The sequence below is a fragment of the Lolium perenne genome, chromosome 3, assembly GCF_019359855.2.
Source record: "Lolium perenne isolate Kyuss_39 chromosome 3, Kyuss_2.0, whole genome shotgun sequence".
NCBI classification, from domain to species: Eukaryota; Viridiplantae; Streptophyta; class Magnoliopsida; order Poales; family Poaceae; genus Lolium; species Lolium perenne.
In genome coordinates, this window is record NC_067246.2 from 36,886,050 (window position 1) to 36,957,312 (window position 71,263).

Here is a 71,263-nt window from a genome sequence, read left to right on the forward strand (position 1 = left end):
AAACCTCTACACACACACACCATATCTCCTAGCTTTGCATAGAAGACCATATAAGTGGGCTATAGGTCTTTAAAGAATAGATAGTTTACCTTCAGCTCCTCGTGGGTTCAACACTCAAATACTTATCAAATTATATTGCGGTGATCCCCTGCACTTGGTGTTAGTAGCATGACATAGCATGATGATGGCCCGCTCCAAAGTCGGCCACAGCTCCAGGAGCACCATTGTACTGTTCACACAGCTTATACATATCAGGCAGGAGTAGGGGTGTTACCTCCATACGAGGGCCCCGAACCTGGGTACGTCTCCGTGTCGCTCGTGCTCATACCCACCTCCGAAGTCCACCGTAGTCCATTAGGCCCAATGTCGGGGGTGCTTCCCGGCAATGCCCACCATGAGGGGCTTAGGGTTGACGGAATCCTGCAGGCTAGCACAAGACATTGGTGATCGAACAAACGGGGAGAGAGATTTACCCCGGTTCGGGGCCCTCGATGAGGTAAACCCTTACTTCCTGCTTGCCTGTTCTTGATTATCGAAAGTATATCGGGTTACAATGGGGTAGCAAAAGGACTACGATGGATTCGCTGAGAGTCTAGGGACCTAAGCTCTAAACTATGGCTGGCGATGGTTCTATGGGTGTAAGTTGTGATCTAGCAGATCCTCTCCTGGCCTTTATATAGCAGGCCAAGTCTCAAGAGATCTGTCCGGATTCGTCTAAGGTACAAAGAGTCGTAGTCTAAACTTTCCTTGTTTCATTGTCTTCTTTCCTTGTTTGTCAAGTTCATTCCTTCGGATGAGTCCTCTTCTTCGACGTCAACGTGTAGGCCTACTCCAGATATTCGGCAATCTTCATGGGCCCCTAGATGGGCCGGTGGAGGTAGCCTAATGTCGGATACCCGAAGGGTAATGCCCACATCAGTAGCCCCCGAGTGACTGGCCAAAGTGAAGCTTCGGGCAGGGACTTTAATTGTCTTCATCAGAACATCTTCATCTACTGAACGAAAAAATGAACCTTCGTGTCCTTTGCTGCCTCAGAAAAAAATTTATCGGGTGCGCGTCCAGCGCTCCCAATGGGAGTAGCCCCCGAGTCTAGGGATGAGTGTTTACAACCGTGCGGGACTCAAGTTGTACCACTCGCAAATCTTCATTGTCGACGCTTTTCTTTGCTCATTATGTAGTTAAATACTTATGATATCGGGTGCGCGTCCAGCGCTCCCGATGGGGTAGCCCCCGAGTCTAGAGACGGATGCTTGCAACCGTGCGTAGACTCAAGTTGTTCTAGTCGAGGATTATGATGCCGATGTTTTCTGACCTATCTTCGTCATCCGATATCTTTGTTATATTGGGTCCTCTAAATCGTCGAATGCAGTACGCAAGGGATAGGAGCAACGTGCCATATTTTACTAGATAGATCGATGTTAGTTAACTACCGATGACAAAACAACGTTGCTCTACTCAAGATCGTGTCCCCGGGCTCGATCCTGGATTTTGTCAAACCTTCAGGGTTCGTTTTCCCTCATCCTCATGATTTTTATCGGGTGCGCGTCCAGAGCTCCCAATGGGAGTAGCCCCCGAGTCAAGGGACGGATGCTTGCAACCGTGCGTAGACTCAAGTCGAGCAATCCAAAGTTGTAAATTGTTTTGAATGTTCTGATAGCAAGGAACATATATTTTTTTAGTGACATCATCAATGACGTGGTTTCTGCGGTGGTTCGATTGACAGGACATGACCTGATGGGCCCACCCTACGCCTGTGCGGTCAGTTAGCAAATGAACGATCCTTGTGCTTTGACCGAGGCGCCTCCTCGATATCCGTGTGTAGTGGAGGAACTGTCCTTTGTTATAACAATCTCGATAACACGTGGTAACTTAATCTGTGGATCTCTTGGGCCAAATCTTTGGTAATCCCTCCTTATATACAAGTCCTCCATTCTCCCTTTCATTGCTTTCTCCTTCCTTTGCTCTCATACCTCCGTAACTCCGACAACGCCACCACCAACGCGTCCCAATCTCTTCATCTCCAAGCATCCCAAGATGGTGCAAAGGAGGAGCTCCGCAACTGCCGCCGGTGCTGGTTCAAGCAGCACCGTCTCCAAGGCGGCCGCTGACCGGCGGCGAAGGCCACGTCGGAGGCCTCCACCGGGGCAACGAGTGTCCCTGGTGACTGGCCTACTTCAACCACGACGAAGCGCGATGTGAATAACGCATGAAGGCTCAGCTTGATTCCTGATGTTGAGGGCAATGTCATCCTTCCAGGTTCAGCCTCGCGTCCTAATCCTCCTGGTGGCTTTTTCGTGATGTTTGTTGTGTTCTTGTACCGTGGTTTCTCTCTGCCAGCTCACGAGTTTCTTCGACGCCTTTTAGTTGTGTACGGTGTCCAACTCTGGCAATTAACTCCTAATTTCATTCTCCACCTTGCGAGTTTTATTACCCTTTGCGAGGCTTTTCTTGGCATTGACCCCCATTGGGGTCTATGGAAGAAAATCTTTTTTTGTCAAGCGCTACAATAGTAGTAATGGTTCCTTTGTTACCGGTGGAGTTGACTTTGTCGTCCGGAAAGATGTAAATTACTTGAACTTTCCAATGAAAGAATCTGTCCAAGATGGAGGTTGAAGTGGTTCTATCTTAAGGATTCATCTGTAGCTGGTCGCGATACATACCTACCGAAATTTGTCGATGTTCTTGAGGCAGTGCCAAAGAAGTCTTGGAAAAACATTTTGATAGCCGAAGAAAAAACAGTAGCCGATAAGTTATTTGAGAAAGTGCTCCAGATAAAGGAATCTGATGGTCAAACAATGATCGGCACCGAAATTGTTGATGTGTTCATGAAGCATCGCGTTCAACCAATTATGTTCAGAACACACCAGATGTGGTTATACTTGGGTCCTATGGACGAAACTCGAGTTAATGTTGGAGAGCTGTCTCAGAAGGAACTGCTAGATGAAGTCAGACGGCTGACCCATTTTAGTCAAGAGGATTCGATTCCTCTGCTGGCCCTCCATGATCCTTTTGACCTAAATCATCAACCAATTGAGGTGACCTTTTAACTTTACCCTTGTATTTCCATCTAGTATATTTTGCCTTGACCTTACTGGATCAATGTTGCTTCGATAGACCTTTTGAACTGTCAAATATCTTCCAAACATGTCAGAAGATAAAGAAGACCTTGAAGAAAATGAATCTTCCGCTAACGTAGAATCTGGTCCAGGAATGATAAAAATCAATGAAATCTTCCCAAAAGAAGATATTGATCCTGTCAATCTTGAGGCTTCCTCTGCTGTTAACAGAACCTATGATGATGCGTTGCTCGATAGAGCTGAATCGAGTCATGGCAATGAAGCTGATCACACTCCTTTTGTTCGTGTAGCTCTGGAGAAGGCCAGTGCCCAGGCGCCAAAGAGATCTTCTGGCGGCTTTGCTGATGGGGATGACTTTCTCCTCTATTTGTAAGTTCTCTTAACTTCCCAGGAAATCGATATGTCTCTTTTTTAAAAAAAACTTACCATCCCTTATGTTGAAGTGATGAATGTTCTGTAGAGCCTCCTCTGAAGAAGGATAAGGCTATTCCTGCAGTATCCGAAGCTTCCCACCGACGGTTCCTTCGGCTCCTTTGGCTCCTCTAAAGGAGAAATAAATTTCTTCGGCAGCGATTGCCTCCTCTACTTCCTCTAAGAAACCTATAAGTATTCGATTTTTCTTGATGATGGTCTCCTATCCTCCAGCCCCCGAGTCTATATTTGATTACTTGTAATCAAATGTGGACTTCGACAAATGTTATTTTCTTTTATGTTAATTTTGATATTGTTTCCTTTTGATTCTTCCTTTTTGCAGGGCGTCCAGACTGCCATAACTATTTTGAAAGATTTCGCCTCCCAATTATCCTCTCTCCAAGTTACAAATACTCGACTTCAAGAAGCAGCTGCATCAAGCTCCTCCAAGCTTGACCGAGCAATAACAACAGGTGCCAACGCCCGCCGAGAGGTGGATGTTTTAAAGAAGGAGCTTGATCAGCTGAAGAAGAAGATGAAGGAGGAGGAGAAGGCAAAGGCTGAAGCTCAAACTCAGCAAAACGAGAAGGAAGATCTGCTGCTGAAGTCTATCACAGCATTGCTTGGTAATGTGATTGTTTTGTCTTCTAATTCTTCTTGTTTAATTTTGAATGTCTTTTGACTTCTGCTTCTTTCCTTTTACAGAAGCTGCCGATATTTCTTCAGATTTGTCGAGTAAGCTCCCAGCCGAGTCATCAGCTGACGTTGTTTCATTGGCGATTGAGTCCAGCAACTGCATCCAAGTGCTTCTTCGGAAAAACAAGACGGTCCTGTCAAGACTTCACGCCATGATCCTCCCCAAAGCGGACCAGCAGAAGACACTGGAACAATTGGTGGATACTTTCTCCGTCAACACCGAAGGCACCATCGAGGTATTCAAACGTACCTCGCGTGCCTATGGTACTATTCTTGCTTTCCAGCTTCTGATGAGGCACGGCTTCAAAGCCGAGATGGAATTGCTGACGAAAGAGCTGCCGAAGGGCCTAGATGGTATAGCTATCGATCTTAGTTCCTTTAAGGCATCGGCACGCAAGTGCGCCATTCAGCTTCTTGAACTAGTGTCGGCAAACAATACAAGTGCTAGAGGAGCTGTCCCATGTTCATCGACACAGACCCAAGTTCCTTAAATTCTCTGCTGTGTTGTAACTTGTTTATTTGCTTTGAACAATGCCTTCTCTGAGGCTTTTCCTCTTGTAATGGATTCTGACAGTATTTTAGTTCCTCTTTGATAATTATAATGTTCTTGTTTCCAATTGTGCGCTCCTGATGGGAGTAGAATCTTTTCGGTAATAGATATATATTCTTTGATACTTTTCAGTGACGTAATATTTGCAGGTATCTCCTGTTCCTTCCTTTGCTGAAGGTTCTTCTGCTGATGACTCTGAACATGATTTGTTGCAACGTATGAAGACCCGAATCGCTCAGATGGAAAGAGATATGCGTAATCTTCGCGCCATGGCATCCATTATCAAGGAAAAAGGGGAAATGGATGTTGACGCAGAGCGATATGCTTTAAGCGAGCTGCAGAAGGCCACCGATAGTTTAAACTATAAGTGCTTCATGCTCTTTTTCCTGAGAAAACAATTCTCCCTTCCCTTCTAATCTTTTCACAATCTTGCTCTTCATCAGTTATTTCCCTGAATCTCTCTGAAGAAAACAAACGGGTGCATGACTGCATAGCTGCTGTAGCTGCTTTGACCAACCTCTCACCATACGAAGAAGTTTTCTGGACGGACAAGTGAAAAGCTGTCATTGTTGCAAAATTTCAGGATCGGGTGCACCAATACACAAGTTTGTCGACAAATGCTATACTGGCTTGAAAATGATATGGAAGACGATGTTTCTTCTGAATGAAATTCATCCAACATTGCTAACTTTGATGTCGAAGTTCAGTAATGCCAAGAAGGTCCGTAAGTTGGTTCGCTGCCAGCTTCTCGCAGGAGTTGAGATGGTACTTGCTTTCAAATTGTCACAACATCCTTCGCTAGACTTAGAGGCAATTGCAAGATCTAATGGTGACATTGGTAATTTTATACCTTTTGTGAAAGATCCCACCGCCATGATTGATGCTAGGCTAGAAATTAACTCCGAAGCATATTATTCTACTTGACTAGTGTCTTTTCTCTTTTTCGAGAGTAAATTACCCTTGCATCTGAATGTTCGGATGTTTGTAAATTTTATTCGTGTCGAAAGATTGCTGCAAAGATGAATGTTTTGTTTGTAGATAATATTGTTGCCACTTTTGATAAAAAAATATTAGTATCTCTTAAATTGTCTTCATACTACGTAGTAGTTTTGGTAGACTGAGTTGCAAATCTCGAGGCACTAGTCCTTTGAACGATGAAATTGTAATGTTTTTATGAGAGGTATCGGGAGCAAAATAATTAGTGATTAGCTCATGTTGCGGGTCTGATGAGCCCGTAGTAATCGCAACTTTGCTTCAACCAAAGATGCATGCTTTTAGCGATAGCCCCCCGAGTTAAATCGAGGAAACTATACTCAGTATTCGACTCCGTTGCTCTTGAGTAGCTCATTTGTTTGACGTACCGGCATGGGCCTTCCATAAGTTATTTATCCCTGCCACTAGCAGCACTCGCATGTTCTTTGAGGCTTTGGCAAAGGGTTTCGTAAATTTGTTTGTTTCTAGAAACCTTTGACTCTCGTCCTTTGCAGCACTCGCACGTTTTCATGAGGCTTAGGTGATAGTTTTGGGCATACTGAGGTCAGGTGCTTCCTATTCTTTTTTATCAGGTTCACCTTAAGTCTTGAAGTAGTTGCTCACGGTATTGTTTGAGAAGAAAAAATTCCAGAAATTCTCCGGGTGTCCCGAAGCAATTTAAACGATCGTATGAAGAAATCCTTTATTAATATGATGGTGATATCCGCTAATACGACTATGGCTTAATAAGCCTTATTGGAAAAAAAAATCCTACGAAGGTAAAGATGTATGCCGCAAAGGAAATCTTCTTAAGTAAGAGGAGCCTCCTTCTCTTGACCCTTGCTTGCCAAGGTGCCGATAGTTTCTGAAACGCCAGGAATTTTCGGATCAGCCTCGATAGCTCCCGCAGGGACGCTAGTGATTGCTGCCGAAGAACCAGCGCCTTCTTCAGAGACTTTATTTTCTATTGCATTAATTTGGGCAACTGTTGTCGCTAGATCATCTGATTGATTCTTCATCTTCTTGCCGCCATTGGCTTCCTTGAGGTTGGAGTCTTGTATAGTTAACTTCTTAGATGGACAGTCAATAGATTTAATCTCCCGTTTGACCCCAAATTTCACAGCGACCTTCTGGAACTCCCGATCACAATTATTTGATCGAGAAAAGCTTCCATGAACCGTAATGTTGGTCCCATTGTTGCTTGGCATCTTGATTTTGAGATACGCGTAATGTGGTACGACCATAAATTTGGCATAAGACGGTCTCCCTATGATAGCGTGGTACTGTGAGTCCCACACTAGTATGAAAAGCCTTATAGGTGGATCTTAGTTCTGTGGCGCACCACCCAAAAATGCGCCACAGAAATTTGTTTTGTGGCGCACCAGAAATAGCTTAATTTTGTGGCGCACCTACAATCCATGCACCACAGAAACTTGGTGGGGCCAGCCCCAATCATTGGTTCCACTACTTCTGTGGCGCACAGGACCACGTGCGCCACAGAAATAAGACATATGTGACGCACTGGTCATGGTGCGCCACTGAATTAAGACTTTCTGTGACGCACGTGGGACGGTGCGCCATAGAAACTACACATTTCTGTGGCGCACATGAGTTCCATGCGCCACTGAAGTTTTTTTGTCCCCACGCAACTGCACACCCCTCCCCCCCCCCCGCGGATCGCCTTTTTTACCTCTCTAAAAAATGAAAGAAATAGATAGAAATTTCAAAAAATAAATTCCATCAAGATGCCCATGTATTATGTCATCTTTTACCACTGAAAATTAACAAACATAAATTTCGACCTTTTTTCAAACTTGTGTGGGAAAATCATCAAACTGGATTTCTGGTTGCATACAAACTCGAAAAAAGATGCACAATATATCAAAATGATCCCACGAAAATTCTACATCCGAATTCACCCGGGCTTGCCCGGTTGGACAATTTTTAGAATCACCAAATTCAAAAAGAGTAAAAAGTTACGGCCACTTAAAATTTTTTTGCTACAAAATACAAAAAAAAGAAAAAAAAATTTGTGGCGCACCTAGTGCCCATGCGTGTAACATCCCAAGTTTCAATAAAAGGAACAAGAGAGAGAGAATTCAAGAATCCAAATTTTGGAGCCAACAAAAACTTTTTCTCATCATATAGGACTATGCATATTAGCTCACCTTATGAAGTTATTTGAGTGTGCTCTTGCCATGATGCTTGTTTATGTGTTACTCTCTTTCTAAAACCCTAGCATGGATCACTTGATCACCCTTAGTCAAATAAAAATAAAATAGAAAAGGAATTCTAAAAATCCACTTCACACTCACATAAGGCCTATGCCATTTTTACAAATCTTTGATCTAGGCCATTTTGGTTTGCACCATTACTTGTAAATGGTTAATAAACACTTATTAACACCTTTGAAATCAAGCCCACTCAATTCAAAACAAATTTGAATCAAAATGGAGCTCACATGTGATTATGGTCATATGTGCCATTTTTACCCTGATGCCCACTTTGAGCCCCTGGATTTTTACTTTTCACTTCTAACCTTTGCCATCTCCTCACCTGGTCACCTCTGGCCTACAGCGCCATGTCCACTGGCTCCCTCTCACCTCCCTGGACAAGCTCATGCCATCCCTTGACCGAGACCGAGCTCGCACGCGTCCGAAGACACGCGCGCCTGCTGGCGCCTGTAACGCGTCCATGCCGCGCCAGAGCGCGCCTGGCGCCAACCCTGGACACGCCAGGGCGTGACGACGCCCACGGCCCTGCGTCCCCTCCACACTCGCTCTCAGCGCCAGTCGACGCACAACGACTCCCTGCATCGCCTGGACACGCGCACAGGGCCGCGGGAACGCCGCAGACGACGACCGCGTCCACGACCGTCCGCCATGGCCCGAGCACTCCCATCAAGCGCGCCAGCGCCACAGAGCCTCTGCGGAGCCACGATCACGCTCGTCACCCTCGCCAGGACACCAGCCACCGTACGCGCCCATCACTTGCCCCTTGGCGCCCTTGGAACGGCAACGACGACGATGACCCCCGCTCCGCCCTTCGGTCACCTCTCGCCGCTATAAAAGGGGAGCCCCTCCCACTGACCTGAGCACGCCAACACCTTCCACTCATCCTCACAGCTCTCCTCGACCGCTCAATTTCACCAGCTAGCCACCCCACTGCTCCAATCGCAAGATCGACGCCGCCGCCAGTACACGGAGTCCGCCGGAGCAGGAGGCCGCCATTGGAGACGCAATCGTCTGTGCGCCTCCTCATCTACTCCAACGTCGCGGCGCACAACTCCGACGACCGCCGGAGCTCCGACGACCTCTCCGACCCCCTACCTCCGCCTCCCGTAAGCCTCCCTCTCGCCGGAGAAGACGACCACCCTCGGCCGTCGATCTCACCTCTAATCGCACGGCCCTCCTCTCCCCGTACCGCTTCGGGCGTGACAGCCCACAGACAGGTGGCCCCCATCTTGTCAGGCGGCCCGCTGCGCTGGACGCAGTACTGGGCCGGCCCATTTTTCCATTCTCTCTGCAGCCCAGTTATTTCCCGCGCGAGCCCACGATTTGAATTCAAATCTGGAAATTTGCAAAATACCCTAATCTGTTTGCAAACTTTGAAAATCAATAGGGACAAATCTACTGGGACAAATTTTACAAACTTTATATTTCTGGAAACCTTGGGAAATTATCTACACAATGCCACTGGATTTAACCATAGATATATTGTAGATTTAAAATGACAAAATAAACAAGGCAGGGACTTTTCTGCCTTATAATAATTCTTAAAAATCAACCATAAATGCTTTTCAGTTAATTCCACCTCCAATAATTCACTTTTCACTTATACTAATTGTTTCTACAAAAATATGCCATGCTTATTTTAAATGATCATGGCTTAGTTAATTTAAATTGCTTTATGGCTATTTCTAGTCAAAGATATTGTCCGAAACTACTAAGAAATCTTATGAGAGAATTTCTCTCATTTAAATCTTGTCACCAACAATTCCAAATGAAGTAGAGACTCTGGTCATTTAGGTCTCATAGGAATTGTTGGTGATATTAAATCTTTGATATGCTAGAATTAAATTGTATGAGGTGCTCACCTCATTTAAATCATTTTCTCCAAATGATAAGTGTGAAGAGGTTGACTTGGGTCAACCTAGGTCACATATTATGCATAAGAGAAATTAAATCTTAATAAGATAATGAGAGGAAGTTATCTCTCTGAAAAATTCAAAGTAACATTCAAGATTAGTATGAGAGGAAATTATTTTTCTTAAATAATAAGAAAAACACATCCACCAACCTAATAGTATTATGTGATGCTAGTTAAGTGTGTGAACCATGTTTGTGCCTAGTTTAGTAAACTAGTTTGGTGTGATGATTGTGTACTCCGTATTCGTATTTTTAGACGCTAGTACCGAGGAGTACCAGGAGGAGGAGGAGGTCTACTTCCAAGAAGAAGAAGACCACTTTGACCAGTTTCCCAACCAAGGCAAGATAATACTCTTGCAAAGTGCAAAGCTCACCATGAGCAAGGCATTACCCCATTTACTTTATGCTTATGATCCTATTTCCCAATTTTTACTTTACAAGCTTTATTTACTTTTGTTTTATCAAAGTACTTTTTGGTTTATGATTTATCTGGTTAGTATTGAGTTAGTACAAGAGTATCAAACTTAGCCTAGAAGCAAAGCAAATACTTAGCACCCCTCATACATAGTTGCTAGTGCTAAATTCAACATGACTACTCTAGATGGGAACATGTGTTGATGAAATGATGATGGTGAAAACCTTGGAATGATGAGTCATTTCCATTGAAAGATTTTGAAGGTGAATATGACACTGAAACTTTGACTTGGTGATTTTGGTTAAAAACTGATGATTGAGTTGGATGCGATACCTTACCAATTTTAAGTACCCCCACAATACCTGATTATGGATAGGGCTTAGCTGGAAATTTATGTGTCTTAGTATGGGTTCCCTCTGAACACACATCATAGGGGTTATGCTTGAGGCTGCCTCCGTTGTTGAGAAATGATGTGAATTGATGGTGAATTGTACGGCCAAGCCCCTGTGCGCCTCCCGGGTTAACAGTTGGTTTTCACTGGGAGGCCAAGCTCATGGGGAGAGGTGCCTATACTAGGGTGTGTAAGTGAAAGGTTAACGGTTGATGATCCGCGTACTGAGTTACGATTATTCGGGGTTTTATCCCTGACGGATGTAATCAAATGTTGTGGCACAAGTGTGCAACCTCTGCAGAGTGTAGAACTATTCGAATAGCCGTGTCCGCGGATACGGACGATTGGAAAGGCCATTCTGTTTCCGTCATCAGAATTTTATATCTTTGTGACTGGGGTTTTTGAACTGAAACTTGAACGGTGGCTTTGACTTTGAATCACAACTGAGTTGTGGGAATGACACTAATGTTCCCACTTGAGTTAGTTAGCACTTGGGGAGTTGCTTACAAAAATGTTTATCAAATAAAAATTGGCTTTATGCAAATAAACTTAGAGCTTAGAACACTCTCAATAGTAATGTTAGTACTTACTTTAGTATTAGATTGCGAGTACTTAAAGTACTCACGGCGTTGTCCCTGGCTATTCAAATGGCCAGACTATGAAGCCGAGCAGCAGTACGAGGATGACGATCAGCAGGACGTCTACCACAACTAGGAGCTTCTAACGTCAAGCGTTGGCCTGTGGACTAGAGAGTCCTTGTATCTTACGCTTCCGCTATGAACTTGTGTTTGTTCGTTGATCATTAGATCAACTATTCGTGTAATATGGATCATGTGATTCCAAGTTGTAAGACATTATGGTTTGTAATGAATGATGACTGTGATACTTAACTATTATGCCTCGCAACAACAATTTCCTGGGATTGCGATGTATGACATAATAGGCATCCGGACTTAAAAACCCGGGTGTTGACAATGCGCCACAGAATTAACGTCTAAAATTTGAATTTTTTGCCGCCCTCCTCCACTTCTCCTCACTACTCTTCCACTTCTCCTCACTTCTCCTCTTTGGATGCAAACTTCTCCTCCACTTCTCCTCCTCCTCCTCCACCACCACCACCACCACCTCCTCCTCCTCCGGCCGGCCTCCTCCTCCTCCTACTCCGGCGACCTACTCCGACGACGACCACCTTCTCCTCCTCCTCCGGCGACCACCTCCTCCTCCACCACCACCTCCTCTTCCTCCACCACCTCCTCCACCACCACCTCCATCACCTCCTCCTCCTCCACCACCACCACCACCACCACCTCCTCCTCCTCCTCCGGCCGTCCTCCTCCTTCACCCAAAAATTAAAAAAAATTGGCGGCTCCAGATCTGGCCGCCATTTTTTTTGAATTAAAAAAATTATGGCGCACCAAAAACTTATTTCTGTGGCGCACCGGCGGTGGTGCGCCATAGATTTTTTTTTGAAATTAAAAAAAAAATGGCGGCCAGATCTAGATCTAGATCTATCTAGATCTAGATCTAGATCTGGAGCCGCGAATTTTTTTTAATTTTTTTTGAAATTTCGCTGGACGGTAGCCGGAGGTGGGTGGGTGGGTGAAGGAGGAGGACGGCCGGAGGAGGAGGAGGAGGTGGTGGTGGTGGTGGTGGTGGTGGTGGTGGTGGTGGTGGTGGTGGTGGTGGAGGAGGTGATGGAGGTGGTGGTGGAGGAGGTGGTGGAGGAAGAGGAGATGGTGGTGCAGGAGGAGGAGGTGGTCGCCGGAGGAGGAGGAGAATGTGGTCGTCACCGGAGTAGGTCGCCGGAGTAGGAGGAGGAGGAGGCCAGCCGGAGGAGGAGGTCGCCGGAGTAGGAGGCCAGCCCCGGAGGAGGTGGTGGTGGTGGTGGAGGAGGAGGAGGCCGACCGGAGGACGAGGTGGTGGTGGTGGTGGTGGTGGTGGAGGAGGAGGAGAAGTTTGCATCAAAAGAGGAGAAGTGAGGAGAAGTAGAGGAGTAGTGAGGAGAAGTGGAGGAGGGCGGCAGAAAATTCAAATTTTGGACGTTAATTCTGTGGCGCATTGGCACTAGGTGTGCCACAGATTTTTTTTTCTTTTTTTGTATTTTGCAGCAAAAAAACTTTAACTGGCCGTAACTTTTTGCTCTTTTTGAATTTGGCGATTCTAAAAATTGTCCAACCGGGCAAGCCCGGGTGAATTCGGATGTAGAATTTTCGTGGGATCATTTTGATATATTGTGTGTCTTTTTTCGAGTTCGTATGCAACCAGAAATCCAGTTTGATGATTTTCCCACACAATTTTGAAAAAAAAGTCGAAATTTATGTTTGTTAATTTTCAGTGGTAAAAGATGACATAATACATGGGCATCTTGATGGAATTTATTTTTTGAAATTTCTATCTATTTCTTTCATTTTTTACAGAGGTAAAAAAGGCGATCCACGGGGGGGTGGAGTTGCGTGGGGAGCTAAAAAAAACTTCTGTGGCTCATGGAACTCATGCGCACCACAGAAATGTGTAGTTTCTGTGGCGCACCATCCCACGTGCGCCACAAAAAGTCTTAATTCAGTGGCGCACCAGGACCAGTGTGCCACAAAATGTCTTATTTCTGTGGCGCACCTGGTCCTGTGCGCCACAGAAGTAGTAAAACCAATGATTGGGGCTGGCCCCACCAAGTTTCTGTGGCGCATGGATTGTAGGTGCGCCACAAAATTAAGCTATTTCTGTGGCGCACCGTGCCTAGTGCGCCACAAAACAAATTTATGTGGCGCATTTTTGGGTGGTGCACCACAGAACTAAGATCCACCTATAAGGCTTTTCCTAGTAGTGCAACGACCGGAGAAGAAGAACATAGACAAGGACCGTTTCCAAACAAATATTAAATGGCACCCTGCGGCCACTTACTACCTTCGTTTATGTTCATAGGGCTTGAACGTATCCCTACGTTATTAATTTGGCCAACATGATATCAATTATACATCATAAAAATTATATCATTAGAATGTAGAACATCTAAGCTTTCTAATGATATATATTTTATATTATCAGGATCAAATTTACAACTTAGATATACTCGCAAGCCCTATGAACCGGGACAGATGGAGTACCTTGCACCACAGGTGCAATTAAGTCACGTAACTTTTAAAATGGGCGGGGAAGCATGGCTCCTTCGGAAGATGGCGGTGGACTGGCCAGGGTCACATAGCTAAGGAGGGCTATAGCGATGATGGGGACATGATGGACCAGCATATCGACCCAACGTTTTCTTCTCCCCTCCGCCTTTCTCGTGGGTGCTCTGCTCCGTCCTCCGGGGCCGCGGGGGTCCTCCAAGGTGCTGCAACCTAGCCCGAGGAGCCCGTAGTTGACCGCGATAGCGCAACGGAGGGCTGTGTCGCTAGAGGTTCCTGCCTGGCGCATGCCTCGGATGTCGCCATATTTTCCATGCTTCGTGGATATCACAACACTAGGTTGGGGCTAAATGGATGCGGTGGTGGTGGTCTCGGGTGGTGGAGGCGGGGGCGAGTTCTCTTGGGAATCAGCAGCAACTTTGTCAGGAGGCAGCATCGACCACTTGATGGCAACAAAACTACATGTGTTTCCCACCTTCGTTGGGGATTCAAGTTCCGAATGATGCAACAAGGGTGACTTTCCCTACAAGGATAACTTGAGGGTTTATATTGAACTCTCAGGGAAAAAGTTCAGTTCTTCCTTCAAGCAACCTAACAAGTAATAGCAAGAGTTCTGTGTCCCCAACTCCATCGAAGTGGTTGTCAGACACAATGGGGTGTAAGTGACATAAAACCTATGGGATGATTAATAAGTCTGGTAGGTTTTGTGTTCATTCTATGTATTTAGTTTTGAAAATAGCTGAGAAGAATTGGCCGCACAGGAAGAAGATGTTTGTTAAAATTCCCCTAATAATCAAAATTTGCCTTTGACTTTTTGTTCATAACGGTACTTGGACTGAAGATAACTTGTTGCATAGAGGCTGGAAAGGTAAAAATGCTGAATGCATGTTTTGTGACTGCTGAGCATTGACCATCTATTTTTTGAGTGTGTGTTGGCTAGATATTTGTGGGGCGTTATTATATGTAACTAGATGATTTCCCGCGCGTTGCTGCGGTAATTTGTAAAAAACGATGCTAAGTAAAATTTACATATACAGCAAATAGACATCAAAAATATTTTGAACTTAACACACTCTTTAGCAGACTGGATCAAGAACTTGACAAAAAAAATTCAGGTATTCATTTTCTCTCAATATGTATGTACCACATGATTACATGAACAACCAACTCTATATGACCATCTGTGGACTGTGCTACATACATGCCCAACGCTGAAAGTGTGTTTCTAACATGATCCAACCATATTATTCTTACTTGACGGAACATGACAATGTTAGATATGTATGTATGCCACAAATATAGTAGTGTTGATGCATACTAACTAACTTGACCTGCGTAGATAACAGATTAGTAAAAGCAAGAGTCACTTGTCCTTGAAATCAAAGTATTGTGTAAGAAACTTAACAACAAAAATAAGTGGAGATATGTACACAAAATAATGCTGAAATGTGTTATTGGCCCATATACCGAAGTTTATCACATGAGAAAGTATGTTTGAGAAAAAGTGATGAAAAAATAAGGCATAGATAGATTTTAAAAACGATACTTTCTTACCAAACTCATACTCAAGCATAATTAGGCATTTAAGGAACTCTATCAATCAGTTGGCAGACAAAGAACACATGCTCCGTGATCAGTAACAGGAGGGGCTGCTTGGTTGAATTTTTAGAACAGCTTAGTGCTTGCTAGCTTAACTTTTTAACACAGCTTGCTTGCTTAGTTTTGTACGGGATCAGGGAGTGTTCTATTGGCCATTGGTGCACAGCATCTCATCAGTCATCACAGGGAACTGCAGATGATACAAAGGCGGATGATGTTGCCATGCATGCGTTAAAATATTAAAATCTGCGGCATGAGAAATGGAACTGACCTTATATAATTCCTTTGCCAATGTGTACAATGCCTGGCTGAAACAAAAATAAGTACTTTGCATATATTAGAATAAATCTTTGCTTATGAATATAACACAATTTTTTTTTGAGGTTCTAGAATCAGTATTCCCTGAACGACGTGAATTCAATCTTTATAAATTGTATATACCCAAAATATTTATCTTGGAGTTTAGATTTTAAGAAAAAAATTTCAGCGGAAACTAACTTTGGTGGCAGAAGATATACCTGATATTGTAATAAGTACTATAACCGAAAAGAGGCATGGCTCTTTCAGTTTGCTACAGTGATTTTGACCCGCTGAGATAGCCATATATACATACCAAAAAGCTTTGTCAGTACAGTACAACAATTAAGTAGAAAAACATGCAAGTATATGATGAATGATAAATTATATCAAACAAATGGCAATGCCCCTGGTCAAGCTTGCACATAAGTGGACGGATCTACAACCGTAACAGAAAAAAATCTCAAAGGTGTTGATGGGCGAAGATGACCATGGAACTGATGGGTGGCTGCTTGGTGAGGAGCTCGGATTTCAGTTCTTGGACGTTCTGAAACTGCACTGATACAACAGCAGCCACTCGGATTGGTTCTTGGTTGCCCTCGAGGCTGGAACTGTTGGTCTATGGCGGTGCCACTCGGATTAAGTTCTGGAGGACCCGTAGGCGGATGCGTCGGCATGGTTTCTTGCATTGGCGGCTCTGCGGTAGGATGTATGCTTGGAGTTTCCGAATCCAAAGAATGATGGGTGGCTGCGTGGAGATGTGCTAGGCAAAATTGGACATGAGGGATGGGCAAAGTATCTGAGCGCGAGAAGGAAGGTGAAGACAAAAAACCTTGGCGTGAGCACTCCCAACAGTCCAACCTTATATTGTGTGGGGAAACATTGGAGGAGACGAAGATGAAGGGATTCGGTGGTAACACTTCAGCATTAACTGCCAAAAAACTTAATTTAGTGGAGAAATGAAGGGGCGCAGGGAGAAAATAGTTCTGGTTGATTAGGTGCAGGTGCGCAGCGAGGAAACTATGATAGTGGGAATGTTGCATGCATGTCTAAACTAATGATCATAGATTTTAAATCCGACGGATGGAAATAATTGGGGTGATGTGGCTTCATCATATTTGAGCTTGCAAACAATAAATGCATCTTAGTGGGGATGAACTTTATAGATATTATAGATTTTTGCTTAGATAGTTCCCCTGCTAAGTTCTCTGATGTTGGTGTGTAGATATGTAGATTTCCTAGATCTGTAGTGACTGTACGAGTGGATGCCACTATTTGGATGATTTGGAAAGTTAGGAACTCTGCTGTTCTTTAGAATGTGTTTCCTAATTATCCTTGCAAAAAGTTTTTAGTGGGCGTCAGGGATGGGAACCCACTAGGAGGAGAATTGCAGGCTGAACTTGTTGGTCTTTGTCGAGAACAGGGGAAGTGGAAAAAGGTTGTGTTGCTGGCAAAAAGGAGTGTGAATTATCCTGAACCACCCGTCTAACCACCTAACCTCAGATTGGTTCTTGCTGGCTGTTGGTTTTGACGGTGATATTAGAAACTATGGACACCTGGAGTCAAATCTGTAGAACCAGTAGGTGTTATGCTGCGATTAAGAGCTATGTTTATGTTGGATGATGGATGATAGGATCTTGTTTATTAATTGGTTTTATTTTAATGAAATCGGGGGGGCTGTAGCTCGTTAAGTCGGAGAAAAATAAAACATGAATATGACATTAATACTTGTGCAAAACAAATGATTGCAAAACGTCCCTATCATTGGTTGAACTTGAGGGCTCCAGCGACAGCGGGAAAAATAAGAAATAGAAGGTTCAGCCGGTGTTGCGCATCCCGGCGGCGATGCCGTTGATGGTGATGAGCAGCGCGTCACGGAGCTTCAGGTTGTCGTCGTCCCGTCGCAGGCGGCGCAGCACCTCCACCTGCAGCATGTTCATGGGATTGAGGTACGGCAGCCTGCTCTCGATCAGCCTCCTGAGGCTCCGATTGTTCGCCGACAGCTTGCAGTGCCCGCTCACCGCCAGCACGCACCTCTCCGACCTCGCTAGCTCCCTCCTCAGCTCCTCCCCCACCGCCCGCCGCTCGGGCGACGACACCAGCACGTCGTCGTAGTGCTTCGCCATGGGCGCGTCGGCCTTGGCCACCACCATCTCGATCAGGTCCAACGTGGACTGGAAGAAGGGCCACTCGTCGTACATGGCCCGGAGCTCCTCCGTGTGGCCCTTGTCCAGGGCGTCCTGGAGGCCCTTGCCGACACCAAGCCACGCCGGGAGCACCAGCCGCGTCTGCGTCCAGGCGAACACCCACGGGATGGCCCGGAGGTTGTTAATGCCGGGGGTGGCCTTGCGCTTCGCCGGGCGGCTGCCGATGTTGAGGTACCCGAGCTCCGCCTGCGGCGTCGCCTCCTGGAAGTAGGTGATGAAGGACGGGTCCTCGTACACCGTGCTGCGGTAGTGTGCGCAGCTCACGCGGGAGATCTCCTCCATTACGTGACGCCAATGGGGGTCCCGGGGAGGATGCGGCGGCCGCAGGGTGGCGAGCAGCACAGCCGTCGTGTAGATCTCCAGCTGCCGCACCGCCGTCTTGGGCAGCCCGAACTTGGCCTGCACCATCTCACCTTGCTCCGTCGACCGAAGAGTGCCCTGCATTTTAATTTCATCTGGTCAAAAACATAAGCTGCGTAGTGCACTTCTGGAATTCAGAAAAAACTACTGTTCTCACCATTACTGAACCAGGCGGCTGTGACTGAATGGCGAGGTACGTCGGCCCGCCGCCACGGCCAATGCTCCCGCCGCGGCCATGGAAGAGTGTGACCTTGATACCGAACTCGTTGCACGCGGCGACGACATCTTCCTGAGCCTTGTACAGCTCCCACGCTGCTGTGAAACGGCCGGCGTCCTTGCCTGAATCAGAGTAACCAACCATGACCTGCACCGGTCAACAGGCTCACTAAAGTTTCAGATAACTGCTCAAAATGGAAGATTCACGTCTTATAATATTCTACCTCTTGGTGCCCGTTGTGGTTCTTGATGACATGCTCTCTGTACCAGTCAATGGCCAGCAACTTCCTGATCGCCGAGCCAGCTTCCCGCAGATCCTTCACCGTCTCGAACAAGGGAACAACTCTTAACCTGTTCAACAAGGCCACACCGTAATTTTAACCAGTTTCGCCCATCGCCAGAAACATGTAGAGTGGGCTTGACTATCCCAAGAAGATAACAGTATTCTACTCCGCAGAATAGGTTTGGTTTAGATGTTCAACTATTTCCTTTAAATCGCCTGTTAGTATAACCAAATGGTATGCTTTGAGGTTCATCAGTTGATTTGATCATAAAGCTGTATATTGAACATGACAAGAAATTCATGGAGAAATTTAGTGTTTTTTTCTCTGGTTAAAATAGCCGGCTATAGCCGATAGCCGCAAATTTTTTTGAAGCTATGAAAGGCTATAGCCGGGCTATAGCGGGCTATAGCCATATAGCGGATTTGCTAAATAATGAAAAAAATTGGACATCATATAGTCATATATATAACAATAATTCACAAATTAATAACATAATAACATCTTCACATACAGATACACATAATAGTAGTTTTGTCCAAATATTACAACATTGTTACGTAGTTTAGGATATAGTTATGCCCATAATTACATAACTAGAGCTTGGTGGCTATTTCGGCAAGCAAATAGCCCAGTCAGCTGAAATTTTTGGTGCAAAATTTTGGGCCCATTGAGCGGGAAGTTAGCGGCTATGAGGCTAAGTTAAGGCTAAATAGCCTTAACTGGGCTATTAGCGGCTATTTCTTTTTTAGCCTCTAAAGCCTCTAGCTATAGCCGCAGGCCTCGCAGCTATAGCCGGCTATTTTAAACAGAGGTTTTTTTCGAAAAGGAGGGAGGTCCCCTGGCCTCTACACCAACTGGTGCACACAGCCATAACTGTTAGTACATATGAATAGACAATTTTACTTACGTTCCACCAGGACATGGCCGTCCCATGTCACCACTAACTGTTAGTCTTGCGTCCTTCTGCAACAACTCAACGGCGAGGACATCACTGGCCTGCAAGGAAATACAAGCTGATTAAAAAAAATGCTAGCATTATGGAACACCTGAAAAATCAAAACTTGTTCCAGCCAAATACAGTTTGTGATCTTGCATATGAGCAAGTGTTAATAAGCTGGTATATAACACTCTGTTAGGTAAGTGCAGGTAAGATTCACTCAGAACTCTGAAACATAGATAATGGCTAATTAAATATTCAGAAATTCTTCATTTGTTTATAACATTACAAAAGTGGTGTCTATTCTTACATTAGAGGCCATTGAAATCACATATGCTCCAAGTGAGTCACTCCCTAATTCTGCAGCAACACGGAAGGTGTCGAGAACTTCTTGCACGTCAGCAGCAACCTACAAAACAGGAAGAGAAAGATAAATATGTAAGTGTTCTGAATTAGTCAAAGCATAACTTTTGTTCACATATTCCTCATCTACAATTATATGTAATCATAAACATCAAGATATTATCATGTATCAAACTTTCAACCCCTAGCTGACTCATTTGCTATATTTTTATGGAAAATAAAGTGATTCTGTTTAATAGTTAAATATAAATCTATATTGATGGAGCCAAGAATGTTAAATATGATACTGTTTCCCCGTCAAGTGCTGCATAAATCGACGACATTTTACAATCTCAGTTAGTAGAGCAGCCTAATTAGAAATAGTCATCTCTTAGTCGATATTCATAGTCGTCCGACAAAGATTAACTAAAGCTCAATCCTTGGGGTAAGAATCCCGATGGCATTTTTTTAGGTCGAGCAAAAGGATCCTAATGAAACTCCACCTGCTATGGCGGCACTATGGGCGACCTGACAAGAATGGGGAACAATACCAAGAGAAGGTCCTTTTTTGTGAGAACCAGGATTCAAGCCCTGGTCGGTGGCCTCACACCTGGAAACCTTACCTCAAGGCTCGTAATGATTTTCTCATCCATTTATACTTGCATCTAATGGTTCTTAGCATCAACTTAGAAATTATTATTTTACTTGTATCTGAATCACCTGAGAAATACTACTGATAGATAAACAATGTGATTGATGCTGTAACACAAAATTGCTCATGCAAGAACAATGTGAACTCAACTGGATGGCATGGGTGGTTCATGATGATATGTTAGCCATATGCCCATATTTAGCTCAGAGCAACTTGAAGATACAAACTAGCATTAATTTCGAACACCATAATGCAACCTTGTTTTAAAGGGAGTAAGATTCAGCATTTCTATCTACGATGTAACCAATCAATTAGTATTGAAATAGTACATTTATATACACAACAAATTACCTCTATGTATGGGGGGACCAGAGGTCGCTTCCCTTTCAACTCCCTAGTCAAGAAATCCAGCTTCTTTTCTTCATCCCACTCACTATAAATACCCAGATCCAAGTAAGACGTAACGGCATCAAGTGTTTCTGCGTGCCGGCCTGATTCCTGAAGCAATAAATATGTGGGTCTATTAATGTCTGAATTTTAGCTATGCTCTTTGGGAGTAGAGGCAAAATTTGATCTGAGAAATTGTAAGCAGCAGTAGCAATCGTTGCATATACCTGGCGCACGTCGAGCTTCATCAACACCATACCAAAGGTTGCAACCCGTCGTATAAGATCTGCTAATCGACCATCGGCAAGAATGCTTGATCCACATGATTGCTTCACAAAATAATTGAAGCAGACGTACTACTCAGTACAAAAGAATAATGTGATAACTGATAACAGAGTATATGTTCCTTGGTTACTTTTTTGCTCATTTTATTATTTGAACAGTCTGAATTGATAGAGTGAAAAGATTTGCACTTTTTTCTATGTACTAGGTTGAGTATAATATTGAGTTTTATTTCGCATTGCCCGCAGCAAAAATGTACAATGACCACCCAAAGTTCCGATTACAATAGTTAATAATGAAGACTAACCAGTGATTCGTAGCACAGGGTCAAAGGCTCTAAAAGTTGATCTGGTGTTTCATAATATTCTGCAGGATCATAGTCACACGGTAGATCCTCAAGAAGAAGCTCAAGTCGTCTTCGTGTCTTCATCATCTGAAAGCAGAAATATAAAATAAGGAAAATCAAAGAGAAACATTTAATTATGTAAGAATTATAGTATTAGTCTCGTTTATACCTAGAACTACTGGTTCTGATTTATATTTCCCTTACCATTGGTTGAATTATACTGACAAACTAGCAGTATAGGACCAAATCCGATATCAAACAAACCTAAATCTAAGTATGCTTGTTTAACAAACGAAGTTTGCTTCTAACCTTTTCTTTCACATTACCAAGGACAATCCTGTATGGAGTGATTCCTGGTCTGTCAGAGAGGCTTGGCTCTAGAAGCTTTCGGAAGCTTGATCGGCCTATCTTAGATTCTGTGAACAACATTTTCCTTAGTTGACCAGCACTTGGAGTTCGACCCATATGTGATGATCCTGGTCGAGTTCGTCCAGGAGACTGCACTGGACTGTCATCACTCTTTTCTGTTGGAATTTGAATCCCCTGGAGAAGACAAGCAAACGATTAATGTGACATGAACAATTACGTTGACATCTATATGTCCAGGCATCAGCTACCTAGGAGAAACTGCATTGTTTTTTCTTTAAAGAGGGGAGAATGGTAACCCAAATTCAAGTCAAAGACGATTTGGACCTGCGCAAAAAATAACATTTGCCAAAAGTTCAACTATTTTATAACCGTACTGCTAAGGTTTCATATAAATTGATATTACTGAATCTAAGTGAGGCCATGCAACCATAATCCATGTCGCTTATAATTTCATAATACCAGTTGCCAACGAACATGTTGATACATATTGCACCAGATTTGTCACCACATTTTTTGTGCGTAAACCTAATTACCTGAATGTTGTCCCACGAACTTCATATGAAAAGTAGAACATATGAGACATCACAAAAGCCTAATAGTTCAAACCTGACGTTTCGGGTTCCATGGAGGTTTTACGATTCTGATTTGAGCTTCGCTACCAATGCATTCTGCATCAGGTACAAGTCCTAGATTAGAAAACTAGGTGAAGGTGTAGGCATGGCCTAATAAACGCAACTGCAAAATTTAGATAGATTCTGTAACACAAAACGCAGGTATTATTACAGATGTTGATTCCTCATTGTGCAAAAGGCCTTTTAACTAACGACATTCTAAAAAGTGTGTTAAATATTTTTTTAAAATACATGTCAAATGTAAGATGTGATAAGCAGACACTTGACTAAATCCTGGTTGAGAGGTAGCAGATGATGTTGCAGCGTGATTTGCTAAATACAATGTTTTACCTTGGCTGAAAGGACCTCGACATCTTTTGGAAGTACTCCCTCCGTCCCAATACAACCTTCTTGGGACGGAGGGAGTATCAAATTAAATGACATCAGAAAGATCTGTGTAGCAGAAAGATCTACACCTTTAAATATATGCGCAGTTTATAACTTGAGTATGCTTATTTAAAATATTAATCATTAATGATGATAGTGAATCAGGAAACATCAAGGAGTTCACTGTTTGATGTATAACAATTTGATCAACTAGCCTATTGAAACTTCATTGGGCACTTGTGCTATTAGGGGTTTCCAGGGTAGAGTATTAAGGCTTTTAATAAGAAAATGTTGGTAAAGCATGCAATTGCAGCCCTAAAAGAACGGTGACATCTTTGTTTTTGTATAAAAGCGACACCAATTTATCATACAAATTAATTGATGGCGCAACCTAGTCTATTCCAAGACCAGAAACTGTAAAGTGACATACTTGTCTGATGCATTAGCACATGGAGTTAGGAGCTCAACAAAGATTCTACCTGTCAATGATGGAAGATCAGCACCAGAAGGAAGCTGAGCAGCGAGCGCCAAGCTAGGCTGAAGTTTTACGATGTTTTGCGGTCCTGTTTGGGTCCATGGACTGGCCTTCGTCTCTTCAGATGCCGACTCTGAGGAGTCCACTTGAAATATAAATAAAAAATGCACTTTGGATGAAATAGGTCTAACCTATGTTCAATATTATGACTACATTATGGAGATGTGTTGTTCAAACTAAATAGGAATTTCCAAAAATTGCCACAATTGGCAACAGCAAACCAGCTTCTGGTTCAAGGTCTTAGTCATTAATTAAGATTGGACATATAAAGTGTATGAACTATGGAACTAGCCTTTGAGCAAGATTTCATTAGCTACGCTTGCAAGCTTCTCGCTGCATTTCTTGATGGATAGCTCAAAGCTGAGATTGTCTAGTTGTCGGATGTACAGGTCAAGTGCCATCCACCGGGACATCAAGGAAACATCCCGAGTCACCTGCACATAGAAATAAATGTTTCAATCTTCTTACTGTGGGAAAAGTCAAAATAACAGAAATAGAGCCCCATCAGTCCCCTCTAGAAAACGAAAATAAAAAACATCGCATCATGTAGAGAGACTAGTGAATAAGCATCATCAAGCCAGCAATCTTACTTTTGCTGTAACATTAGGATTCCCGTCTCGGTCACCACCCATCCATGAACCAAATTTGATCGGTGTGCACGTCAATGGAAGCGGCTTGCCAGTATGCTACATAGATAGCATTAAAATGAAAGATTTAAAATTTCTTGAGGGGGTGAACTGGAAGTTAAAATTCATTAAATAGCTGTATATTGTTACTGCAACCTTCTTCAGAGCATTGCTAACACGGCGAAGGTATCGTGGTATCGCTTTCCAGAGGGATTGCTCCACAATATGAAGGCCTGCAAGAGTCGAGAAAATGTTTTGAACTTAGGTATATATTATCACAGAGAAACCAGAATTCTTAATTGCTTACCAGCCCTAGCTTCATCAACTGGTGTAGGTTTATGACGCCTCAACTCATCTGTCTGCCATAATGCTGTGATTTCCCTTACCTATATAATCAGAGTCCTTAGGAGTTCAGAGCAGATATGGAAAAGTTCCTCAAAAAAAAAAAAGCAGATATGGAAAAAGGGAGCATTGAATGGAAAATACTCCGTATATAAAGACCACTGAAGTATACCAGGTCTTCTATTAACATTTCTCGATCCTCATGGCTAAGATCAGGGCGTTCATTGAACTCTAAGAGATGCTGCACCACAGCTCCATCGGTCATTAAACAGAAGAAACGGCAAGACCAGAAGAAGAAATGGTAGATATTAACTCACGGCTATTCTAAGATGCTTGTACTGCAAAGTCCGCCGATTTATTTGAGTAGGATGCGCTGTCAGGACAATTTCAACCCCCTGCGCAGCGGGATTTTTTTTTCAAATATCAGTTAAGCTTGATCGTGCCATTCGAAAAATGTTATCCGTTGCTTCAATATGTACCTGTTTGCAGACAGTATCATATAGTTCTTCTGGAGGAACACCGCCTTGAATCAACTTGTCAAATATATCATCACATGATTTTGACAGATGCACTTCACTACGTGATTTACGGACCCTATATACAGAAGATAGAATATTTGTTCTCTGCATCTGAATGGTTAAATACAGCACAAAACTGGATCTTTACGTTGTAGATTTTTGAGGGTGCCAAACTAGGTACATTTGTTCTTTCAGATGATTAAAAAAATAACAAGATAATTTGCCGAATTACAAACTATACCATGAGTATGCAACATGCATCATCATTATCTTTATCGAAAAAATGCATCATCATTATGATGCATGATGGTACGGATCAAATATATGCATTGAGTCTTGACTATTGAGAAGTGTTCAACACATCATACAAAAAACACAGTCCTCCGTTAACTGCATTGTTCATTTTAAGAAGGAAGGAAAAGAAGAGTATGTTCCACAAGCACAGCTCTGCCAATCCATTTTCTTTACTTCTGTAATGAAGTTTTACTTAGCACCAGCACATTCCCGAATTTGTGTGTCAGATACAATTTAAACATTAGAAATGTGTTTCTCTCCAGGCAACAAATTAATTATAACTAGGTACAATAGAAACTGGATCTTTACGTTGCAGATTTTTGAGGGTGCCAAACTAGGTACATTTGCTCTTTCAGATGATTAGAAAAATAATAACAGGATAATTTGCCGAATTACAAACATATATCTATACCTAATAATAAAGAAGTTAATGTTTCCTTGGTTTGGTCCATCACTTTGCGCTTTGGTCCACCTCAAAGTACGCTTTGGTCCGCCGCACGAGTTATGATTTCCTATGTCGCTAGGAAAGTATCTCGACCCGCCTTGAACCGAGTAGTACTCTTTTTTCTTACCTTTCTGGATCTTTAAATATGAGAGCAATGGGTTCCCCTTCATCAGAATCAGAGAGATCCGTTGCGACAGAGCTACGGATTCCGCCGGCATCAGAATCAGATCGATCATATCAAAATTGAGTTCATCTGAGACCGGCACTAGGTGATGCGGCCCCGCCGGAACCGCTAGCCACGGCCGTCTACATCCTGCCGGACGACCTCCTCCCGAGCACCAACATCCTAGGTTCCTTCAATCCCAAGCAGGCAGCAGCAACCGGCAATCACCGAACCAGCAGGCACCCAACTCCAGCCCCGGCGTCGACGCCCGAGCAGTACTCTGTTTCTCACATATCCGGCAGCGTGCAACATCTTCTAGCATGAAAGGAGAAGGGCGCATCCCGGCCCGGGTGGCACTCTGTTTCTCACGTCTTCGGCGTCGTGCAACATCCATCTGACAGGAGGAGGGCGGCAGGTCGGCAGCACCGAATCATCCGGATCTCTAACGCCGGGCGAGCTTGCATACCTATGGCAAGGGTTCCACCACGCCGCCGCCCACTACGGCCATGGCCCACGGGGTTAAGCAAGCTGGAAGTGGACACCGGGAGGCTAGAGGGTAGTGAGCTCTAGCGGCGGCGAAGGGTGGTGCAGAGGCCGACGGCGGTAGCGGCAGCGGCCGGAGCGAGGCAGGGTACTTGTGGTGCTTCTGAGGACATACGTAGTCTCCGTCCGTGTTTCCTCTCTCCAACGATGGGACACTGGCCGGCATACCGGCTCCTTGAACATACTCCTACATATGTGCTTCGGCGGTCCTCCGCGCGCTGCCGTCACCGCCAGCATCACCGTGTGAACTGTTATATTGTGATCCAAATTCATATACTAAAGGGAGGCTAACTTCTGACGAGCGGAGCGAGGCCCGTCGCCGGAGGCTTGGTACGGATCGTTGCCACCGTCTATATATATTCCATGTAAGCCGCCGCTAGGGTTTCATCGCATCATTGTACACCCACGGCGTTTGTAAACACCACCGAAATAGTGAAGTTTTGCTGGCTGCCGCCCGTGGTTTTTCCCTTGTGTGTTGCAAGGGTTTTCCACGTTAAAATCTCGTGTCCCCTACAGTGTTTTACTTTTCGTTCTTCGTTTTTTGTGCATCTCGATTATAACAAGTGGTATCAGAGCCCGTGTTCTTTAGATCTAGGGTTTACGAGATGTCGTCACTGAAGTTCGATCTACCGCAGCTGGACTACACCACGAGATTTGCTTTGTGGCAAGTGAAGATGAGGGCGATTCTCGCCCAATCTTCAGATCTGGATGAAGCGATCGATGCTTTCGGCGAGAAAGCGAAGGATACCTGGACTGATGCGGAGAAGCGGAAAGACCGTAAGGCTTTATCGTTGATTCAACTCCATCTGTCTAATAATATTCTGCAGGAAGTGCTGCAGGAGAAAACCACCGCCGAGTTATGGGTCAAACTAGAGGAGATCTGTTTGTCCAAGGATCTCACGGGCAGATTGCACGTGAAGATGAAGCTGTTCTCGCATAAGTTGCAAGAGGGAGGTTCGGTAATGAATCACCTATCTTCCTGGAAAGAGATTGTTTCTGATTTGCAGTCTATAGAAGTTAAGTATGAGGATGAGGATTTAGGTCTTCTTCTTTTATGCTCGCTGCCTAATTCTTTCAGTAATTTTCGTGACACCATATTATTGAGCCGCGACAAACTAACTCTCGCGGAAGTTTATGATGCTCTCCAACAAAAGGAGAAAATGAAATCTATGGTGCAGGCTGAAAGTTCGTCCTCCAAGGCGGAGGCATTAGAGGTCCGTGGCAGGCCTGAGCAGCGAGATAACTACTACCACAACAACAGAGATAAGAGCAAGGGCGACAGAGGTCGCTCAAAATCCAAAGGACGTGACAAGTTCTGCGGGTATTGCAAGAAATCTAACCACAATATTGATGATTGTTGGAAGCTGCAGAACAAGGAGAAAAGGAACGGAACTTACCAACCAAAAAATAATGATGGTAATGGTAAGGCTGTCGTTGTCACCGGTAAGGGTGAGGCTGCTGTTGTTGCTGGTAATGATGGTAGTGATTATTCTGATGGAGATTGCTTAGCTGTCTTGGCTGCATGTGTTTCACGTGATGATGAATGGATTCTTGATACTGCATGTTCGTTTCATATTTGTTGTAACAAAGATTGGTTCAGTTCTTATGAGTCTGTGCAGAGTGGAGATTTTGTGCGTGTGGGGAATGACAACAAGTGCAACATTGTTGGCATTGGTTCTGTTCAGATCAAGACCCATGATGGGATGACACGCACGTTGACAGGAGTGAAACACATACCCTCCATGGCGAGGAATTTGATCTCTTTGAGCACCCTTGATTGTGACGGGTACAAGTACAAAGGTGGGAACAAACTTTTGAAGGTATCATCAGGTTCTCTCATTATTATGATTGGTGATATGAATTCTGCGAAATTATATATTCTTAGAGGTAGCACTTTGCATGGTATTGCTGCTGCTGTTAGTTCTGATGAATCCAGTAAGAATAACCTTTGGCATAAGCGTCTTGGACATATGAGTGAGCTTGGTATTGCAGAATTGGCAAAGAGAGAGCTAATTGATGGCTGCGATTTAGGTAAGCTTGAGTTCTGTGAGCACTGCATCTTTGGTAAGCATAAAAGAGTAAACTTTAATGCTTCCGCTCATACCACCAAAGGCATTTTAGATTATGTACACGCTGATGTTTGGGGTCCGTCCCGTAGAACTTCTAATGGTGGTGCTAATTACATGCTTACTATTATTGATGATTACTCAAGGAAAGTGTGGCCATATTTCCTGAAACATAAATCTGATGTTTTTAATGCTTTTAAGAAGTGGAAATTTATGGTAGAAACCCAAACTGAAAAGAAGGTTAAGATACTTCGTACTGACAATGGTATGGAATTTTGTTCAAATGAATTTGATGAGTTTTGCAGCAATGATGGGATGGTAAGACATCATACCATTCCGTACACCCCTCAACAGAATGGCGTGGCTGAACGCATGAACAGGACCATTATTTCGAGGGCTCGCTGCATGTTGTCTAATGCAAAAATGCATAGAAGTTTTTGGGCTGAAGCAGCCTCCACCGCATGTTATCTCATCAACAGGTCACCTTCTGTTCCACTTGATAAGAAAACTCCAATTGAGGTATGGTCTGGTTCGCCTGCTGATTATTCAGATTTGAGAGTTTTTGGTTGCACAGCTTACGCTCATGTTGATAATGGAAAGTTGGGGCCAAGGGCTGTTAAGTGCATCTTCCTTGGTTATGGTTCAGGAGTTAAGGCATATAGATTATGGAATCCTGAAACTAAGAAAATTGTGTTGAGCAGGAATGTCGTTTTTAATGAGGCGGTTATGTTTAATGATAGTCCGTCTACTGATATTTCTGATGCTATTGATTCTCCTGATGTTTCTGATGATGAGCAAGATTAATTGGCGTGCAGGTGGAGCACGCAAAGGAGAATGAAAATGTGGTTCCTGAAACCAACAATGATGATAATGATGTTCCACCTTCACCACCTATTGTTCAGCGACAAGGACGGTCTATTGCTGTTGACCGCCCTAAGAGAAATATTACACCTCCTACCCGATTAATTCAAGAATGTGATATTGTTGATTATGCTTTGAGTTGTGCTGAACAGGTGGAGCATGATATTGAACCAGCTACATATACTGAAGCCATTGCTTCGGTTGATAAAGAGAAGTGGGTAGGTGCGATGCAAGAAGAGATGCAATCGCTTGAGAAGAATGGCACATGGGATGTTGTGCACTTGCCTAAACAAAAGAAGGCTGTCCGCTGCAAGTAGATATTTAAAAGAAAGGAAGGTTTGTCTCCTAATGAGCCTCCACGGTTTAAGGCAAGGTTAGTAAAAAAAGGTTTCAGTCAAATTCCAGATGTTGATTATAATGATGTATTCTCCCCGGTTGTGAAGCATAGTTCTATTCGTGCTTTCTTTGGTATTGTTGCTATGCATGATCTTGAGCTTGAGCAGCTAGATGTAAAGACTGCTTTTCTGCATGGTGAGTTGGAGGAGGAGATATATATGGACCAACCTGAAGGTTATGTTGTGCCTGGTAAGGAGGATCTTGTTTGCAAATTAAAGAGGTCCCTTTATGGTCTGAAACAGTCGCCACGACAGTGGTATAAAAGGTTTGATTCATTTATGCTTACACATGGTTTTGAGAGATCTAAGTATGATAATTGTGTGTATATCAAGTTTGTTAATGGATCACCTATTTATTTGTTGCTATATGTTGATGATATGTTGATTGCTGCCAAGAGCATGAAAGAGATCAATATTTTAAAGAATCAATTAAGTAGTGAGTTTGAGATGAAGGATCTTGGTCCTGCTAAGAAAATACTAGGCATGGAAATTAAAAGGGACAGAAAGTCTAGTTTGTTGTTTCTTAGTCAGGAAAAGTACATTGAGAAAGTTCTTCATCGTTTTAATATGCATGATGCAAAGTCAGTTACTACTCCTATTGCTTCTCATTTCAAGTTGTCAGCTTTGCAATGTCCTAGCTTTGAAGATGATATTGAGTCCATGTCTCGAGTTCCCTATTCTAGTGTTGTTGGTTCCTTGATGTATGCCATGGTTTGTTCACGTCCTGATCTGTCATATGCTATGAGTTTGGTCAGTCGATACATGGCTAATCCTGGTAAAGAACATTGGAAAGCTATTCAGTGGATTTTCAGGTACCTTCGCGGCACATCAAAAGCTTGCTTGAGGTTTGGCAGGATTGGTGAGGGGCTCGCCGGATATGTGGATTCAGATTATGCTGGCGATTTGGATAAGAGAAGGTCCCTCACAGGTTATGTGTTTACTGTTGGTGGATATGCTGTTAGCTGGAAGGCTACTTTGCAGGATGCTGTTGCACAATCTACTAGTGAGGCTGAGTACATGGCTATTGCTGAGGCAGGTAAAGAGGCTGTTTGGCTGAAAGGTTTATATGCTGAGTTTTGTGGAGATAATTCTTGCATTAAGTTGTTCAGTGACAGTCAAAGTGTTATTTATCTTACTAAAGATCAGATGTTCCATGAGAGGACAAAGCACATTGATATTAAGTACCACGCAATCAGAGATGTGGTTGCAAAAGGTAAAGTGAAGGTATGCAAGATTAGTACTCATGATAATCCTGCTGATATGATGACTAAGCATGTCCCTGTGTCCAAGTTTGAGCTTTGCTCAAGCTTAGTTTGTATAATTGTTTAGCCCAAGTGGCTATTGGCGCCAGCAAGTGTTTTCTTTGTTGATTCAGGTGATTGTTGAAGTTCATGCTACAAGGAATTTGTCTCAAGGTGGAGTTTGTTATATTGTGATCCAAATTCATATACTAAAGGGAGGCTAACTTCTGACGAGCGGAGCGAGACCCGTCGCCGGAGGCTTGGGCCGAAGCGTTGCCACCGTCTATATATATTCCCTGTAAGCTACCGCTAGGGTTTCATCGCATCATTGTACACCCACGGCATTTGTAAACACCACCGAAATAGTGAAGTTTTGCTGGCTGGCGCCCGTGGTTTTTCCCTTGTGTGTTGCAAGGTTTTCCACGTTAAAATCTCGTGTCCCCTGCAGTGTTTTACTTTTCGTTCTTCGTTTTTTGTGCATCTCGATTATAACATGAACTACTGTGACGAAAAGAAGAGATCACGAGTACGCTCAATGGCGGAGTATTTGCTATGACGAAACTGAAGAAATCATAAAGGTGGCAGCTGACAAACTATCAATAGCTTAACTGAACCTAGAACCCACGATTCAGTGCAATAACGGCTGACCTTTTCTTGACAATGGATAATACGTAGATACATGTTCCTTCTCCAAACGATACCAATGGTTTCCGCGTTGGGTTGATTTAGTTATTTTAATAGGAAGCTACTCTTGGCATGATGGGTCTGACAAACGCTTGGTAATTTGTTTATTCTCTAAACTGGGTTTTGTGTTTCTCCTTGATGAATGAATCAGGGCATGTGCGCTGAAAACTTATATCTGAGAGGTGGAATTAAAATTAAAACTTCTAGAGATGGACAGGTTAAATTATTGTTGTTAAATAATATTTTACATCCTAACATTACGTTTATTATAGTGATCATCAGATTTATTAAATATCTTGTGTGTATAGTTCCAATATATGTTTAAAGGACGTCGGAACCGAGGCTTTCAAGAGGCTTTCAATATGCCACGGGGCTCCAAATTTGTGCCATTTATGGTGGCATAGAAATCTAGCCGCAGAGCGTCTGGTCCAGCCGCCGTAGTTGCGTGTCATTGATGACGGCACTGAAGGCAGTGGGAAGCGCACACGCTGAAGCGATGCGATCGAAGCGATGAACCCACTGTCAGACGGGGACGACACATTATTTAACCGTCTAAACACAAATAGTGACTTTTGGTCAGCCAACGTGGAGTGTCATTTAACACTATATATATTTGTGGATTTTTTTTCTTTCCCGGTGCAACGCACGGGTATTTTTCCTAGTCATACAAAAAAACACATTTCCGAATGGCGATTAAAATCGCAAGGGCACAGATGCACCGTTGTTGCAGCTACGTGGGTACGTACCTGTGGTACCGCTCGGCGATTCCCGTGAGGTTGAGGTAGTGGGAGAAGGCGCGTGCGATGGCGAGCGAGTCCTCGAGCGACATGGCGGCCAGCTCCGCCTCCAGCTGCCGCTCAACGACCGCCGCCGTGTCCTCCATCCCCGCGCCGCGCATGGTGGCCGCGCTCTGGTTGAACGCACGTACCCAACATTTCAGTCTCGGCCCACGCAGATCAGCATCGATCACATCGGTCTTGTCGCGGCATTTGATCAATCAGCGAGCAGGGAGGCGATCGCGGGTGGGTACCTACCTGGGCGAGGATGCGGATGCGCTCGAAGAGGTGAATGAAGTGCGGGCCGAGCTCGCGGAGGAGGACGTCGTGGAGGAGGCTGCCGAGGAGGCGGCAGTCGTCCTCGAACGCCTGGAAGGATATCCCCTCCGCGATGTCGTCCGTTGTGTCCGGCATCCTCGCCTCGCCTCGACGCCGTTCGGTCGATCACCTTCCTACACGAGGGATCGAGAGACCGGATTGGTTGGTTTGTTCGGAGGAGGAAGAGAGAGGGATGCGGCCATGCGGAGAGTCAGAGGAGGAGCCATGAGAGGAAGACGGCGGACGCGGCCAAGTGGAGGCGTCGAAGCGGGGAATGCGAGTGGCACAAACATTTTCACCTCTAATTTATTTTTAAATATATGTATGCTGAATTTATTTCTCGTTATACTAGTTACTAATAACCTTATTTTTAAAACAAATTGTTGTCGTGCTTTTTATGGCCTAATCACTCAAATAATTTTAAGGATGTTAGTATTTCTCGGTCAACTTTGCTTTAGGACAATCAAATCTCAGTTACAACTCATGTTACAATTCATGACTAGCACGAATAACAAATCAAATCGAACTATCTGGAGCATATCTTTTTAGTTGCATTTTCACTTGCAACTAAAAAATCTCGGTTGCAACTCTACTTGTAACTAAAAAAAAACTCAGTTGCTACCCATTTGCAACTCACATGTATATACGAATCACGATGCGGATCAAACGATGTAAATAGGAAAATATGGATTTTATTCATTACATTTATCTTTTTCTCATAGTCTATATATGAAAGCATTATTCGACGAAAAAATGTGCGTGCACGCTAGACAACTATATGTACTTGTATACTTATTTGAGATTATATTGAGATGTATAAATGAAATTTTTAATTTTATTAACAGCTCCACCGTAAACCCTATTTACACTACTCCACCTCACCGCCAAATCCTGTGCCACTATTTTCCCCATTCGAGCTCTCTGTCGAGGAATGCTTCTTCACCGACCATCAGATAAGCGATGCCATCTTCTCCAGCCGATGGAGCTCTCCGCCACATGTCTTCTTCCACCGTCTCGCCAACATGTCGTCTTACTGGTCCGATTATCAAATTGCTATGAGTAACATTGAACCATACCAGTGGTAGCTTAGATCTATTAGTCTAGAATTGATATCTTAGATTTGATGGTAGTATGGTTGATTTAGCAACTCTAGTTTGATGATCTAGCGTGGGGAAGAGATATATCGATGTTTTGGGTGTGTGTTGGATGTGTTGTCTGATCTTCTTTGATGTGTAGTCCGTGTATAAGAGTATTGGTTGGTACGAGGATGGGTTCCACAACGCGTAGTTATGCTCCTTGTACCAACTTTGCGTTTATACATGGTAGCACTCAATGAAGGGCAGCTAGCAAGCTTCACTACCCGTCGTTGTTCTTCATCACATATCTTATTAGAATGTTCTTCTTGTACTATGGTACTTTGATTGATGTTGTAGGATAAGGAAAAAATGTCTCATCTGTCAGCGAACTCGGTGATGGCGGTGGTACCTCTTCGATATATGTCGGTGCTTGATAGGTACTATCCAATTTGAAAGAAGGATGTCATGACATCGCCAACTGCTCTGTCAATTTTCGTCCTGAACATGATGTATGGCTTCATCAAGAATGGAGTCACAATGGATAAGCGATTCAGGCTTAAAAAAAAAGCTTACAACCTTCTGAGTCATTGAAGAGCAAGATGGGTTCATGTACTCAAGCTCAAAACGCCCGAGGATATGTGCATTTGGTGGAGGAGGCAACAACTATCATGATAGAGGACAATATCTGCTTTGCCCACCTTGGATCAATGTAGCACTTACTTCAGTTCTAGTGATAAGCTATCACATGACCAAGAATTAATTAACTTCTTAACTTCTTACGCGCAAGATAAACCAAAGGACACCGATTTCATCAGTATGCCCACATAAAACTTTTCTCACCACTAGTGTAGCTATGTACAACTCAGGGGGGCAACCGCCCCCCCCCCCCCCCCCCAGCTTTGTACAAAATTAGTGAAGGAATTTTTTTACATGGCTTGTGGTAGATTTCTTTTTAGCATTTTTCCCCTTCAGATCCCATGAAGTTTTTGGTTTGCCTCCTACTAGATATTCTAACAAGCTCCGCCACTGATGCTCACATGAAGATCATCTTCGTTGGTTGTGTTCTAGCAACACCCATCTCAGGGACTGTCGTCTACCACGCTCTCAGCCACCTCATAGAGCACAAGGCACATGCCATCAAGTATCTAGCGATAAGCCTTGTGAGCAGGATGAGCCGGTTTACTGTCTTACTCAGGAAGTATTACTTTTGTGGAGACCGCGCATGTGGTGCTTGTTGGTAATGATGCTGATGTATATTTTGGGAGTAGATAGGTTTGATTAAAAGTGATGCCAAATCTATTATTTTGCAAGGTGGTATATATTAACCCCTCAACAGATGAACTGTGTTGCATCATGAGCAATAGTTCATTAACTTATGGTGCAACACTCTTAGAACTATGTTAGTCCTGCTGATTATCGGAAATTCAATTCGGCTCCCGGGTGTGTATGCTCCCTCTACCAACAAAACATATTTTGAAGTGTGGAAAAATTTTGACAAAAAATTCTACATGTACATCTCCATAATATATGTGTATGCGTCAAGTTTTACGAAAAAATAATATTTTTTGTGGCCTATGTAAAAAAGAGAAAATTTATCCTGTGAAAGGCATTGTTTTCAGCACTGAATTTTGTCTTTTTTACACATGTCACATGATAAGTTCATTCTTTATGAAACGACTTTGTGAGCGCGTAGCACGTGAAGATGTACGTGCGAATTTTTTGTTTCAATTTTTTTGAAATTTAAAATATGTGTAAGATGCATTTCAAAATATAGGGAGCATATGCTCTCATGTTCCAAAACACCACTCCCTGCTGATTATATGCTATATATCCTCACCTTTTTTGCGAAAGAGGGTGGATTTATATAAATACTGCGTTCTTACAGAAAGGTCCAAGAAAAACAAGGAAATTACAAATAACTCCTTCTTCCTCCCAACCCCGACCTCGCCGGCGACCTTGACGAGAAGGCGTCGCGCCGCTGCTGACCTGCTGTCGTTCGTCGAACCTTGGATAGACGAAACCGGGCCCTGTGCAGACGGGAAGACTCCATTCACCACCCCTGGAGGGGTAACGCCGAGATCCATCGGCTCCGCTGCGCATCTTCTGTCCACCATCTTCAAGCTCAAGATCCACGCCGGATCCGGAGGGGCAAGCAAAAGCTCGGCAAATATCTTGTAGGCAGTGTTTTTTTTTCTAGGTAAACTCACTGCATACCCGACGAGGTTAACTTATCAGGAAAAGACGGATTGTAACAATGATGATCGAGAGACTAAACACAAATTGTGGACAAACAATCTAAGGGGTTTGGCTTTTCCTACAATGCTTGGAAGGAATCGTTAGAGCATCTCCAGACGCGTCCCCCAAATGACGTTTGGGGGACGGCGGACAAGAAATGAAGAAAAACGCGTTCTAGTCGCGTCCCCCAAAGCTAATTAGAGCCTCATTTTATGCCCGGCGTCCCTGGTAGAGACTCTAAAGTCTCTACGAGGAACGCCGGACACAAAAATAGTGTCCGAACGCATGCATGCAGTCTCTACTCCCCACATGTCATTCTCTTTCACACACTTTCTCTCACCTACTTTTCCCACATGGGGTGGTCCCTTCTATTAAAATGCATGCATCTGAACGCTGTTTGAGGGACGCGACTGGAAAGGGTCTCTTTTTTGTACAGATTTTTAGTCTCTCTTTTTGTCCGGCGCGGTCCTAAACGTCCCCCAAATTATTTGTGCTGGACGTTTTTTGAAGGACGCGACTGGAGATGCTCTTAGGAACCAAACTAGACGCATAAGCTGAATTAGAGGTTGCCTACAAAGCTAAGTTCTCTAGATAGAAAAATATCGCGAGAAACCAAGTACGCCCCTGTTTTCCCAGTGAGATCTCAGGCCATCTCCAGCGGCGCGACGCATTTCTGGTTTTCTGACTTTTTGCGTCCGTTTGCGTCTGGATCTTCTCCAACGGAGAGACGCATTCCGGTTTTTATTGTCCGTTGTATTTGCTGCCCAAATATGCGGCAGGTTTGCGTCGGGACGGACTGACCGCGTGACCGTTTCTCGTCCGCATGCGTCCGCTCTGTGCCAAAGCTGACCCATATGTCAGTCACTACTTTTCCCACCTACCACACTTTCCTCTCTCTCTCCCGTCTCTCTCTTCTTCTCCTCTCTCCCCAAATCATCCGACTAGAACGACGGCCATCCACATGCTCCTTCTCCTGGGGCGGCGCCGGTGGGAGGCGAGCTACGGCGGCGGCAACTGGTACATGAACGGCCGAGGAGCCTGCCGCAGCCGAGGAGCCTGCCGCAGCCGCCGCTGGCCTCGAGCTTGACGGTGCCGTAGAGATGATGGGGCACGAAATGGTGGTGGTGGTGGTGCCCGCTACCAGCAGGGGCCGGAGGATGCGGCTTGTTGTCCGACGAGCGCGCCGCCGAACTGGTCCGGCACGGCAGAGGGGTGGGAGGTGAGCACGGAGGGAGGCGACGGCGATGGGTTGTCGTCGTCGGGGATGTTGACGGTTGTGATGTCGTGTATGCTGGAGCGCCGCTTGTCCTTGCCGCCGGAGTTGAGGCGGATGAAGTACTTCTGCGCGTGGCTGGCGACCTGCGTGGGCGTGCGGGTGGTGACGAAGTTGCGGGAGATGTTCCGCCAGTCCCCGCGCCCGTACTTCTTCAGGCCCATCAAGAACAGCCTAGTGGTGAAACGAGATGGAAACAACAGATTCATCAGCGCCCAGCCAGGAACGCGCACGGCATGATCCATCGATTAAGGTGGTAATCGGGTGTGGGCTTACTTGTGCTCCTCCTCCGTCCAGGGCACGCCCTTCTTGCGCTCGTTGTCGGAGCCGCGCCCGCGCTTGCCGCCGACCAGGTAGCAGGAGCGCTTGAAGGCGAGGGCGTCGTCCGCGCCGCCGCCGTCCCAGTCCAGCGTGAACCCGGAGGCCGGGGAGCCGGTGTTGGCGTCGTAGCGGGGGAAGGGCACGAGCCCGGCCTCGATGAAGCAGACGTCGTTCTCGAGGTCGTCGTAGTGCGCCACGACGTTGGTGACCGTCTAGCCGGGCAGCACCGAGGCCACCCGCTCCCACCGGACCAGGCGCCGGCGTCGGAGCCGTGCCGCGTGTCCTAGGAACCTCGGAATCCCAGCCGTGTCCGTGCCGGCGCCGGAGGTGGAGCTGCTTGAGTCTGTGTGAGCTCCGAAGGGGAGCGGCTACAGCAGCGAGGTGGAGCTGCTTGAGTTCGTGTGAGAGAGAACGCAAGGCAGTACTACTTGTCCGCCGACGCAAAAAACACACCGCTGGAGGCACTCGACGCAAACGGACCGGTTTAATTTTTGGTGTGACCGGACGCGACCCAAACGGTCAAAATACGGACGTTTTTAGCGTCCCTTTGCGTGGTGCCGTTGGAGATGCCCTCACGCGTCGATCCACTGCTAGAAGACGAGTGTTGCTTGCAGACAGCAGACTTGGCACAGTGGGCAGCTGAACTCCGGGTCCAGTTCCCCGTTGAATAAATTCCATGACTGAAAAGGCTCAAGAAACCGCCCAGTCTGCCGGCCTGCTGGCTGCTCCTGCCGATCCAGCGGTCCGACGGGAGTTAATCCTTCCCGGGAAAGTGAGCGCGCGTACGTCGTGTCTCGTGTCTCATCAACCTCTACTCGGCTGCACAGCAAGCGTCGCTTCCAGGCGGCCACCGGGGAACAGGAGCTCTGAGGGCATCTCCAGCGGCGCGACGCAAACGGATGCTGAGGGCATCTCCAGCGGCGCGATGGAAACGGACGCTGAGCGACCGTTTTCGTCCGCCGTGACCGGAAATACGTCTGGGCCTGTTCCAGCGGGGCGACGCAAAGTGACCGGGCCGTCCGCGGAGAGCAAACCTGGCCTGCGCCAGGTGTGCGTCTCCGCGGACGCTCGGCGGTCGCACGGAGCGTCCGCTCGCGTCCCCACGGGCCCTCATGGCAGCGACCTAGGTTCGATCGGCCTCGAATTCACAACCGCCGGTGACCAACCGCCGCAATGGAGCGTCGAACCGTCGCGGAAGAGCAACCGCCGGCCTCTTCGTTTTACGCGCCGCCGTTAATCCGCGCACATTATAACCCCCACGTGTACGGTAATTCAAGTTCAACCGCCTCCTTCTTCATCCTCTTTTCTTCTTCTCCAACACCGGCACGTCATGAGCGACTACACGCTGGCGTCCGACTCGGAGAGCGAGGGCAAGTCGCCCGGATTCCTGCATTGGTGGGAATCGCCGGTGACGCCAAGCGATCCGGGCTCCACGCCCAGCTACCCTACCTCCACACCGAGTGAGGACGAGGAGGAGGGAGGCGGCAATGGCAGCGAAGGCCAGGAGGAGGACGGAGGCGGCGCTGCCAGCGACGCCGACGACGAGGAGGAGGAGGACTCCGACAGCAAGTTCGCCCGATTGGAGGCGCAGGAGGCGGCGGACGACAAGGCAGCGGCAAGGAAGAAGTCCAGGGCGCTGGCGCGGGCGGCGCGTCGTCGTCCGTTCACGACGACGAAGACGCCATTTCTTCCAGTTTCAAGTCCTCGACGGGCGTGTCGTCCTCCGGTTCCGACGACGAGGTGACAAGCAAGAGGCGGAGGAGTTTCGACGACGACGACGACGCAGGGCCTTCGAACAAGAAGGCCAAAAAATAGTTTTAGTTTATATGTTTTTAAATTTCTTCTTATTTGTATGTTAAAAATATTCGATTGGACCAACATGACATCATGAGTACATCTTTTTCGCGTTTAAAACTTGATCATTCAACTATAAACTGTAAAGAAGTAGCACAAAAAAAACAGTTGCATGTCCAAAATGCGTCAGACCGCTGGAGGTAGCCCCCGACGCAAACGGACATTTCGCCCCTTGCGGTCATTTTGGCGTCCGCGGGGCGACGCAAACGGACGCTCGCGACCACTTTTGAGCGTCCGAAATGCGTCGCCCCGCTGGAGATGCCCTGAGCGATCGTTTGCGTCCGCTTTGACCGAAAATGTGTCTGGCACCCTCTCCAGTGGCGCGACGCAAAGTGACCCGACAGGTTTGCGTCTCGGCAAAGTGTCCGCTCGCTTCCCCACCGGCCCCGCCTGGCAGCGAGTCTGCATCGAGGGCATCGATTCAGGCGGTTAGCGCTTCCGCGTCTGCGCCGCAGCCTTCGCCATCAATGGTGCGGCTGCCTGTTCTGCACGCGCACTGGCGGGCGGCGACTGGGCTTCTGCGGCGCTTTCAGTAGCATCGTATCCCGCGCGCGGCCGCCCTTAAAAGTCCACCGGCCGCGTCGCTCCTTCGCCCACACCTCCACTCGCACCACCACCGCCACAGCGCCATGGGGAAAAAGAATGACTTCGAGGCCTCCGGCAGCGGCAGCAAGAAGATCCCGCTCCCCGTCTCGGTGGGGAGGCTTATGCACGGCAAATGGATGTCGTGCGACGACGCCTGGTCCGGCGTGCAGCTGCCTGGCGGCTCAGCTGCCGCCGGGTGCCCATCCCTCCAGTACCTGCGCGCGAGCCTGATCGGACCGCGGAGATCCGGCGCAGGAGGTGGTATCTGCCGGCGGACCTCCGCGCCGATCCGGCGTACGCCATCGACTCAGAGCTTTGGCGTACGTACCTGACCACGGAGACGGACAGGAGACGAAGGGCTGGCTTCATGGGCGACAGAGATTATCCCTTCGGCCCTGCACCGCCGGCTCGTCGTCGCCAGCGCCGACGCGCCAGCGGCGTCGACGGGCGTCGACGCGACGCGAGACGCAAAGACAACGACGCCGACGACCGCGAGGACGACGACGAAGCCTACGCCGCGTTCGACGACGACGACTACATCGAGGCGCTCGCGTACCATAGCGAGGAGGTGAAGGACGACAGCGACGCTACGTCGCTGTCATCTTCCACGAATGGCAGCAGGCCATGGCGGAGGGCCGGAACTTCGAGTTCCCGGAGAACATGACGGACGTCGAGATGGCGAAGGTCGCCGTCCTCGTTTCTGAGTACGACGCGCCTATGCAGCCGCCGCTGCCCCGCTACGCCACCGCCGTCATGCCGCCGCCGGGCCTGTCGGCGGATGAAGCACTTCGACAGGCGCTCCTGGAGTCGGCGGCGCCTCCTCCACCGCCGCCACAGCCTTATCCCTGGGCGTCTCCTCCACCGCCGCCACAGCCTTATGTCTGGGCGCCTCCACCGCCGCCACAGCCGCAGCCCTGGGCGCCTCCACCGCCGCCACAGCCGCAGCCTCCTCAACCTCGAGCACTAGCGGCGCGCCCGGTGTACGCTCCCCCGGATGGCTACTGGTCGTGGCTCATACCGGAGCTCATCGTGCTCGACAGCGACGAGGAGCAGCAGCACAGCGACGATGAGCAGCAGTAGGCGTTTAGGTTTTTTTTATGTTTTAAGTATGTAAATTATGTTTCATGCTAAAAAAAAGGATTCGTCCTAAAAAAATGCGTCATGCCGCTAGAGCCACCCCGACGCAAACGGACGCGCGTTCGATTTCGACCAAAAGAGCCGACGCAAACGGACGCACGCGGACGCTAAAATTGTCGCGCCGCTGGAGATGCCCTGATGCAGCCGGACAGCCGATGCATGCGCTGAGGGCATCTCCAGCGGCGCGACGCAAACGGTCGCTCACGTCCGCTTTGGTCGTAAATGTGTCTCGCACCCTCTCCAGCGGCACGACGCAAAGTGACCGGGCCGTCCGCGGAGACGCAAACCTGGCCCAAATATGCGCCAGGTTTGCGTCTCGGCGGACGCTGCGCGGACGCGCAAAGTGTTCGCTGCGGTCTCCACCGGGCCCGCCTGGCAGCGAGCCTGCATGGAGGGCATCGCTTCCGCGGCCATCGCTTCCGCGTCTGCGCCGCAACCTTCTCCATTAATGCCGCAGCTTCCTGTTCTGCACGTGCACTGGCGGGCGGCGGCTGGGCTTCTGCGCCGCCTTCAATGGCATCGTATCCCGTGCGCGGCCGCCCTTAAAAGTCCAGCGGCCGCGTTGCTCCTTCGCCCACAGCTCCACTCGCACCACAACCGCCGCTGCGCCATGGGGAAGAAGAACGACTTCGAGGCCTCCGGCAGCGGCAGCAAGAAGGTGGCGCTCCCCGTCACGGTGGGGAGGCTCATGCACGGCAAATGGGTGCCGTGCGACGCCTGGTCCGGCGTGCAGCTGCCTGGCGGCTGGCGGCTCAGCTGCCGCCAGGTGCCCATCCCTCCAGTACCTGCGCGCGAGCCTGAGCGGACCAAGGAGATCCGGCGCAGGAGGCGATATCTGCCGGCGGACCTCCGCACCGATCCGGCGTACGCCATCGACTCGGAGAGTTGGCGTACGTACCTGTCCACGGAGACGGACAGCAGACGAAGGGCTGGCTTCATGGGCGACAGGGATTATCCCTTCGGCCCTGCACCGCCGGCTCGTCGGCCGGAAAGCGCCGACGCGACGTGAGCAGCCGCAGCACAACGACCGCGAGGACGAGGACGAGGACGACGAAGCCTACGCCGTGTACGACGACGACGACTACATCGACGCGCTCGCGTACCATAGCGAGGAGGTGAAGGACGACAGCGAGGACTACGTCGGCCTCGTCTTCCACGAATGGCAGCAGGCCATGGCGGAGGGTCGGAACTTCGAGTTCCCCGACAACATGACGGACGACGAGATGGCCAAGCTCGGCCTCCTCGTCTCCGAGTACGACGCGCCGCTGTGCACCGTCGCTGCCCCGCTTACGCCACCGCCGTCATGCCGCCGGGCCTGTCCGCGGATGAAGCCCTTCGACAGGCGCTGCTTGAGTCTGCGGCGCCTCCCCCACCGCCGCCACAGCCTTGGGCGCTCCTCCACCGCCGCCACAGCCTTGGGCGCCTCCCACCGCCGCCACAGCCTTATGGCTGGGCTCCTCATCCGCCGCCACAGCCGCAGTCCTGGGCGCCTCCACCGCCGCCTCAGCCGCAGCCTCCTCAACCTCGAGCACCGCGATCGCGCCCGGCGTACGCTCCCCCGGATGGCAACTGGCCGTGGGACATACCGGAGGTCATCGTGCTCGACAGCGACGAGGAGCAGCACGGCCACGACAGCGACCAGTAGGCGTTTTAGGTTTTTTTTTATGTTTGCAAGTATGTAAGTTATGTTTCAGTTTTTGTAAATTATGTTTCAGTTCAAAAAAATGATTCGTCCTAAAAAAAAATGCGTCATACCGCTGGAGCCACCCCGACGCAAATGGACGCACGGACGTTTTCGACCAAAAGAACTGACGTAAACAGACGCGCGCGGACGCTAAAATGCGTCGCGTCGCGCCGTTGGAGATGCCCTGACTGCGAGCCCCGAGCCGGCAGCACGGCACGGCACCGCAGGCGCAGGGCAGAGAGGAAAGGACACGCCCTTTCCCCTGCATGTGTAGCAGCAGTGCCACCAGCCGATCGAGCTGACTGACCGGTGTCATTCCTAGAGCAATGCTAGCACCGCAAGCAAGAGCAAGCAAGCCGCCGTATCACCGCGACGGCGATCAGACAAGACATGCATGTCCTGTTCGTCTATGTACCACGAGTTCTCCACGGCGCGACCTCGTCGTCGTCATCGGTGGCCGCCGTTGTCCTCGTCGGGCGCGAATTCGCGTACCTCCATAGTCGCCAGCCACGCCTCGCGCTCCTAGGCAAGGAAGGTTTGCTAGAAGTCGTACATACGTCTGCCGGAGCCGAGGGATGCGGCCGGGCCGCTCCGCTTCTAGCGGCGGTCCGTGAGTCAGCGCAGCACCGTAGTGCGGTGGAGGTGCAAACCGCGGGAAGCGACACGTTTCGTTGTGGCACTCCAACACGCAGACGTACTGCCAGTTGCGCTTCCATGCATGGGAAGGCTGGTGGTGCCTCGCTGCAGCGGATTGTGGCCCGATGAATTCTGCCGCGCGCGGAAGCGGTGGTAGATTTTGGGAGCGTTCCGGTAAGGACCGGCAACGGTGGCGAAGTGAAAGATTGATGCACTTGTCAATTAAACTAAAAAATTAAATTGAGAGATAAGGTTGGTCATTGCACGCTAACACTCCTCCTCATATCTATGCTCTTTTTTTGAAGTCTTGACGTGCGCAGCGGGAACAGGGCAGGTCCCAATATTCGCTTTTTTTTATTGCTTTTGTTGGGTATTAAACCCTCAACCTTTGTTTTCAGTTGTATGCACCTATCTATCGGTCCAAACTAATGGAAAGAGACTAGTCAGTGTTTTTATATTTAATACTCTCACTCATGCCTAGGCTATTTTAGTCCTTAGCGTTGGTTCGGCGTGGACCGTAAAATCTTTTTTTCTTTTTGTTTTTAATACTGCGTGCGCAGAGTCTTGAATTTGAAACCTCTTGGCTCTGATACCATAAAAGATTGATGCACTAGCTAATTGAACCAAAAGTCCAAACTGAGAGAGAGGGTCAGTCATTACACTCTAACACGAAGAACCCGTCTCATGATCATTCGTCGTCTTTTTCAACCGGGACGACATCTTCCTCGCGACATTGGCAACGATGGTTTGCTGGTGGCAATAGCGCTGGTCATAGGAGTGGGAGAGTATAAGTAGCCATGGTTATCAATGTTTGTGCAGCTTCGAGTGCCATCGACATCATTATCGGTGTAGGAGTTGAGTCGGCAGTCCTTCATCGACGGCTTTGATGGCCATGGCTGCTGCCGCCGGCTAGCCTTCCGACATCAGATCGCATCCATGTGAGCCCACAAGAGGACAATGCGTTGTCCGCGACATGTCCGCTCACACACATCCGTTTCTTAAATTTGGTAGACGGATGGATCGGGTCGGACAGGTCGACCTATTCGGGTCGCGTCGATGGCGACTGCGCGATCGATCCTCCTGTCTACGCAGATCGGTTCGGATGAGGCAGAACCGTTTTGGTCATGCCGATAGGGATGCCCTTCTACACACTGTTTTAGAGCATCTCCAGTCGCGTCCCTCAAAAAACATCCGGCACGAATGATTTGGGGCACGTTTGGGACCGCGTCGGACAAAAAGAGACCAAAAATCTATACAAAAAAGAAGCCCTTCCCAGCCGTGTCCCTCAAACAGCGTTCGGATGCATGCATTTTAATAGAAGGGACCATACCATGTGGCAAAAGTAGGTGAGAGAAAGTGTGGAGAAAGAGAATGGCATATGGGGACTAGGGGTTGCATGCATGCATGTGGACGGTGTTTTTGTGTTCGGTGTCCATAGAGTCTCTACCGGAGACACCGAACACAAAATGAGGTGCTATTTAGCTTAGGGGAACGCGACTGGACGACTTGATGAAGCGTGAAGCACACGTCCGTTGGGAACCCCAAGAGGAAGGTGTGATGCGTACAGCAGCAAGTTTTCCCTCAATAAGAAACCAAGGTTATCGAACCAGTAGGAGATGAAGGCCACGTGAAGGTTGTTGGTGAAAGAGTGTAGTGCGACGCAACACCAGAGATTCCGGCACCAACGTGGAACCTCCACAGCACAATCAAAATACTTTGCCCCAACTTAATAGTGAGGTTGTCAATCTCACCGGCTTGCTGTAAACAAAGGATTAAACGTATGGTGTGGAGAATGATGTTTGTTTGCAAAGAACAACAGAGAACAATGATTGCAGTAGGTTGTGTTGACGTGCATAAAGTAGATTGCCTAGCCCTTTCCATCAGTTCGGACTTTTGGTTCAAGTGGCTAGTGCATGAAGCTTAACATGGTATCAGAGCCCCAGGTCTCGAGTTCAAATCCTGGCTTTCCCAATTTATTCGAAAAATTATCTCCTCTCCCCGCCGCCTCTTTCCTGCCGTATGTATCCGGCCTTCCGCTGCCTCTTTGCCTCTCTATTGTCTTCTCGTCTTCCCATCACACGTGAGAGGGGGTGTTGACGTGTATAAAGTAGATTGCCTAGCCCTTTCCATCAGTTCGGACTTTTGGTTCAAGTGGCTAGTGCATGAAGCTTAACATGTTAAGCTTCATGCACTAGCCACTTGAACCAAAAGTCCGAACTGATGGAAAGGGCTAGACAATCCACATATACACTTCACAACACCCCCACTCGCGTGTGACGGGAGAAGAGAAAGTCAACACGTGAAAGAAGAAGAGCACACAGAGGGGGGCAACAGCAATTTTTAGGCTTAATTGCGAAAACCATGTAAGAGGGGGGCAACAGCAATTTTTAGGCTTAATTGCGAAAACCATGTGAAAGCCAGGATTTGAACTTGAGACCTGGGGCTCTGATACCATGTTAAGCTTCATGCACTAGCCACTTGAACCAAAAGTCCGAACTGATGGAAAGGGCTAGACAATCCACATATACACTTCACAACAGGTTGTATTTCAGATGTAAAAGAATGGACCGGGGTCCGCAGTTCACTAGTGGTGTCTCTCCAATAAGATAAATAACATGTTGGGTGAACAAATTACATTTGGGCAATTGACAAATAGAGAGGGCATAACAATGCACATACATATCATGATGACTACTATGAGATTTACTTAGGACATTACGACAAAGAACATAGACCGCTATCCAGCATGCATCTATGCCTAAAAAGTCCACCTTCGGGTTAGCATCCGCACCCCTTCCAGTATTAAGTTGCAAACAACAGACAATTGCATTAAGTACTGTGCGTAATGTAAACAATACAAATATCCTTAGACAAAGCATTGATGTTTTATCCCAAGTGGCAACAGCACATCAACAACCTTAGGGGTTGCTGTCACTCCCTCAGATTCAATGGAGACATGAACCCACTATCGAGCATAAATACTCCCTCTTGGAGTTACAAGTATCAACTTGGCCAGAGCCTCTACTAGCAACGGAGAGCATGCAAGATCATAAACAACACATATATGATAGATCGATAATCAACTTGACATAGTTTTCCATATTCATCGGATCCCAACAAACACAACATGTAGCATTACAAATAGATGATCTTGATCATGATAGGTGATGTCTACGGGAGCTTCTATTCTTGTAGACAGTGTTGGGCCTCCAAGAGCAGAGGTTTGTAGAACAGCAACAAGTTTCCCTTAAGTGGATCATCCAAGGTTTATCGAACTCAAGGAGGAAGAGGTCAAAGATATCCCTCTCATGCAACCCTGCAACCACAAAGCAAGAAGTCTCTTGTGTCCCCAACACACCTAATATGTGCACTAGTTCGGCGAAGAGATAGTGAAATACAGGTGGTATGAATAAATATGAGCAGTAGCAACGGCGCCAGAAAAGTGCTTTGCCCAGGACTGGCGTGTGGTTGATGGTGGTAATATTGCGGACAATACAGATGCAGTAAAACAGTAAACAAGCAGCGATAGCAGTATTGGAAACAAAGCCTAGGAATTATACTTTCACTAGTGGACACTCTCAACATTGATCACATAACAGAATAAATAGATAGATGCTAGACTCTACACTCTCTTGTTGGATGATGAACACCACTAACTGTGTAGGATTACACGAACCCTCAATGCCGGAGTTAACAAGCTCCACAATATTCGATGTTCATATTTAAATAACCTTAGAGTGCATGACAGATCAACATAACCAAACCAAGTACTAACATAGCATGCACACTGTCACCTTCACGCTACGAAAGGAGGCATAGATCACATCAATACCATCATAGCAATAGTTAACTTCATAATCTACAAGAGATCACAATCATAGTGTCGTTGCCTATTCGACGGTACCTCGGAGGAGGGATCCTCACGAGGGGGAGAAGAAATAGGGGCCATAGGGCGGAGACCACTCGGGACGGTGGTACGTGATTTACCCAGCTTCGGAACACCTGCACGATGACAGGGCCTACTGCTGCTTGTCTGGAATTATCTGGGCGCTTTCGCGATGTTACAATGAGTTGTGGTCCTGCCTCTAGGGCTCCCAGGATCCGGCTTATAAAGACGCACGGATCTAGGGTTTACACGGAGAGTACTAGCCGGAATACAAGTCGCCTAACTACGGTACAAAGTCTTGCCGTGTACATCAAGGATCCGCCCTTCCTCTTAGTACGTGCTGGATCCGGATACTTCATGGGCCTTCACGGATCCGGCCTCCTTCGTAGGTCGGTTGGGATCCGGCTTCCTGTTCCTGGGCTGGACTTCATCCTTCAGGATCAACAGCAACTGGGCCGCCCGACGGGCCACATGCCACGTCACCTACTATGGGCCACCCGGGCTTGCCGGATCTAGGCCACGCCGTTGATATACCCATAAAGTATACCCACAACAGTAGCCCCCGAAGTTCTCCGAGATTCATCATTCCTCCGACTCTTTTCCGCTCGGAACCGAAGAGAATCTTGAAGATCTTCAAAACTTTAATTGTTTCTGGCTTCCACTATCCGGAATTCTTCTTTTCTTTTAACTTGGTAATGCAACGGAAATTTCACTTTTACCGCGCACAACTTCCTTTTTTCCCGCGCTAAATTTTCGAAGATCCGAATCTTTATCCGGAAATTTCGGGAGTGCACAGTTAAATCACCTCCACGTTGTTTTACCACTTGTTGACCTAAGACACGTGTCGATCATCCAACGGCACGACCGTTCCGTTCCCACCGTCAGATCCGGATCACGAATCTCCGCGCGAGGCCTATAAATATCCCTCGATGCGGTAACTTTTCATTCTTCACCTCATCCTCACCACTTCTTCTTCTTCCTCGCGCCACGCCGCCCATCGAATCTGAAGTCCGGCGATCTTCCGATCAGTGAGCCCCGTGCGCCGCCGTTCCAAGGCTTCTTCCGCACTGAAATCACCACGGTTGATAGGGATTTCCCCCGCGCCGCCGTTTCGTGGTCAAAGGGCGAAGTTTGCTGCAACTTCGGCGTCCTTCCTCCACCGGAGCTTCGCCGGACCGCCGCACCATTAACGGTACGTCCACCGGCCTCGTAGAAGAAAAAGTAGAGTAGAGTAGATTCCGGTTACTCAAACTAGCTTGCATGGGTGCAGCCGGAAGCATGTCGCATGGTTCTCCACTGTGCACTGGTAGTTCTCCGAGTAGCCCGAAACCCAGCACCGTGGAGCCAATCTGCCCGGATCCCATTGCATTCCTACCACCATTCGTTTCCGACATTAGGCTTGCTCAACCTTTCTCCGCCTCTTCCAGTACCGCATTAGGCCGGATTCCAACCGCTCAAGAGCTCCAAGAAGAACTCCAAGGCCAAGCCAGAATGGCAGCGAAAGTCCAGGAGGCGGAAAACAAGAAAGCTTCCAAGGCCCGGAGCCGCGAGGGAATGAGAGGCCAATGGTGGCCCTGTGAAACCACCGATGCGGAGTTAAGAGAGCTCCTGTTATCACCAGAATTTGACCAAGTCAGAGGTGGGCCACGATCAAGATGGGCTTGAAGATTATATACGGAGAAAATACGTAGATCGGCCTTATATGCAAAGTTGGGCTAGATTGCCCATATATCTGTAATATAATAGATCGTATCTTAGATAGAGTTTTACCCGTGCACGGTTAGGTGCACGCCTAAATTAGAAAAGTCCGCTGGACTATAAATATGTATCTAGGGTTTATGGAATAAACAACAACCAACGTTCAATCAACAAATCAATCTCGGCGCATCGCCAACTCCTTCGTCTCGAGGGTTTCTACCGGTAAGCAACATGCTGCCTAGATCGCAGCTTGCGATCTAGGCAGCACAAGCTCCACGTTGTTCATGCGTTGCTCGTACTGAAGCCTTGTTGATGGCGAGCAGCGTAGTTATCATAGATGTGTTAGGGTTAGCATAGTTCTTCGCGTAACATGCTATCGTAGTGCAACCCTTGCATGTCTAGCCGCCCTCACACCTATCTTAGGTGTGGGGGCGGCACCCCGCTTGATCATTATTTAGTAGATCTGATCCGTTACGATTGCTCCTTGTTCTACAAGGATTAGTTTAATATCTGCAATAGTTAGGCCTTACAAAGGGGTGGAGGATCCAGCGGCACGTAGGGTGTCGTTCGCTGGCCCTAAACAGGATGTTCCGGGGATCAACCTTGTGTTGGTTTTTAGGCCTTGTTTAGGATCGGCTTACGATCACCGTGCGTGGCCGCGAGGCCCAACCATGAGTAGGATGATCCGATTATGCGGTGAAAACCCTAAATCATCGTAGATCTCATTAGCTTTATCTTGATCAAGCAGGACCACCATATATTCGTGCACATCGTACGAATCATGGGTGGATCGGCTCCCTGAGCCGATTCACAGGATAACCTGAGAGCCGATCGAGGCTCGTATTTAATGTTTACGTGTATGCCATGCAGGAAACTAAGCGAGGCATCTCCATCACCTTCCTGACCAGGTATAGGTCAGGTGGCACGCCCTTGCATCAGCATCGGACGTGTGACCAGAACGCTTTGCGGGCCGTCGCTCGGAGGGATCTCAGCCAGCCGCAGCTCTAGGTTGTTCCCGGCTCTACGGTGTTGCCCGTCGCTGCCCGCCGGTGGGTTTCTGACGACAACACATTCTGGCACGCCCGGTGGGACCACAAGCGCATCGACGTGACGAAGGCCGTGTAGTAATAACATTGGGGTTGACCCCCGAAGATCTATGTAAGGATATTACAAAGCCTTCAGGGAGCGCTTCGATCCAGCGAATCGGCTAAAATTATCCTCACCACACGGTCGGCTTGGGTTCAAAGATGATCTAATGAACGGCGGCCACGTCGGCTACACGAATCCCAACGGGGCCGACGTGCAAATACAGTGCCTTGGCGTGATACAGAGCCGATATCTGCAGTCACCTGACAGATTCGGCTCGGGGGAGGCACATGATCAGCGGACAGACGCATGGGCAAGGAATGTCAGGAGCCGACGGAAAATCGGCCAATAAAAAAAAAGTACATCTCAGCGAAACCTCATCTGTCTCTGAAGGCCCTACCGAAGAAATACGCCGAGGGCGAGAAGGGCGTCAACACGGATGCGATCCGCCTCAGCGATCTCAGCCTCGTCATCCTCGTCCTTACCCGTCACCAGCTGATTGCTCAGGGTACGAATTTCAGCCAGATCGGTCTTCAGATCGGCTGTGAGGCCTTTTGCTTCGTCTTGAGAACGGGCAATAAGGGCTTCCTTGTCTTGGATGAGCTGTTTGGTCACCCTTACCTTCTCTTCAAGACTCTCCAGCTCCTTGCGCAGGGTCTCGAGTTCGGCGCGATTGGCAGAAGTGTCCGTCTTGGCGTCCAGAGCAGCCTTTTTCTCATTGAGCCGTCGACACTTTTCGGCAATATCGGCTCTCAGCGAAAGCTGGGAGCGGCGAAGAGTAATCCTTTGTCGAGCCGATTGCACCCTTGACTCAAAGACCGACAGGGTAACAGCGGGCCAGAGCTTCACTTGCAGTGTCATAGGGAGATGGGGCTGGATGTCCTCGAGGATGCCTTTGGCTTCCTCGGAATTTTCAATCAGAGTCTCAGTTGAGGCAGAAAGCAAGTCTTTGAGACGCTGGAGCGGACCATGGACCGTACTAGGACTCGGCTCTCCGCTTGCCTTGGGAGGAGTGGGTTCGATGGATTCTGGATCGAACGTCAGCAAGCTCGAGAGATCACAACCCTGATAGAGCAAACAAAGTGAGTTAGCATGCAAATGAAGAAATTGATGGAGCCAAGGAGGAGGGGCATACCTCTCCCATTGTAGGAGGAACAGCCGATGTCGTGACGATCAGCTTTTCTATGGACTGAGATGGGTCAGCCACTTGGGCAGCCGCGATCGCCGAGGTGGCTAGGTCCAGGGTGGCGGACGGCATCGGTATCTCCTCAGCGTCTCCGCTAGAAGTTTCTTCGGCCTGCAAGAGGAAGTGATTAGCCGATCCACCCATGACGATGGGAAAGCATGAAGTATGACCGGGGAGATAATTACGTTTGACACCTCCTGGCTTGATGGAGAGGCTCGTGGATTCTTATGAGCCCTTTTGACGCAGCGACGCTTCGTGCGTGACCCCGATCTGGTCGGGGCTTGGGGAGCAGGAGGTTCAGTGATCGACCTTTTCTTGGAAGCCGGCGCTGGTGAAGCCGTCTGGCTCTGGGTGGTGGACCTCTCAGAATTGCCCGAGCTCGAGTCCCCCTGACTGGAATCTTCGACCCTGCTGGAGGTTTCTTCGGTGGAAGTCTGTAGAAAAGGAATACGAGCGTATTGTAAAAAGTCTTTGAAGGTGGATAAATATGGACGGGGCCTGAGCCAACTTACACGTGGGCTTTCTGGGGCAGGAGCCTTACGCTTCAGGGTTTTCCTGGCAGCCACCTTCCTCACTGCCGTCCTCGCCTGAATCGAGGCTAGGGTGGCAAAGGGCCCCGCAGATGCTTGACTCTGGGGAGCCGAGTTCGGTGAAATCGGCTGACTCTGCATTAGGACTTTCTTCAGGGGTGGCGAACTCTGGCAGAAGAGAACCACTGGTGCCGGAGGAAGGAATACGAAAGGGGAACCGTCGGCTTGTGCGGGAGCCGGACCATCTTGTTGCTGCCAGGAGAAAAAGTCAGATCACAGACGATCACCATGGTGCGGTTACAAGAAATGCTTAAGTGATGGTACCTGGTCTGCAGGGATGTCATATTCGGCGTCAAGCTCTCTCAGCAGCGGTCCTAGAGCCCTCCTGAAGACGTGGGTCTTCCACATAGACCACCAAGTTTCAAAAAGGAGAAACGGAGGTTGTGGGGAATTGGGATGGCCAAAGCATCAAAGAAGGTATAACACCTTTGGGCAGTAAGGATGTCAGGCAGTTCAGCTCTACTTGCTGTCAGGTGGTGTAAGAAGAAGTGTGGAGGCACCTGTCCGAGACCAAGCTGTCGGGCTGCTACTCTTTGGTTGATAACACTCATAACCGGGCTTGATGATCCGGTTCGAGGTACTCATGCCAACAGGGAGGAAGCAAGGACGAATCATGAGGGAGTACAAATGCTGTGTGCTGGCGTCATCGGCAAAGTCATCCAATCGGAAAGAGACTGGGTTTTCAAAATTTGCCGATTCAGTGTAAGGGTGGAACAGGGGGTTGTCCAAACCTTGGAAGAAAATCTTAAACCACCCTGCTGCTTCCTTGGGGATCGGCTTTGCTGCACAGGAGACCATACAGGGCTTGGCCATAGCTGGTGCATCGAATTTCCTTTCCATTTGCATACGGAAAGGTGCGGGTGGTCGGCGGTGGGAAGTCCGGGATTTGGTTTTGGAAGTATAGTTGGGCCCACAACTGAAAGAACCACCGGGGGCCGCCGATTTTAAGCATCTTTTGAGAGAACAGTTTGACAGACATCAGTTGAAGGGATCGGTAGACCTCTCCAAGAAACAGTTTGCCTAGGCCGAGTTGGGTGCCTTTAGCAAGTTCATAGGCCAGGGAGAGGTAATTCTTGGTAGGAGCAAGTGATGGGCCACAGAAGATGAAGTGCTCCAGCCAGAAATTCAGGAAGGCTGTGTGTTCCCTCTCTGTCACGGGACCTTTGTTTTTCATATAACGATTGAGATAGGCACCCCAGCTGGTACACTCTTTTTTAGAGGATAGAGTGAAAGGGACTTTTGGCAGTTTGAATGCAGAAGGACTGGGGGATGCAATGTCAAGGCCTGTGATCATGGCTACATCCAGCAAGGTCGGTGTCATAGGGCCATGACCAAACATGAAGCAGTTCAGTGCATCAGACCAGAAGTAGCCGATGGTTTTCAGGATGTTCTCATTCTTCTCAAGAGGAGATAATGATAATGACAGGGCATCGGCTATCCCTATGGTTTCCCAAGTGGCATAATGGGTTTTTGATACTCTATTGTACCATGCCACCCAACCCTCAGGTGGATTAGGCCAGGCTCGCAAGCAGTCGGCCCAGGAAGTCAGATCTAGGTTCTGGCTCACGAAGGGGATTCTGTTAGCTTCGCACGAAATTAACAGGGCGGGACTCTCGGAAGAACGAGGACCGAGGCACATCGAATTTGCGAGAGAAGGATGTGGCAGAAGGATGTCTGAAACCTAAATTAGTGGCGGAGCGAAACATTAATTCAGGTGTTTGCCATTAATCCCATATCAAGTCAAACGGCGAGAGAAGGTTGAGGATTACCTTCAGTCCGGAAACCGCGGCGTTGGTATTGGATGATTCCGCCATGGGATGCGTTGAAGGAGCTGGGGGCGGCGCGGTCGAGATCTGTGTAGGTGGTTTTGGGATTGGAACTGCTCAGGCGGCTATTTGGGGATCTGAGTTTGCCTTTTCAGATGGAGGTCGCAGGTTACCGTTTGGAAGGACGGCTAGGTCGACTTTACTCGTGTTTTTATGATAAGAGACCGGTGCGATGCCATCGGCTCTTTTTGGAGATTTTGTGACTTTGACTATCGGCAAAACAGCTGACTGGAAATACTTCTTCATTAACAAAGGAGGGTTTTTTACAATGAAGAGCCGATTGCTCAAAGAGGAACAAAAGAAGAGCCGATTGCTCGCGTACTACTAATGCTATGTCACTAATCCTCGCTGCCCTCGTCGTCGGCATCGTAGCTGTCACCGGCGCTATTTCCGGAGAACTCTTCGTCACTGCTGCCCCAGCCTTCGACCGGAGCTTCTTCCTCTGCGTCATCATCGTCATCTTCACTATCTGCCCAAGCACGGAGGCGCTTCGCCGGCGGGTACCCAGCGGAGGAGGAGGAATCAGCTTCCTCCTCTTCTTCCTCCGCATCCTCGTCTTCCTCTTCCTTATCAGAGGAAGTGGGCTTCCTCCATGAGGGGAGGTCATCCTCGTTTTCGCTCTCCAGTTCCCCTTCAACGAGGAGGTGGAGGTCGCCCTCCTCGTCGGTCAGGGGCATGTCGCCATCTGACATGAGATCGAAGTTCCACTCGGGCTCCGACATTGGCTCGTTTTGGGAAGAAGATTGGAAAGAGAGGCCGGAGGAGACGGAGGAAGAAGAAGACATTGCTACAGGGAAAGAGGGTTTTTAGTGCCGATAGCTAGAGTAGAGGAAGGGGATGAAGGAGGCTAGTCAATCGGCACAGTTTAATAAGGAGGAGCTTAATGAGGAGTTAAAGCCATTGCGGTTAATTTCCAAGGAAGTGGTGCTGAAGGTATCAAGTTTTGCAAGAAGTTGATGAGACAAGGCATCATGATAAAGGATACTGCAACGGTTCTGCCATGACATGACCCGACGAAGAAAAACGGAGTGATTTTGGAATTGATAATTCCAAAACCAGGGGGGCATGTGTTATCACCAGAATTTGACCAAGTCAGAGGTGGGCCACGATCAAGATGGGCTTGAAGATTATATACGGAGAAAATACGTAGATCGGCCTTATATGCAAAGTTGGGCTAGATTGCCCATATATCTGTAATATAATAGATCGTATCTTAGATAGAGTTTTACCCGTGCACGGTTAGGTGCACGCCTAAATTAGAAAAGTCCGCTGGACTATAAATATGTATCTAGGGTTTATGGAATAAACAACAACCAACGTTCAACCAACAAATCAATCTCGGCGCATCGCCAACTCCTTCGTCTCGAGGGTTTCTACCGGTAAGCAACATGCTGCCTAGATCGCATCTTGCGATCTAGGCAGCACAAGCTCCACGTTGTTCATGCGTTGCTCATACTGAAGCCTTGTTGATGGCGAGCAGCGTAGTTATCATAGATGTGTTAGGGTTAGCATAGTTCTTTGCGTAACATGCTATCGTAGTGCAACCCTTGCATGTCTAGCTGCCCTCACACCTATCTTAGGTGTGGGGGCGGCACCCCGCTTGATAATTATTTAGTAGATCTGATCCGTTACGATTGCTCCTTGTTCTACAAGGATTAGTTTAATATCTGCAATAGTTAGGCCTTACAAAGGGGTGGAGGATCCAGCGGCACGTAGGGTGTCGTTCGCTGGCCCTAAACAGGATGTTCCGGGGATCAACCTTGTGTTGGTTTTTAGGCCTTGTTTAGGATCGGCTTACGATCACCGTGCGTGGCCGCGAGGCCCAACCATGAGTAGGATGATCCGATTATGCGGTGAAAACCCTAAATCGTCGTAGATTGATACGTCTCCGACGTATCGATAATTTCTTATGTTCCATGCCACATTATTGATGTTATCTACATGTTTTATGCACACTTTATGTCATATTCGTGCATTTTCTGGAACTAACCTATTAACAAGATGCCGAAGTGCAGTTCTGTTTCTGCTGTTTTTGGTTTCAGAAATCCTAGTAACGAAATATTCTCGGAATCGGACGAAATCAACGCCCGAGTTCCTATTTTTCCCGGAACCATCCAGAACACCCGAGAGCCGCGAGGGGAGCCACTGGGGCCCCACACCACACCTGGCGCGGCCGGAGGGGGCCGCGCCGCCCTATGGTGTGGACCCCCGTAAGCCCTCTGCGCCGCCTCTTCGCCTATATAAAGCCCCTGGATCGAAAACCCTGGGGCGTTCGACGAAAACCACAGAAACCTTCCAGAGCCGCCGCCATCGCGAGGCCAAGATCTGGGGGACAGGAGTCTCTGTTCCGGCACGCCGCCGGAGCGGGGAAGTGCCCCCGGAAGGCTTCTCCATCGACACCGCTGCCATCTCCATCGCCATCTTCATCACCGCTGCTGCTCCCATGAGGAGGGAGTAGTTCTCCCTCGAGGCTCGGGGCTGTACCGGTAGCTATGTGGTTCATCTCTCTTCCATGTACCTCAATACAATAATCTCATGAGCTGCTTTACATGATTGAGATTCATATGAGTTTTGTATCACTATTCATCTATGTGCTACTCTAGCAATGTTATTAAAGTAGTCATATTCCTCCTGCACGTGTGTAAAGGTGACAGTGTGTGCACCGTGTTAGTACTTGGTTTATGCTATGATCATGATCTCTTGTAGATTGCGAAGTTAACTATTGCTATGATAATATTGATGTGATCTATTCCTCCTACATATGCATGAAGGTGACAGTGTGCATGCTATGCTAGTACTTGGTTTAGTCCTTTGATCTATCTTACACTATAAGGTTACTAAACATGAGCATTATTGTGGAGCTTGTTAACTCCGGCATTGAGGGTTCGTGTAATCCTACGCAATGCGTTCATCATCCAACAAAAGTGTAGAGTATGCATTTATCTATTCTGTTATGTGATCAATGTTGAGAGTGTCCACTAGTGAAAGTCTAATCCCTAGGCCTTGTTCCTAAATACTGCTGCGTTACTACTTTGCTTGTTTCTTGTTTCTTTGCGTTACTACTGCTGCAATACTACCACCATCAACTACACGCCAGCAAGCTATTTTCTGGTACCATTGCTACTGCTCATACTTATTCATACCACCTGTATTTCACTATCTCTTCGCCGAACTAGTGCACCTATTAGGTGTGTTGGGGACACAAGAGACTTCTTGCTTTGTGGTTGCAGGGTTGCATGAGAGGGATATCTTTGACCTCTTCCTCCCTGAGTTCGATAAACCTTGGGTAATCCACTTAAGGGAAAACTTGCTGCTGTTCTACAAACCTCTGCTCTTGGAGGCCCAACACTGTCTACAGGAAAGGAGGGGGAACGTAGACATCAAGCACTTTTCTGGCGCCGTTGCCGGGGAGGAAAGGTAAAAGGCACTCATACTCCGGTTCCAGGTAAAGTACTTTTCTGGTGCCATTGTGTTTGTGCTCGAAGCTATTTCCTTTAGATCCTGCAATTGCATCTTTTTGTTTCTTGTTTACACTAGTAAGGCATAATGGACAACATCTGTGAGCTTTTTATTCTATTTCCTGAGTCAAGACATGAATGGTTTAATGCGAAAATTAAAAAACCCATGGAATCTTATTTGCATGCTAGTAGCAATGATATTAGTATGAACGCTTTGAACACCATTGTTGCTAATGATATGGAAAATTCTAAGCTTGGGGAAGCTGGCTTTGATGAGCATGATATTTTTAGTCCCCCAAGCATTGAGGAGAAAATTTTCTTTGATGATACTTTGCCTCCTATTTATGATGATTATAATGATAGTGGTCTTTTGGTGCCACCTACTATGGAGAGTAAATTTTGTTGTGATTATACTATGCCTCCTACACTTGATGAGAATAATAATGATAGCTACTTTGTTGAATTTGCTCCCACTACAACTAATAAAATTGATTATGCCTATGTGGAGAGTAATAATTTTATGCATGAGACTCATGATAAGAATGCTTTATGTGATAGTTATATTGTTGAGTTTGCTCATGATGCTACTGAAAGTTATTATGAGAGAGGAAAATATGGTTGTAGAAATTTTCATGTTACTAAAACACCTCTCTATGTGCTGAAATTTTTGAAGCTACACTTGTTTTATCTTCCTATGCTTGTTACTTTGCTCTTCATGAACTTGTTTATTTACAAGATTCCTATGCATAGGAAGCATGTTAGACTTAAATTGTTTTGAATTTGCCTCTTGATGTTCTCTTTTGCTTCAAATACTATTTCTTATGAGTGCATCATTAAAACTGCTGAGCCCATCTTAATGGCTATAAAGAAAGAACTTCTTGGGAGATAACCCATGTGTTATTTTGCTACAGTACTTTGTTTTATATTTGTGTCTTGGAAGTTGTTTACTGTAGCAACCTCTCCTTATCTTAGTTTTGTGTTTTGTTGTGCCAAGTAAAGCCGTTGATAGAAAAGTAAGTACTAGATTTGGATTACTGCGCAGTTCCAGATTTCTTTGCTGTCACGAATCTGGGTCTACCTCCCTGTAGGTAGCTCAGAAAATTAAGTCAATTTACGTGCATGATCCTCAGATATGTACGCAACTTTCATTCAATTTGAGCATTTTCATTTGAGCAAGTCTGGTGCCATTTTAAAATTCGTCAATACGAACTGTTCTGTTTTGACAGATTCTGCCTTTTATTTCGCATTGCCTCTTTTGCTATGTTGGATGAATTTCTTTGATCCACTAATGTCCAGTAGCATTATGCAATGTCCAGAAGTGTTAAGAATGATTGTGTCACCTCTGAATATGTTAATTTTTATTGTGCACTAACCCTCTAATAAGTTGTTTCGAGTTTGGTGTGAAGGAAGTTTTCAAGGGTCAAGAGAGGAGGATGATATACTATGATCAAGAAGAGTGAAAAGTCTAAGCTTGGGGATGCCCCGGTGATTCACCCCTGCATATATCAAGAAGACTCAAGCGTCTAAGCTTGGGGATGCCCAAGGCATCCCCTTCTTCATCGACAAATTATCAGGTTCCTTCTCTTGAAACTATATTTTTATTCCGTCACATCTTATGTGCTTTACTTGGAGCGTCTGTTTGTTTTTGTTTTTGTTTGTGTTTGAATAAATTGGATTACATCATGCTTGTGTGGGAGAGAGACACGCTCCGCTGTAGCATATGGACAAGTATGTCCTTGGTTTCTACTCATAGTATTCATGACGAAGTTTCTTCTTCGTTAAATTGTTATATGGTTGGATTTGGAAAATGATACATGTAGTAATTGCTATTAATGTCTTGGGTAATGTGATACTTGGCAATTGTTGTGCTCATGATTAAGCTCTTGCATCATATGCTTTGCACCCATTAATGAAGAAATACATAGAGCATGCTAAAATTTGGTTTGCATATTTGGTTTCTCTAAGGTCTAGATAATTTCTAGTTTTGAGTTTGAACAACAAGGAAGACGGTGTAGAGTCTTATAATGTTTTCAATATGTCTTTTATGTGAGTTTTGCTGCACCGGTTCATCCTTGTGTTTGTTTCAAATAAGCCTTGCTAGCCTAAACCTTGTATCGAGAGGGAATACTTCTCATGCATCCAAAATACTTGAGCCAACCACTATGCCATTTGTGTCCACCATACCTACCTACTACATGGTATTTTCCGCCATTCCAAAGTATATTGCTTGAGTGCTACCTTTAAAATTCCATCATTCACCTTTGCAATATATAGCTCATGGGACAAATAGCTTAAAAACTATTGTGGTATTGAATATGTACTTATGCACTTTATCTCTTATTAAGTTGCTTGTTGTGCGATAACCATGTTCACTGGGGACGCCATCAACTATTCTTTGTTGAATTTCATGTGAGTTGCTATGCATGTCCGTCTTGTCTGAAGTAAGAGAGATCTACCACCCTATGGTTAAGCATGCATATTGTTAGAGAAGAACATTGGGCCGCTAACTAAAGCCATGATCCATGGTGGAAGTTTCAGTTTTGGACATATATCCTCAATCTCATATGAGAAAATTATTAATTGTTGTTACATGCTTATGCATAAAAGAGGAGTCCATTATCTGTTGTCTATGTGTTGATCGCCAAAACCCACCGGCGGGCAGCGGCCTGTCAACACGGTAGAGCCGGGAAGAGCCTAGAGCTGCGGCTGGCTGAGACCCCTCCGAGCGACGGCCCGCAATGCTCTTCTGGTCACACGCGGCGATGCGAAGTGCAAGGGCGTGCCACCTGACCTATACCTGGTCAGGAAGGTGATGGGGATGCCTCGCTTAGTTCCTGCATGGCATACACGTAAACATTAAATAAGAGCCTCGATCGGCTCTCAGGTTATCCTGTGAATCGGCTCAAAGAGCCGATCCACCCATGATCCGTACGGGGTGCACGAATACTTGGTGATCCTGCTTGATCAAGATAAAGCTAATGAGATCTACGACGATTTAGGGTTTTCACCGCATAATCGGATCATCCTACTCCAGGTTGGGCCTCGCGGCCACGCACGGTGCTCGTAAGCCGATCCTAAACAAGGCCACACAACCAACGTGACGTTGATCATCGGAACATCCTGTTTAGGACTTGCGAACGCCACCCTACGTGCCGCTGGATCCTCCCCCCCTTCGTAAGGCCTAACTATTGCAGATATTAAACTAATCCTTGCAGAGCAAGGAGCAATCGTAACGGATCAGATCTACTATATGATGAGCAAGCAGGGTGCCGCCCCCACGCCTGAGATAGGCGTGAGGGCGGCTAGACATGCGAGGGTTGCACTACGTAAGCATGTTTATACGAAGAGCTATGCTAACCCTAACACATCTATGATAACTACGTTGCCCGCCATCAAAGACGCTTCAGTACGGGCAACGCATGAACAACGTGGAGCTTGTGCTGCCTAGATCGCAAGATGCGATCTAGGCAGCATGTCGCTTACCTGATTGAAACCCTCGAGACGAAGGAGTTGGCGATGCGCCGAGATTGGTTTGTTTTTGGGGTGAACGTTGTGTTGTTGTTTATTCCATAAACCCTAGATACATATTTATAGTCCAGCGGACTTTCTAACGTGGGAATATCCCACCGTGTGCGATACAAATTCTAAATCTTGATCTAAGATATAACCTACTATAATTAAAGATACACGGGCAAACTAGCCCAAATTCTCCGTGCAAGGCCGCTTCAGAGATCTTCCACGTGTAGTCCTCTAAGCCCATCTCTCTTACGGCCCACCTCTGGATTTGTCCAAAATCTGGTGATAACACATGCCCCCCTGGTTTTGGAAATAATTTTTCCAAAATCATTATATTTTCCTTTCGAAGGGTCATGTCGTGGCAGAACAGAGCTGTTGCAGTATCCGTTATCATTATGCCCTGTCTTCTCAGCTTCTCTGCAAAATTCGATAGCTCTGGCGTCATCTCCTTGGAAAGCTATGTGTGATGAAATTTCCACCAGGCTCCTTATTATTTAACTGTGCCGATCGATTAGCTTTCTTCATCTCCTTCCCCTGTTCCAGCCATCGGCACCCAAAAAACCCTCTTCTCCCTTAGCAATGTCTTCCTCTTCCTCCTCCTTCTCAAACCTCTTCCCCCCATTCTCGCCGAAGAAGAATGAGGACAAACCTTCTTCCGAAGTGAACCCCCTCCCCTCCGATGATGAGAAGAGAGAAGGAGAAGCAGCGAAGGCCAAGGCCTTCCCCTCCGTCAAGCTCCCGCCGAAGAAGCGCCCCCACATGTGGGCGGACAGCGAGGATGAAGATGACGACGAAGAAGAAGAAGAGGAGGAAGAAGATGAATCTTCCTCTTCCGCCGGGTACCCGCCAACCAAGCGCTTCCGCTCCTGGGCGGACAGCGAGGACGATGATGATGACGAGGAGGAAGAGGCTCCGGCCACAGGCTGGGGTAACAGCGACGAGGAGCTCCCCGGGAGCAGCGCCGACGACATCGGCGGCGGTGACGACGAGGAAAGCGACGATTAGTAGAAATAGGACTAGTAGTAGCAGTGTGCTAGGCCCTAGATCCCTCTTTTGAGAGCTATCGGCTCTTTCTTGTAAAGCCGCTCCTCTGACTTAATGAAATTGTTCTTTTGATTCATCTTTCAATTGCCCCAATTTCATTCCTTCCGCCTGCCATGTCAAGACCGATAGCAATGTATCGATTTCTTCCTTCTTTTGGCCGCTCATGAAGCTGGATTCTTATGTCGATTAGCTCGTAGGCCAAGAACTTCTCAATTTTCAGGCTGCGATTTGGTATCTGACCATATTTTTCGCAATCCCTTAGCCGATGACTATTCATCGGCTATTTTGAGAATCCAATTCCTGTGCAGCGACAGGATAGTCCAAAATCTGTAAAAGCCGACGGCCTCCCTTCCTGATTCCTCTCCATAGCTTCAGCAATCTTCTTTCGCGAACAGAACTGCTTCCAGAGAGGATCCCAACGCAGGATCAATCGATGCAATCTCGATGTAGTCCGTTGCCCCCCGAGTCTTCATCAAGGCGAGGACAGTCATGAGCTAACCACATGTGTCACCATCAGCCTCCGAATCGTAATGCCAGCCGATTCCATCAAAATCGGCTCTCTAAAGAAATTCTAGGGCGAGCTGCCCCCCGAGCCTTCATCAAGGCAAGAATACCGGCGAGGATGCATAAGTCGTTGATCAGCTCCCCTTCCACTGAACGCCGATGTTGTAGATGAAACACCAAACTGAAAACCATCCTAGCGAAAACGTGAGCCTTGAGCACATCTTGCGATAGCCAGTAGGTCTTGGTCTTGGTTTTGGTCTGTACCAGAGTCGATGGCTGCGCATCGGCTTCGCTTCGTGCGAATTTTTTTTTTTATTCGGCCGATTTTTCCTTAATCGGCCCCCAATGTTCCACTGCACGCATGTCTGCACATGTTTATCTGCACATGTTCATCTGACTATATGCCCCCCGAGCCGAATCTGCCAAATGATTGCAGATATCGGCTTTCTTGGTAAGTCAAGGCACTGCACTTGCACGTCGACTTCGCAAAGATTCATGCTGACTTTCATCTGCCGACGTGGCCGCTGCCCAGTAGATCGTTGCTGACCATAAACAGAATATGTGCAAAAGACAATTTTGGCCGATTGCTGGAATCGGCCTCCACATTGCTTGCTCGATGAAGGTTTTGTAATGTCCCTCCATAAACCTTTTTTTTTTTTTGGGGCCGATCGCAAGGATCAGCCTCACCCGGTTTGCTCATTGGTTTAATCTTGCTACTCAGTTAGGCTGGATAAAACCAACCCAACCTCTGACTTGATACGCCTACTGTCATCCACCTTGAGTGCATCGTATAATCGTGGAGCACTAAGTTCTGTCGGCAAGACGAGCACCATGTTTGTGCCAGCCGATGTTTCATCATCGGCTTTCTTTTGCTTGGGACGCCACTCCATTTTCCGTGGACGACCCTCTTCATCCAGGGCTCGCTGAACCTTTGCAGCCAGATCGGGTCGTGCCTTCCTTAGCGTATGCAGGTATAACCTTTCGGCTTCCTCTAGGCCGCGTAACCGCTGAACCCTGCGTTTCTGTGAACGGCTGAGTCCGTCAGGGCACCACCTTGGACGGTGGTACCTGTCTTCTTCTTCTTCTAGTCCCTCGTTTTCTGAATCCTCAAGATCTGCCCAACGAGGTGACTCAGCGCGTTTGCTTGGTGGTGGGAGAGGCCCTAGGCGCTCAAACACAGACACGTTGGCTGCCTCCTTCTTCTTCTTGTCGCATTCTGGGCAATTGCCGATTGTGGGCAATCGGCTCATTCCTGAATCCCAGCAGTGTCTGAAGAAAGGGCAGTTCCAGTGTCTGGCGTTGTCATCTTGCTCCCTTGGCCTGTCCGTGGCACGGCGCTCGTGCTCCTCCTCATCGCGATCCTGCCGACGATGTCTTCTGGCTTCTCTAGCCAGACGATATCCTTCATCATCATAGTTGGACCGTCGGCGTTGGTCATGCTGACTCACATATTTGTTGAGGAGGTGATCAGAGAGAGGTCGCTGATATCTTACGTTCTTCACTTCTCCCTCTGTGACGTAGCGCTTGCCATCATGATGGAGCCGATCGCGTGGAGCGGCCTCTTCTGTGTCCTTGCTATGAGAGCAGCTGCCCTCATCTCCATCTTTGCCAGAGTGGTTCCCAGGCCCTACCATGTTGATGCTGAACGTGGGACCTGGCTGGCAGCCCTCGGGGTAGATGATTTCTACCATGTTAACGGCGGGGAAGGGCTGGGTGTCTACCTTCATGGCGTACTGGTTGAAAATTAAACGCCCCTTCTCTATCGCCGCTTGGATGTCTTTGACGCCACACCTGCGATCGTTGGTGGCATGGGAAAGCGAGTTGTGGAATTTGCGGTACGGCTTTCCGTTTAGCTCTTGCGCCGTAGGGAACTTGAGACCTTCAGGAATCGTCAAGCTGTTTCTCCTTAAGCGGAGGTCGAAGATTTGTTCGGTCTTGGTCACGTCAAAATCAAATCCCCGGGCGGCCCTGGTGGCTTTACCCATTTGCGGGATACGGGGTTCCTCCCCGAGTCCACTCAGCCATCGCTACTTCTTGGTCTCCCGCGAGCACTTCACCTTCCTCTGTATCGACCATGACTACGCACGCTTGAACTTGTCTTGGTACAGTGCAGGTGGCGCTTGTTCATATGCTGATAGTTTCGAACCATGTGCGCCCGAGGGATAATCTGCTTGGGAGGCCATGTCCTTGAGCTGTGTTGTAAGGCCAGCTACGCCAATTCGATCGCTTCCTTTTCGATTATACGAACCGAATAACATCGGTTCCTAAGATTCTGAAGCGCTGGATGTACTCCGTCACCGTTTCTCCGCGCTTCGACGTAGTTGTGCTAGATCGGCAATGCTAGACTCGGAAGCTTCGAATGGTATTGCGTATGGAACTGTTCTTCCAATTGCTTCCAAGGCTGGATGGAGTTTGCTTTGGCAAAGAGGTATACCATCCAAAAGCCGATCTGTGAGGGACCGTAAAAGAGCCTCACGCGTAGCTGATCCGACAACGAAGCCGGTCCTAGTTGCGCCAAATATCGGCCGATGTGCTCGATGGAGCTGGAGCCATCCGATCCACTGAATTTGGAGAAGTCGGGAGCCGATATTTAGGTGGCAGCGGGATCATCTCGTACTCGTCGAGTACGGCTTGGAATAGCCGATTGCCCTCCTTTTCGGCATAATGCCGAACTGGTCTCTCGATGGTACTGATCTGATCCCATTGTCTTGGCTGCAGGAGATGCATTACGAAGATTCGCCGGGGTGGCGTACTTAGCCAGCCATGTTTGCTTTTCCAGCTACGAGCCAGCTGCAGGAGCTGGGCTCGGGAGTTTCGTCGGGGTGGCGTACTTAGTTAGCCACGTACGCTTCTCAAGCTACGTCGCCGACGTTCCTCTGTTTGCGCCGGAGTCCCTGACGTTGTGGCCTGGTTTGAGAGTGGCCGGTTGCCACAATCCAGCACATACGTGCATGCGTATCCTTGAGGATCTCCTTGGGCGCCTCGACCAAGCCCAGTAGTCACTAGGGTCACCACCGATCTTGTAGACGACGAATGCCGGTGTAGCCGGCACTTCAGCTGGTGCTGCCAACGCATATGGCAGCGGTGGACGGGACTGGAGTGGCAACTCTCCCTGGTGCGTCCCGAGAGCTGGTCCTGACGGCGAGTACTGGTGGCTCATGATCTCCTGGATCACGCGCAGAGCGAGACGCTCCAACACGTTGACCAAGTTTTCAGAGTGGCGGTGTAGCGAGTGAGCCACCAAGTAGTTGATCTCCTGCCGTAGGGCCCTGGTGCGTTCCTCCGACGGGCGAGAGATCTATCCCATCGAGTGCACCTTGTGGTGAGAACCCCTTCCATACGATGCCATGGGTACGGGTTCTGCGAAAAGAGCCGATGAGGTCGGCCGAGGGTGGCCTTGATCTCGTCATGTTTCTTCTTGAGCTCAGCAGGCAGCTCCTCGTAGGTGACTGGCGTGCCGTCCGCCGCCATCTCAGATGTAGATGGCGATGTGGTTGATGTAGATGATTGTCCCACCGGGCGTGCCAGAATGTGTTGATCGCCAAAACCCACCGGCGGGCAGCGGCTTGTCAACACGGTAGAGCCGGGAAGAGCCTAGAGCTGCGGCTGGCTGAGACCCCTCCGAGCGACGGCCCGCAATGCTCTTCTGGTCACACGCGGCGATGCGAAGTGCAAGGGCGTGCCACCTGACCTATACCTGGTCAGGAAGGTGATGGGGATGCCTCGCTTAGTTCCTGCATGGCATACACGTAAACATTAAATAAGAGCCTCGATCGGCTCTCAGGTTATCCTGTGAATCGGCTCAAAGAGCCGATCCACCCATGATCCGTACGGGGTGCACGAATACTTGGTGATCCTGCTTGATCAAGATAAAGCTAATGAGATCTACGACGATTTAGGGTTTTCACCGCATAATCGGATCATCCTACTCCAGGTTGGGCCTCGCGGCCACGCACGGTGCTCGTAAGCCGATCCTAAACAAGGCCACACAACCAACGTGACGTTGATCATCGGAACATCCTGTTTAGGACTTGCGAACGCCACCCTACGTGCCGCTGGATCCTCCCCCCCTTCGTAAGGCCTAACTATTGCAGATATTAAACTAATCCTTGCAGAGCAAGGAGCAATCGTAACGGATCAGATCTACTATATGATGAGCAAGCAGGGTGCCGCCCCCACGCCTGAGATAGGCGTGAGGGCGGCTAGACATGCGAGGGTTGCACTACGTAAGCATGTTTATACGAAGAGCTATGCTAACCCTAACACATCTATGATAACTACGTTGCCCGCCATCAAAGACGCTTCAGTACGGGCAACGCATGAACAACGTGGAGCTTGTGCTGCCTAGATCGCAAGATGCGATCTAGGCAGCATGTCGCTTACCTGATTGAAACCCTCGAGACGAAGGAGTTGGCGATGCGCCGAGATTGGTTTGTTTTTGGGGTGAACGTTGTGTTGTTGTTTATTCCATAAACCCTAGATACATATTTATAGTCCAGCGGACTTTCTAACGTGGGAATATCCCACCGTGTGCGATACAAATTCTAAATCTTGATCTAAGATATAACCTACTATAATTAAAGATACACGGGCAAACTAGCCCAAATTCTCCGTGCAAGGCCGCTTCAGAGATCTTCCACGTGTAGTCCTCTAAGCCCATCTCTCTTACGGCCCACCTCTGGATTTGTCCAAAATCTGGTGATAACACTATGTTGTCCCGGTATGGATGTCTAAGTTGAGAATAATCAATAGCGAGAAATCCAATGCGAGCTTTCTCCTTAGACCTTTGTACAGGCGGCATAGAGGTACCCCTTTGTGACACTTGGTTAAAACATGTGCATTGTGATGATCCGGTAGTCCAAGCTAATTAGGACAAGGTGCGGGCACTATTAGTACACTATGCATGAGGCTTGCAACTTATAAGATATAATTTACATGATGCATATGCTTTATTACTACCGTTGACAAAATTGTTTCATGTTTTCAAAATCAAAGCTCTAGCACAAATATAGCAATTGATGCTTTTCCTCTATGGAGGACCATTCTTTTACCTTCAATGTTGAGTCAGTTCACCTATTTCTCTCCACCTCAAGAAGCAAACACTTGTGTGAACTGTGCATTGATTCCTACATACTTGCTTATTGCACTTATTATATTACTCTATGTTGACAACTATCCATGAGATATACATGTTATAAGTTGAAAGCAACCGCTGAAACTTAATCTTCTTTTGTGTTGCTTCAATGCCTTTACTTTGAATTATTGCTTTATGAGTTAACTCTTATGCAAGACTTATTGATGCTTGTCTTGAAGTGCTATTCATGAAAAGTCTTTGCTTTATGATTCAGTTGTTTACTCATGTCATTACCATTGTTTTGATCGCTGCATTCACTACATATGCTTTACAAATAGTATGATCAAGTTTATGATGGCATGTCACTCCAGAAATTATCTGTGTTATCGTTTTACCTGCTCGGGACGAGCGTAACTAAGCTGGGGATGCTGATACGTCTCCGACGTATCGATAATTTCTTATGTTCCATGCCACATTATTGATGTTATCTACATGTTTTATGCACACTTTATGTCATATTCGTGCATTTTACGGAACTAACCTATTAACAAGATGCCGAAGTGCCGGTTCTCGTTTTCTGCTGTTTTTGGTTTCAGAAATCCTAGTAACGAAATATTCTCGGAATCGGACGAAATCAACGCCCGGGTTCCTATTTTTCCCCGGAACCATCCAGAACACCCGAGAGCCGCCAGAGGTGAGCCCTGGGGGCCCCACACCACACCCTGGCGCGGCCAGAGGGGGGGCCGCGCCGCCCTATGGTGTGGGCCCCCCAGAAGCCCTCCTGCGCCGCCTCTTCGCCTATATAAAGCCCCTGGATCGAAAACCCTGGGGCGTTCGACGAAAACCACAGAAACCTTCCAGAGCCGCCGCCATCGCGAGGCCAAGATCTGGGGGACAGGAGTCTCTGTTCCGGCACGCCGCCGGAGCGGGGAAGTGCCCCCGGAAGGCTTCTCCATCGACACCGCTGCCATCTCCATCGCCATCTTCATCACCGCTCTTGCTCCCATGAGGAGGGAGTAGTTCTCCCTCGAGGCTCGGGGCTGTACCGGTAGCTATGTGGTTCATCTCTCTTCCATGTACCTCAATACAATAATCTCATGAGCTGCTTTACATGATTGAGATTCATATGAGTTTTGTATCACTATTCATCTATGTGCTACTCTAGCAATGTTATTAAAGTAGTCCTATTCCTCCTGCACGTGTGTAAAGGTGACAGTGTGTGCACCGTGTTAGTACTTGGTTTATGCTATGATCATGATCTCTTGTAGATTGCGAAGTTAACTATTGCTATGATAATATTGATGTGATCTATTCCTCCTACATATGCATGAAGGTGACAGTGTGCATGCTATGCTAGTACTTGGTTTAGTCCTTTGATCTATCTTACACTATAAGGTTACTAAACATGAGCATTATTGTGGAGCTTGTTAACTCCGGCATTGAGGGTTCGTGTAATCCTACGCAATGCGTTCATCATCCAACAAAAGTGTAGAGTATGCATTTATCTATTCTGTTATGTGATCAATGTTGAGAGTGTCCACTAGTGAAAGTCTAATCCCTAGGCCTTGTTCCTAAATATCGCTGCGTTACTCGCTTGTTTCTTGTTTCTTTGCGTTACTACTGCTGCAATACTACCACCATCAACTACACGCCAGCAAGCTATTTTCTGGTACCATTGCTACTGCTCATACTTATTCATACCACCTGTATTTCACTATCTCTTCGCCGAACTAGTGCACCTATTAGGTGTGTTGGGGACACAAGAGACTTCTTGCTTTGTGGTTGCAGGGTTGCATGAGAGGGATATCTTTGACCTCTTCCTCCCTGAGTTCGATAAACCTTGGGTAATCCACTTAAGGGAAAACTTGCTGCTGTTCTACAAACCTCTGCTCTTGGAGGCCCAACACTGTCTACAGGAAAGGAGGGGGAACGTAGACATCATAGATCTCATTAGCTTTATCTTGATCAAGCAGGACCACCATATATTCGTGCACCTCGTACGAATCATGGGTGGATCGGCTCCCTGAGCCGATTCACAGGATAACCTGAGAGCCGATCGAGGCTCGTATTTAATGTTTACGTGTATGCCATGCAGGAAACTAAGCGAGGCATCTCCATCACCTTCCTGACCAGGTATAGGTCAGGTGGCACGCCCTTGCATCAGCATCGGACGTGTGACCAGAACGCTTTGCGGGCCGTCGCTCGGAGGGACCTCAGCCAGCCGCAGCTCTAGGTTGTTCCCGGCTCTACGGTGTTGCCCGTCGCTGCCCGCCGGTGGGTTTCTGACGACAACAGCTCCAGAACGAGGGCATGATCTCCGAACATTGGAGTTTCATGCGCGACTCCGACATCCCCAAACCCGACACGGACGAACGAGTCATGACCAAGGCGTGGGTCGAGCGCGGTCTATCGCTCCCCTGTTCGGAATTCTTTCTCTCCGTCCTCAACACATATGTAATATCCCAGGTTTAGAGGCAATAAAATGAGAGAACACCAAAGTGTGCATTGCATTCATGCATAGAAAATCCGGGGAATTTTCGCGCTTTCAAATAAAACTTACCACAGTAACTGAAGTTTCACTTGACTTGCTGGAATTGAAGTAGATCATCAAGTCAAGCGCTATAAACTTCACTGTGATCTTTGTTAAAACCTTGTTTTGGGTAGAGATGATTTGATCTATGGATTAGATCAAATGGAATTATATTTACAACAACACATTCTTTAAGAATCAAACCCTAACTTATTAATACTTAAAAGTTAGCAACTACTTTTGGTGTGTAATTTAATTCACTTATAAATAAGGTAAACCACAGGGTCTAAAGTGCATAAAAGCCACACATTATTATTTAAATCATAACTTTTAAATATATGGAATATCATAAAACTAAATCCTTTTACATTACGAATTATAGTCCAAACTATTTGAATAAAACTAACTATGAGTATTTTGAAACTCATATAATCATGCCTTGGTGAAATCAAACACCAACTATCCAATTTTGAGGAATAACCTTCAACCTTGATCTTTTGATTAATATTATAATATAAATCCAATCCAATATTATATAGTGACTCATCCACAATAATAAAACCATCCACAAGATATTTAGTAACAAATGCCACTTGGCTATCCAAAAATAAATCATATGAGAGGATAATGATCTTGCCACATAGGATGAAAATATCTACATGACTTGCTTTCCAAGCTATGCCACCTCATGCTCAAAGGATTCCTATGGATGAGGGCATGACACCCAAGCACCTTACTCATCAAACCAACACAAGAGTCACCACCTATGTGTCATGATACTAGAGCTTGCCCAAGCCTATAAATAGAGCCACACTCCTTCATTCCTTTGCTCACCTTGTAGCATGATACAAGGAGACCAAACACTTGAGACCTTCCATGTGAATTAGTTTGGATCAAGATGAAGAAGCTAGGAGGTGAAGGCATACCACAAGATGCAGGTTTATCAGATTTCCTGAAGAACAAGCTACAGAAGATTGCAAGGTAGAATCCCTAGGCAAACCATATATTTAGAGGATCATATCATCACCTCTTAAGTAAGAATCTAGGATGAGTGTGATGAGGGGAATATTAAAGAGGGGTTAGTGAGGAATGAGTGGATCTTGTCTAATGCATGATTATACCTTGTAGATATAGATGATAAGTTAAACCCATATGGTTAATAGATCTCATCTACCACATAAAATAATAAGTATATCACT

At 47.2% G+C, this 71,263-nt stretch overlaps 3 protein-coding genes and 1 pseudogene across 3 annotated transcripts; all 4 read right to left on the reverse strand.

The window, feature by feature from the left end:
- Positions 1–17,379: 17,379 nt before the first annotated feature.
- LOC127340731 (phosphoenolpyruvate carboxylase 4) lies at positions 17,380–23,662 on the reverse strand. Its single transcript, XM_051366483.2, has 11 exons — positions 23,538–23,662; positions 22,667–22,728; positions 22,001–22,234; positions 21,653–21,778; positions 21,291–21,392; positions 21,028–21,174; positions 19,993–20,091; positions 19,653–19,741; positions 18,686–18,812; positions 18,403–18,609; positions 17,380–18,323 (listed from the first exon to the last, which is right to left on the reverse strand). Exons 3-11 carry the CDS (start codon positions 22,154–22,156, stop codon positions 17,496–17,498), a joined length of 1,881 nt encoding a protein of 626 aa, XP_051222443.2. The 5' UTR covers positions 22,157–22,234; positions 22,667–22,728; positions 23,538–23,662; the 3' UTR covers positions 17,380–17,495.
- Positions 23,663–23,880: 218 nt separating this feature from the next.
- On the reverse strand, positions 23,881–25,300 carry LOC139837846 (phosphoenolpyruvate carboxylase 4-like). The gene is made up of 7 exons (XM_071827145.1): positions 25,041–25,300; positions 24,879–24,956; positions 24,734–24,802; positions 24,527–24,605; positions 24,376–24,452; positions 24,184–24,279; positions 23,881–24,027 (listed from the first exon to the last, which is right to left on the reverse strand). Exons 1-7 carry the CDS (start codon positions 25,188–25,190, stop codon positions 23,881–23,883), a joined length of 696 nt encoding a protein of 231 aa, XP_071683246.1. The 5' UTR covers positions 25,191–25,300.
- A 6,879-nt stretch (positions 25,301–32,179) lies between these two features.
- Positions 32,180–32,991, reverse strand: LOC139837847 (phosphoenolpyruvate carboxylase 4-like). The gene is made up of 3 exons (XM_071827146.1): positions 32,806–32,991; positions 32,518–32,681; positions 32,180–32,234 (listed from the first exon to the last, which is right to left on the reverse strand). Exons 1-3 carry the CDS (start codon positions 32,959–32,961, stop codon positions 32,180–32,182), a joined length of 375 nt encoding a protein of 124 aa, XP_071683247.1. The 5' UTR covers positions 32,962–32,991.
- Positions 32,992–37,117: 4,126 nt separating this feature from the next.
- On the reverse strand, positions 37,118–51,594 carry LOC127339062 (uncharacterized; annotated as a pseudogene).
- Positions 51,595–71,263: the final 19,669 nt, after the last annotated feature.

What these genes read in the sequence shown, in the direction of transcription:
- LOC139837847 (XM_071827146.1), bottom strand. Translation starts at nt 32,961, where the DNA reads ATGCCGGACACAACGGACGACATCGCGGAGGGGATATCCTTCCAGGCG. An exon ending in GCATCCGCATCCTCGCCCAG is followed by an intron (nt 32,682 to 32,805) that starts GTAGGTACCCAC and finishes GCGTTCAACCAG; the next exon opens with AGCGCGGCCACCATGCGCGG. An exon ending in ATCGCCGAGCGGTACCACAG is followed by an intron (nt 32,235 to 32,517) that starts GTACGTACCCAC and finishes CACTGCCTTCAG; the next exon opens with TGCCGTCATCAATGACACGC.
- LOC139837846 (XM_071827145.1), bottom strand. Translation starts at nt 25,190, where the DNA reads ATGCAGAGAACAAATATTCTATCTTCTGTATATAGGGTCCGTAAATCA. An exon ending in ACAAGCATCTTAGAATAGCC is followed by an intron (nt 24,803 to 24,878) that starts GTGAGTTAATAT and finishes GCTGTGGTGCAG; the next exon opens with CATCTCTTAGAGTTCAATGA. An exon ending in ATCCTAATGTTACAGCAAAA is followed by an intron (nt 24,028 to 24,183) that starts GTAAGATTGCTG and finishes TTCTATGTGCAG; the next exon opens with GTGACTCGGGATGTTTCCTT.
- LOC127340731 (XM_051366483.2), bottom strand. Translation starts at nt 22,156, where the DNA reads ATGGGTCGAACTCCAAGTGCTGGTCAACTAAGGAAAATGTTGTTCACA. An exon ending in TGAAGCTCGACGTGCGCCAG is followed by an intron (nt 21,175 to 21,290) that starts GTATATGCAACG and finishes TTATTGCTTCAG; the next exon opens with GAATCAGGCCGGCACGCAGA. An exon ending in AGCCGCCTGGTTCAGTAATG is followed by an intron (nt 18,324 to 18,402) that starts GTGAGAACAGTA and finishes ATTAAAATGCAG; the next exon opens with GGCACTCTTCGGTCGACGGA.